Consider the following 72,089-nt stretch of genomic DNA (forward strand, 5'->3'; position numbering starts at 1 on the left):
AGGTACTTCAAGCTCTTATGATCAGAGAAAACTTGGAACTTAACCCCATAGAGATAATGCCTCCACACCTTCAAGGCAAACACAACCACAGCGAGTTCCAAATCGTGCGTATGGTAACTAACTTCATGAGGTCTCAACTGTCGTGAGGCATACGCCACCACATTATGATGCTGCATCAACACGCACCCTAGACCCTTCAATGAGGCATCACAATACACTTCAAATGGCTCATTCGTCTCGGGTAACACTAACACAGGTGCAGTGGTCAACTTTTTCTTCAATGTCTGAAAGCTCTCCTCGCATTCAGGAGTCCAAACAAACAGAGTGTCTTTGCGGGTTAACTTTGTCATTGGCAAAGCTATCTGTGAAAAACCCTTGATAAACCTTCGGTAATAGCCAGCTAAACCCAGAAAACTCCTTATCTCTGTTACGGTGGTTGGTTGTTTCCAATCCATCACAGCCTCCACCTTAATTGGGTCTACGGCTATTCCCTTCTTACTCACCACGTGACCCAAAAATTTCACCTCACTCTTCCAAAACTCACACTTAGACAGTTTTGCATAGAGTTTCTTCTCCTTTAGAATCTGCAACACGGTCCTCAAGTGTTCCGCATGCTCTTCCTCGGTCTTGGAATAAATCAGTATGTCATCGATGAAGACAACAACGAATTTATCCAGAAACGGACGGAAAACTCTATTCATGTAATCCATGAATACCGCAGGAGCGTTCGTCAACCCAAAGGACATCACAGTGTACTCGTAATGACCATAACGAGTCCTGAAAGCGGTCTTAGGGACATCCTCGCCCCTCACCCTTATCTGGTGATAACCGGATCGCAAATCAATCTTGGATAAAACTCCAGCTCCTGGTAACTGATCCATGAGATCATCAATTCTCGGCAATGGGTACTTATTCTTTATTGTAACCTTGTTCAACTGCCTGTAATCCACACAGAGCCGCATACTCCCATCTTTCTTCTTTACTAGTAGCACTGGAGCACCCCACGGAGAGACACTTAGCCGTATAAAATTCTTTCCCAACAAATCCTCTAACTGAGACTTTAGCTCGTTCATCTCTAACGGTGACATCCTATAAGGAGCACTTGAGATTGGTCCCGCCCCGGGCACCAACTCAATAGCAAACTCAACCTCTCGGTTAGGTGGAAACTCATCAATATCATCGGGAAACACTTCCGGAAACTCACACACAACCGGAATCTGTTCCAACCTTTGATCATCTCCCGAAACGCCCGCGGTTAACAACATGATACCCTGACATTCGATTCCAAAACAGTTCACCATCATCGAGTTCAAGTAATAATTATTCACCACGACCGGCCCTTCTGTATCTTCCGGCATAAAGTACACCGACTTTGTAGAACAATCAAGCAGGACATGGTTCTTAGATAACCAATCCAATCCCAAGATAAGATCAAGACCGATCATCGGCAAGCAGACTAAATTATGAACAAAATCACGCTGCTTGAACCTAAAGGAAACTTCCGGGCATCCTAGCCTAGTTACCGTGGCTTCATGGGTAGCATTGTACACTCTTAGATCATAACCTAAGGTTACAATCTTCAAGCCTAACTCATGGGCTTTCTCAAATGCAATGAATGAATGTAATGCTCCCAAATCAAATAAAGCATTTAAAGTTTGACCAGCCATTTCACAGTTACCTCGAATAAGTGTCTCGGATCCCTCAGCTCCTACAGCTGAAGTGGTGAACACCCGACCAGTCTGTTGTGCCTTCCCAGCACCTTGTTTCTGCCTCTCTGGACAACTTGCGGCTTTATGCCCCGCTTTTCCGCAATTGTAGCACAAACCCCCTCCGGCCTTGCATGGTACTCCCGGATGGTGACTCCCACACCTAATACAAGCTTGATCATTCTGAGGTTGCTTCCCAAACTTCTTCCCTTGGAAATTGTTGTTGTTGTTGGGCCTCCTGAAAGAGCTTCCCCTCTTGAAAGACGGACCTCTAGGTGCAAAGCTCTTCCCTCGGCTCTGTGGGAATGAACCTTTGTGACTCCCTTTTTCAGCGGTTGCCCTTTTCACACACTCTTCAGCAACCCTACACTTGTTCACCAATTCGGAGAAAGTCCTAATCTCCATTGGTCCCACCGAACTGAAGATATCACTCCGGAGTCCTCCTTCATACTTAACACACTTCCATTCCTCATATTCCACCAGAGTCCCTTGGCACATACGAGAGAACCTGAACAGCTCCTCAAACTTGTCAGTATACTCTGATATGGACATAGTACCCTGCTTCAGCTGCAGTAACTCAAGTTCCTTAGCCGTCCTGGCAGAAGTCGGAAAGTACTTCTTATAGAACTCTTCTTGAAAAACATTCCAGGTGATATAGTCATCACCCTGCTGCAGAAGACGACGGATACCTTGCCACCAATGGGACGCTTCACCTGTGAGCATGTAGGTAGCAAACTCGACACGTTGCCCTTCAGGTACCACTTGTGCTTGCAGTGCTCGCTCTGTAGCCTGAAACCATGTATCAGCCTCAGTCGGGCTAGTCGTTCCCTTGAACTTAGGTGGATTAACCTTCAAAAAGTTTGCCAGTGTCATCGGGCCCTGAACTCCACCTCCATTATTACCATGGTTGTTCATCTGTTGACCAAGAGCCTCAGCAGTGGCTTGCATAGCAGCAGCCATGTTCTCCAACGCAGCCATAAAGTTCACCGGGTTATTAGGGTTATTCTCCGGTGCACGAGCATTCGTACGACCTCTCGCACTACCTCTACCGCGTCCACGAGGCGCCATCTGGTTCCTATACACACCCAACAATCGATATTAAGTTGATCAGTCTCAATATCGGAAGTCTAGTGCTTCAAAGTCCAAAATGCATACTCATGAACGTTTATGCCAATTATATCAAGCAGATATACTAATAGCACATAACACACACACAGAGAATGCACAGAAGCATAGTCAGTCCATCCCTCAGGCTCTATAGGAACGAACTGCTCTGATACCATAATGTAAAACCCTACCATACAGCGTCTTATGCTTAAGTCATAATTCAGAGATGGCAAGGTATTACGACCTCTAAAATAAAAATTTAGTACGTATAGTAGTATGAATGATTGATTATAACTAGGAGCCTTTGTAGAAAAAGGGGTAAACAAAAACCGCAACTCAAAAGCGCAACACTCTGATCGATAACGTAACGAACAAGGATAAACCAACGCGAGATTATATATATACAAAGGAGTGTCAAAAACAGGAATATCAAGACTCAAAATCCGGCTGCGAAGATAACCGGTCCGAGCATAGCAATATATACATATGATAAAATAAGGAAAACCCCAAAGGAAACCCAAAGGGACACAAATACATAAAACTTATTCTCCAAGATCTCCCATAAGAGGAGTCATCACACTTTGTATTATTTAATGGAGATAAAACTATCTAAGCAAAACATATAAACCGAAACATAGACCCGAGAACAAAAGATCTTCGCAAATCTAGAAGTCTCCAGCATGCCTCAGCGGGAAACCTCACGTCCTGCATCTGAAAACCACAAAATCCGCATGGGTGAGAACCAGAGGTCCCCAGCATGGTAACAGCTTCCACATATATAATACATAATAATAGAGGAAAGCCAAAGACAATCCTAGAACTTCCTCCAGATAATATCAAAGCTTATAAACAAGCTAAACCATATAAGGGCATCTGACTAAAGATTCTTCAGTCTAACTAATACTTCCCTTTCCAATTCCTTCAAACCTCCCAACCACCAGCAGGAGTATATTATAGCAAACACAGTTATATCAGACAAAGAATATACAAATATGAGCAGTTAAGACATTTAGACAATTAGCAAGTAATATGCAGTCAAATAGGCAATCTCAAACAATTCACATAGTATGCATATGATGAATGCCTGTCCCTAGTGGCCGATGATATCATCTTGTCGGTTATAGAGCCAACCCGACAAGTCCTGCTCGCTAACCATTGGACTGTCCCTCTGTCGCGCATCCCCAACTCGAGTTATACTCGTTGTAAACTTGATCATAAACATGATCCATATCCATCACCCTCACTGGTGAATATTTCGGGGGCGAGCTCATCCGGGTCTTTCACAGTGTCCGGCCACACTTACGACATAGGGTCAACAGAGTCTCGAGCCTCCACCTGGAGCACGTGGTGGCTAGCCACTGCTTCCTCCCAGGGATCTCGTGCCTCTGATAGTGGAAGTGCAAATCTCAATCATCAATAATTCAGCATAAACATGCATGAATTCTCATCCATGGATCAACATCCATATCAGCCATCCGGCTCACGGTTCAGTCCAGAACCAGCCAATATTCATATCATACACAGCCTTTCCGGCTCACGGTTAAATCCATAACCAGCCATCCGGCTCACGGTTAAATCCATAACCAGCCGTTTCATTAACAATTATAGCCTTTCGGCCCATGGCATAACAAGCACTTCCACCACCATCCTCCGCATCTCACATAATCATCTTGATCCTCATTGATCATTCATTTTTCCCTTGCTTCACTCGCAAGTTACCTCATTCACTAGCCCCTTTTTAATAGCTAGGCATGTCATAATGATTTAAGACATAAATGGTGAGATCGGAGGCTTAGAAGTATGTGATTTGGCTTTTAAAACTCAAAAATCAACTTTGGGATGAAAACAGGGCCACGCGTACGCGCACTCCACGCGCATGCGTGGATGGCCTCAAAAACTCATCGACGCGTAAGCGTCATGCACGCTAACGCGTGGATTAAAAATTTGCCAATCGACGCGCACGCGTCAACCACGCGTACGCGTGGGTGCTCTCGTGCCCCAGGCACAAAGCTGGCACGGTTCTGGCACAACTCTCTGGAAAATGGCTGGGTATTGGGTGCAGCACCATCGGCGTGCCCGCGCACACCACGCGCACGCGTGGATGGCGTTTTCTGGAAGATCGGCGCGTACGCGCCAAGTGCGCCCACGCGCAAGGGGTCATTCTGCTAAAAATTTTCTAAGTTAAAAGCTGCAGAATTCACATATTTAAACCCCAATCTTCCAACGGACATAACTTCCTCACTTTAAATCGTTTTTCACCCGTTCTTTGAACGGCATGGACATTCCGGATCCAATTTCATTTCTAAACAGATTTGGTACAAAACGGAGATCCGTAGTCCAAGTTATGTCCCGCCAAAGTGTGCCCAAAAACCATATTTTCATACAAAACCACAAAGTGCCATTTTCAAAACAAGCCATTTCCAACTCTTTTCAAAACCAATCAAAACATGCCAACTTCATCCCTTTTCTTTGAAATCAATCAAAATATATCAAATTCAACATCAAGCCTCCTCAACTCACACATTGACACATTACCTCAATTACCAAAATCACTATCTCATCATTTTACCCTACTTCACCCAAGTGGCTCAAACTCAAACACATTGACATATCATATACTATTCCTCATGTCAATTCTCAACAACACCAATTCCAATAAATCATTATTGTACACAATCAACATCATACTCACCATCAACATGGTTCAACCCACAATTCAACCATAACCAATCATCAAGCATATATCACAACATGCATATTTCTCATACATCATACCACCAAGGCATCAATAATCATCATCACATATATGACCACATCATATATCTCAATCATTCAACAACATCAACAATTCAATGCCTATCTTAGGGCCTCTAGCCTAAGTATTTCCTACCACATTACATATTAGATACGGAAAACCGAAACCATACCTTAGCCGATTTTCCCAAGCTCCCCCGGAGCACTTCCAAACCACTTATCCACAAGTTCTCAAGGCCTCAACACCTCCAAGGACAGATTTTTCACCACCAAACCCTTCCCAAGCTTTTCAAAGTCACCAATCAAGCTTCAATATCCACACATACACAACCTAAGCCACAACCATCATACCCATACACAACATCTCAAAACCCAAACATCATAGAACAACAAAATTACACTAGGGTTGAGAATCTTACCACACCCAAGGTCCAAGGAGACAAGATTAACCTTCTCCTTCAAGAGAGTTGGGTCCTATAACATCAAAGAACCCAAAATCTCAACATTTTACCCATGAAACTCGAAAATAAGGGCTGTAATTTCGAACAGAAACACGTGGCTTACCTCAAGATTAGTTGTATGGGTTTTGTAGAGCTCTCCACGGTGAACGCGTGGCCACAAACGGAGCGGCAATCGGAGCTCTAGATCAAAAGTTATGGTGGTTTGAAGATCAAGTGAGAGATAGAGGTTTGAGAGAGTGTTTTTCCCCCATTTCCTCTCTTTTTCAGTGTGTTTGGTGTTGTGTGAGGAGAGAGAGTGCTGAAAACTAGGGTTTTGGTTTAGTTATGTTGGGCCAAGGGCCTACTTTGGGTTCGGTTGGCCCGGTTTGGCCCGTTCGGTCCAATCTTGGTCCGAATTCTATAAAATTGGTACCAAAATTCTCGTCTCAGTCTCCTCTATCACATTTAGCCATAAAAATCACATTTTAGACTTTCTAGAATAAATTCTCATTTATGGGTTAATTAGTCGTTAATTAACCGGGTTTTACATTATGTCATTATTGATTATTTAAAATTTGATGTTGAGACTTGTTATATGTATTTAATTTTTTTAATTTACAAAATTACAAATTCAATCCAAACCATTTGAAATTAGATCAGACTTTTTTAAAAAGTCACCAAATTTAAACCACACTACAAATAAAATTAATGTTTGAATTAGATGAATTTTTGAGTCAAAATCAATTCAAACCGCATGGCAAACATCCCTAATTAGATTATACCTATCCTAAGCCACGCGAACGAGTCATGACTCATGAATTTCCACGCATCCACAATTTGTTGCGAAAGTTACTTCACATCCGTTTCCCTATAAACTTAATTAACAATAAATATTGCTCAACTAAAACTAGGACACGCTTTTTAGTACTACTCAATACTCATAGTGTCCATTTCTTTTAAGAGTAACAGACAAAAAAAATATGCTACCGACAAATGTTTTTTTTTTGCGACTACCGACAAATGTTGTTTTCTTTTTGTGACTACCAACAAATATTGTTTAAAAATGAAAGATTATTCTTTAGGAAAATATTTTAAAAAATTATAACATATATACTACGTACTCTTTTAAAATAGAGTTTTTTACTTAAATAAATTTTATAGAACCCAAATTTGCTGGATTCCTCTGAAATGAGATCTGCAACGTGATTATCCTCTTCCTATTATTATATAAATCGTTCTAGGCTGGATAAGTTTAAATAAAACTAACGTAAACCATTTTAGTATGGAACGATTAATGCATGATCTGGTAAGAAAAACAAAAAGTAAATCGTGCCAGAGTCCCTAGAGTTAAAAGGAAAACATAAATCGTTCCAGGCTGGTAGGTTTAACATGTTGTTGGGCTAAACCTCGTTAGACTGCCACGATTTACACACAAAAGTGATCCTACTCACCCTGACACGATTTATGTATAATAGGGTACTTTTATTTATAATATTTTAATTTAAATTATATCTATTTAAATTTTAACTTAAAAAATAAAAATATAATTTTTATAATTTTAATTATTAATTTCATTAATAAGATTAAATTAAATTAAAAAAAGGAATATTAACAAATTATAATAAAAAGAGTACTAAATTTTAATATATAAATTTAAGTTTTTTTCTTTAAAAAAATGTCAAAAGGTGTTAAAAAATATAATGTTAAATAATATAAATTCATATTGTTTTGAATAACATAAATCTAAGTTTTTATGAAATTTTTAGTATTCATTATTCATATGATTTTTTAATCATTTTTATTGATACATATTTTTTATAAAATTTTGTTTGTCATTTTATAAAAACTTAAATTTATGTTATTCAAAATCACATAAATTTATATTATGCAAAATTATATTTTTTAACACCCTTTGACATTTTTTTAAAAAAACTTAAATTTATGTATTAAAATTTAGTACTCTTTTTATTATAATTTGTTAGTATTTTTTTATTTAGTTTGATTTTTTCAATAAAATTAATAATTAAAATTATAAATAAATAATTAAAATTTATATGAAGTCGAATAAAAAATGAGAAAAAAATTTATAAAAAATATGCAATAATAAAAATGATTAAAAAAATTATATAAACAACAAATACTAAAAATTTCATAAAAACTTAAATTTATGTTACTTAAAACAACATAAATTTATATCATGTAAAATTAATATTTTTTAACACCTTTTGACATTCTTTTAAAGAAAAAACTTAAATTTATGTATTAAAATTTAGTATTCTTTTATTATAATTTGTTAGTATTTTTTTAATTTAATTTAATCTTCTCAATGAAATCAATAATTAAAATTATAAAAAATATATTTTTATTTTTTAAGTTAAAATTTAAATAGATATAATTTAAATTAAAATATTATAAATAAAAGTACCCGATCATACAACCATCACTCTATAGTAAGAGTGTTAAGTAAGCTATTAAAAAGCCTAATTTCTAACATCTTATGCTAAACTATATACGCTCTAGATCATTAAACCCACAACGTCTTCATTCAAAATTATTTTAAATTGCATACTAAGCATATATTATATGATCCAACACACTATATGATCCAACATATTAATGTAGTTAATTTTGCCATGCAATTAACTCGACAACATTGCAAGCATAAATCGTCCCAACCCAGTATGTGTTACCAAGTAACACGTGAATCGTACCGGGGTAAGTAGGGTCTCCTTTGTGTGTAAATCATGGCAGCCCAATGAGGATTAGCCCAACAACATGTTAAACCTATCAGTTTGGAACGATTTACGTTCTCTTTTTAACTCTAGGGACCCTGGTACGATTTACCCTTTATTTTCCTTACGAGATCATGCATTAATCGTTCCACGCTGAAATGGTTTACGTTTTATTTAATCCTACACAGCCTAGAACGATTTATATAATAATATGACGAGGATAATTACGTTGCAGATCTCATTTCAGAGAATCCAATAAATTTGGATTCTATAAAATTTATTTAAGTAAAAAATCATTTAAAATATTAGTTACAATATTTATTCATTATCTAGCTTCATAGTATGTCTCATATATCAAAAACAAAAATACAATCTTAGTCTTTAATATTTAAAATATTTTTTAAAAATTTATTTTATTTTATTTTAATTATTTTAAAATGTTTTTCTATTATCATTAACAATCACCTTAAAACTTTGCCTAGGCTCATCACTTTCTAAAACGTCGACCTACTGATTTTTGAGAATTTCTCTTCGATCAATCTTTGCTCAAGTTACCTGGGCATCTTTTTTATTGATAACACAAATATCTGAGTAACAAAGTGATAAAAAAAACTAACAATAAACAAAAACATAAGAATTAGACAAAGATAAATTAAAATTAAAATAAAAAATAAAAATAAAATAAAAAATAGTTAAAATTGAATATAGAAAAAATTATTCTATTTTTATTTAATTTTTTAATGTAATACAACAAAAAAATTATTTCTCAATTTAACTTGTCTATATTATAGTGTAAAAATTGAATCGAAGAGAATCACTCAACTTTTTACCTAATCTTTCAATGTAATAAAAGAGGACTTATTCAACCTCACTTATCTATATTATAACGGTTCCGCTACGTTACCAATAGCATATCTGCCAACTTCTGCCAACTCTTATTTATAATTGTGTTTCATGGAAGTGTATTCGTGGATGTGTCTAATAAAAATGTCTTTTTTATAGCTATGTTTAATAGAAGTGTCTTTATAGATATATTTTCTGAATGTGTCTCTTTATATATGTATTTAAAATATATTAATTATTAGACACATCTAGAACACACTTCCATAAAACACAAATATAAATAAGAGTTGGCAGAAGTTGGTGTTGGTATCCTATACTTTTCCATATTATAATTACATCATGAAATCAAAAAGTATTTTGTCATTTTTCTAATCTCTTTATGTGACCACTATAATAGTTAAGAGGTATTTATAACCTCTTATTCGATTAAAATAAAAAAAATTCTAAATTCATAAATATAAAGCCAATTTAGTAATTAAATAAACAAAATTAAAATATATCAAATTAAATTGAACATTATAGAAGTATAAACTAATAACTTTTAAATAATATTTGAACTCTTCATATGATGAACATTTGAAGTACGTATCACAAAGATATTTTTCATTTACTTGAAATTATTTTTGGAGGTTTAAAATTACAAAATATTATTCAAAAATGCATTTGTATATAAATACATGTATAATTTAATTTATTTTTAATGTATATTTATATTCCAACATATATTTTATATTTGGTATACATATAGAACAGTCGAATATTATTAACACACTAAAATTAACTATTAAAATTAGTTATTATATATTATTTATAAATACGTATGTGATTTAATTTATTTTTAATATATATTTTATATTTATTATTAATTTTAGTATATATCTAATATGATTGTTAATGGTGTTTCTTACTTTCTTATAGTGTTTAGTATGATTGTTAAAATTTATATATAAAAACTGTCACAAAATAAAAAATTTAATTATTATATAATATTAGTATTAGTAATATGTTTTAAATCGTCACATTCAAATAATTAATTTTGAAAATGACGGCAACTGAGTGAATACACACCTATAAATGGAGAAAATACGAGTTATCAAAAAACGTGCCATATATGGCATGACTCACGGCGAAAAGGATATTAGGTTGCGTTTGTTTGTTTTTGAGAGTAGGCAAAGATAAGACATTAAAAATATGATAAGATAAGATATTAATAAATAAAGACATAAAATTTTATGTTTTTGTATTCTGTTTGGTGATAAATTAGAATAAATTATGAAAATTTAATTTTTTTTTCATTCAAAAAAATTGAGATGAAAAATATAATTATAAAAAAATAATAAAAATAATAAAAAAAATAAAAAATAAGTTGTGTCCTTTATTAGTATCTCCATGTCCTTTCTGTCAGGATGAATACAAAATACACTTATTCAGTGTCTTTGAATATATTATTTCTGTCCATGTCTCTTTTACCAAATATAATTTTGTATCTCTATATTCCTATTTCAATGTCCTATCTTTATAAACAAACACAGCCTTATATATGTGGATCTTAACGTCCTTTATAGCAGCACCAGCACCGCAAAATAAAGGAGTAAATGTTGAAATTCTATTCGTTTTTTACAATAGTTTTTTTTTATTTTTTAATTAAATTCATTATTTAAAGATGTTAAATGAATCACATTTGTTTTTTTTCGTGGCTTTTATTATTGATAATATTAAAATTTACAGAAATGTTTGGTAATAAAAAAAATTAGCTCAAAACAGTCATAACTTATCTTATTTAACATTTATTAATTGTTGCGACAATTAATGAATACTAAATAAAGTAAATTTTGGCTTTTTTTTTGTCTCTTTATCATTACTCTAAAATTTATTGATATAACATGTTGAATGACATTATATTAACCACAATATATACTTGATAATCTTAATTAATTGACTTTTAATATGATAAATTTATAAAATTATATCACATTAATTTTATATTGGGAAGGACTTTGAAGTATAAAAATATCTCAATTTAAAATTAATTTTATCTAATTTTATAAATTTATCATATTAGCCGTTCATTAGAACTATTAAATATATATTATAGTGTCACTTAATATTCATATTAATAAATTTTGTCATCATTAACCATAAAAATAATAAAAGAATTAATTTAAAAGATAAATTTAATTGTTATTAATTATAAATCAACTTATATCACTTCATATGAACTAAAATTTTTACCAAAAGCATTGAAGTTAAAATGGTCAAAAAATTAATGAAGCAAAATTTTAGTTGAACAATACAACAATTATCACGTTAGATTTTCCTAGAAGCTAGTCATAGTAGATTTTAGTTGAATACAACAATGCTGAAGTTGCTTATTTCAAATAGTCAAAATTAAAGTAAAGTCTGTTAAGTATATTCACAGTCAATTAACAAGTTAAGAGTCATTAGCATCAACCTTTACCTAGATAAAGGTCATATGTACTTATGAGTTATGATTATGTATGTGCTCTTAGAAATGAAAAAATAAGCATAGTTTTTCAAAATTAAAAAATATTCCTCTGTTCTTTTATTTATTGTGAGTGTTAGTAAGTTTGAGAAATAAAAAATATAATAATGTTATTTATGTGAGTAGGTGATCTTAGACTAATAAATTTGTGAATATTATACTTACATGATATTAGAGCTGATTTAATTCAGTCTAAAGTGTTTGAAAATTTGTGAAGTGTGAGAGAGTTTAATGAATTTTAACTTCAACTCACATTAAATCATGAGAAGTATGAAAATGTAATTACTTAGGAGATTACCATGAGATATATAAATGTAACTACCTAAGCATATAAATGTTAGGAAAGATACTCGTCGTTTCCTATATAAATACCAATATACATCTCATCCTCATCAATAAGTGAGCTAACCAAAGGGGAAGGAGAGAAGTTGATTGAAGTGAAGGATGTGGAAGTTGAAGATTGGGGAAGGAGGAAAGGACTTGATTTCAGCCAACAACTTCATAGGAAGACAACATTGGGAGTTTGATCCAAATGCAGGAACACCACAAGAACGTGCTCATCTTGAAATCCTTCGTGAACACTTCACAAAAAATCGTTTTTCCATCAAACAGAGCTCTGACCTATTAACGAGGATGCAGGTTTTTCTTTTGTTTTTTTTTTCCTTAAATCAAATGTATAACACATCTAAAATTGTTAAAGAACACAAATTTTATTCTTATTATTGTATATATCTAAAACTAACATTCTTTTTTCACAATACCCTAAAAATAAAAAAATTAAAATTAATGTATCCAAAATTATTATATCATTTAATATTAATTTCTTAGCTTTACTTTTCAAAAATGAAACAACTCAAACCAAAAAAAATAAAAATTCCAAAACTGGATTTGAATTTTCTTCTCAAATCAGTCAATAGGCGTAGATGGTATGAGAACTAACTGTGACATGTATGTAGCTATCTAATTCATTATTTAAAAAACATGTCAAATTTAGCTTATTTTTTATTGTTAAAACAAAAAAATATACCCTGAACTCTGTTGGATAATTTTTGTTAAGTTATATTGATTTTATAAATACTTTTTAAAATAATTATTCAAATCAATTTTTAAGAATTTTAAAATTAGACATTTTAATAAAAAAAAAATTTACACATATCAATTTTCAAAGTTTTACCTAATTTTAACAATGCAAGTTACAACAGCATTCCCAGTTACAATTATTAGGAGAGAGTTATCCTTATCGGCACATTTAATTATTATTATCATAAAATTAATTATTCAAAATATTAAAACAAATATGAAGAAACACAAATTATTACATTTCTACCACATTCTTCTGGCACGAATCTCTTTTTTGAGGGTTTGAAGTATCAAATTTTGCCTATTTTTTTCTGTTTTTATATATTTTTTGTTTTTTTTTATAATAAAAATAAAATTCTAAAGTCTTTTGTTATAAAAATACTAATATAATGTAGGTAACATTAAAATTGTTGAAAAATAAAGTTCACAGATAAATTTGTCCCACAAAAAAAGTTAACCTTAAAATTTAAGTAGAGTAAATGATAAATAAGTTTATAACTTTTTTATCTCAAAGGCAAATTAATTATTGACTAATTAAAAGTATAAAATCGTCTTTTACTTTCCAAAACGCGAGATATCTAAGTTTTTTCAGAAAATTCATTTGTTCTTATATATTTTGGGCGAAAAAATTAAAATATCGTATATTTTAAAAAAATATTTTTATATTTTTAATGAGTATTCAAAAACTTATGTATTTTTAAATTAAAAAGTTAACCATTTTTTTTTCTTTTTCTGTTATAAGTAATAAATTAACTCGCACACATGCAGCTAAGAAAGGAGAACAAATGTGGAGCAATACCAGAAGCAGTGAAAGTGGGAGAAGAAGAGAAGATAACAGAAGAAGCATTGCTTACAACAATGAGAAGAGCTCTCACTTTCTCTTCATCCATTCAATCACATCAAGGTCACTGGCCTGCTGAGTTTGCTTGCCCTTTGTTTTTCATTCAACCCTTGGTGAGCCTAATTATGCCCATTATTTAAAATATTGGGAATATTAATAATTATAATTAATTATATACTTTTATTATATACCCAAAGTGAACTCAACATTAATAAACATCAGGAATTTGATTATCGTTCATGAAATTATTATAGACACAATTATTTATATTGTCTTTTTTTATTAATTTAAATTTTTTTAAAAAATAATTTTATAACATAATATAAAAAATTTTATATCCAAAAAATTATTTAGAGTTCAATTTTTAGTAAACAAAAAAAAATCATCATAAGAAGAATAAAAAGAAGTATATTAATCACTAATGTTAATTGTGGATAAAATAAATGTATGTGTTGCAGGTAATGATACTATACATTACGGGACACTTGGATGCTGTTTTAGGAGCAGAACATAAGAAGGAAATTATTCGCTATTTGTATAACCACCAGGTAAACAATTTACTATACCTTTTTTAAATATATTTATCAAAAGAATTAGGGTTGCACATGGATCGAATAATATCTGCATATTCATAGTAATTATCTGCATTCAATCCGAATTTTATGGATATAATCCGATCCGCAGAGTCATCGGATCGAATCGGATTCAATTCGCACTATGATCGGATCGGATTGCGGATTTGTCAGTGATATCCGCAGATCCGATCTAGAGATTCGCATATCTCCACGTCTCATATAAATAACATAGTTTAAGAAAATAAACGCTAGTGTGATATGAATTTTAGTGTGTTGTTTTATAAATTTTATGATATTTTATTTTTAATTTTTTATATTATACTTTAACTTAGAACAATTAAATTTAGATCTTGTGTTATTATTTTTTTTGTTATTCAAGAAAACTTTTATTAATAATATTTTAGAAATAAATAGATTTAAACAGGTGAAAAAATAAATTTTTTAGAGCCAAAAGGGCCTTAAAACATTTTGTTTTGAATTATGCGGATATACCCGATATCCGATCCGATCCGCATCGGATCCAACTTAAAAAATATTCTGATATCGTATCATATCCGATCCAATGAGTGCAGTGCGGATCGAATAGAATTATAGGTTATATATGATCTGATCCGATCCGTGTACAACCCTAAAAAAAATAACAATAAAGAGTCCATTTTTATCGTTAATAATAACAACTAATTTTTTAAAAATTATTTTATTTATATTAAATTCTAGACGTTAAATGATAAATACTTAATTTAAAAATTTAAATTATAAACTTAAAATATAATTTTTCAAAAATTGGCTTCTATACTTTTTCATTGACCTAATATATAGTTCTCAAAAAAAAGTTTAATCTTTACTTTACTATGCAACCATATATATATATATATATATATATATATATATATATATATATATATATATATATATATATATATATATAAATATTCAAATATGACCCCAATCTTATTGTTATTTCATCTTGTCTCTATACAATCTCTCCAAATCTTGATATATTATTCAACAAAGTCAATTATATTCAAACAAAAGTGACACAAAATAGGGAGAATATCCTTAATTATCTCGCAATTATTATTAATTAGTTATTGATGCTTTGAATATATATGGTGAGACAGAACGAAGATGGTGGCTGGGGATTCCATATTTTGGGTCACAGTACAATGTTTGGATCAGGATTGAGTTACATTGCATTGAGAATACTTGGAGAAAAACTTGAAGATCATGAAGACAAGCCAATGGCCAAAGCCAGAAAGTGGATACTTGACCACGGTGGATTAGTGGCTATTCCATCGTGGGGAAAGTTTTGGGTTTCGGTAAAGATATTATTACTTATTAATTAAGACATTAATCAATTAATGAGGAATGTAATAAATAAATATATATATACCTGCATGTTAATATTAATATTAATATTAATAATTTAGTATAGTTACTAGACAAATGAACACATATATACATGCATGTTAATATAACAAAAAATATGATTTGGATACCAAAAATCAATTATTACATTATTAAAAAAATTACTTTTAGTAACAATAGAAATAGTCGCTAATATATTTATCATTAATTAAATATTAGTTTTTTTATATTTTTGCTGATAAAGATTTTAGCAGTAATTATATAATTACTAATAAAGACTTTTTTTAATGGCGATAAAAAAATTATAATTATCATTATAATAAATAGTAATAATAGCAAATATATAATTGCCAAAAAAATATATATATGTTAAATAAACCTTTTTAATAATTTTTGTTGTAGTGTAAAATTAGTCATTATATATTTGTGTATAAATATATGTATAGTTTATCTTATTTTGATTGAAAAAACAACTATTTATACTCATGAACTTTGTAAACGCTGATAAAAGTATCCACTAAAAAAGGAAACTAACGTTGTATTCATAAAAGATGGATTTCGTACGACAAAAGTATCCAAATCCTAAATTTATGTTGACTTTTTAATAAAATTTCAAAATTACCCCCATCATTTATCTTCATCCCCTCCTCTCTTCTTTCCCAAATCTCATAACAGAAAATTTGGCGTACCATCCTGAATGATGAGAGGATAATCACGTGCACTCAAAGTGATGAACCAATTCCAACCAAAATCCAATTTCAACATGATGGCAGCAGCACGGAGTGTGAGGGCAACATTGAATGAACCCAAGTACGTGATCCAATCAGCATTTCTAACCACATCAACGTTTCCAAAAGCCTGAATAGCTGGCACCGCCATCACAGCGGAGACAAGGGCTAGCCTCTCGCCATCTCCGGCGTCCCTTCCAAGATGAAGGAGGTACCGATTCCTTGGGTGATAAATTGCCAGCATCAACCGCAAGATCTGATCCTTATCTTGGTGTCCGCCAGAGATAAAGTACGTAAAAGAAGGAGGGTAAGGAGAACCATGCTGAACAAGGGAAGGAAAAGTCTTTGGGGAGCTAAAGGAAGAGAAGGAAGACATTATCAAAACCATAAAAGTGAGAAACACCGCCAACGTGAAAAGCCATTTTCTCTCAGCTCCCATGATAGTTGGTGTGGCTTGCGGTGGCGTTGGGACATATGGCATGTGGGTGGTTCCGGTGAAAGGAGGGATTTTTGGAATCCGATCGGTTGAAGAGAGGAGGGGATCAAGATAAAAGATGGGGTAATTCTGGAATTTTATTAAAAAGTCAACATAAATTTAGGATTTGGGTACTTTTATCGTACGGAATCTATTTTTTATGGATACAATGCTAGTTTCCTCTTTAATGGGTACTTTTGTCCGCGTTCGTAAAGTTCATGGGTATAAATAGTTGTTTTTCCTATTTTTATTATGTATTTTATATTTTAATATATATTTTATATTGATAGTTGATTTTTGTGATTAATTTTAATATCCTTGCTAGCATTAGTTGATTAATAATTTAGTATACTTAATTGATTTGGTGGAAGGTGCTTGGAGTTTATGAATGGTCAGGTTCCAATCCATTTCCACCAGAGTTATGGCTTCTACCCAAATCTAGCCCTATCCATGCAGGTTCGTTCAAGATTAATTAAAATTTTGAGTTTCTATAATTTCTTTTTGGCATAACCATTATTGCTAAGAGCAGTACTTCCTTATATGATAATAGGTTACATGATGAGCTATTGTCGCTTGGTTTACTTGCCCTTATCATACGTATATGGCAAGAAATTTGTGGCTCCCATCACTGACTTAATCAAATCTTTAAGAGAAGAAATGTACATCCAACCTTATGATCAAATCAACTGGAATAAAGCCAGAAATACTATTGCTAAGGTCAATATACAAACTTTAATTTAATTTCTTTTTATTTTCTTCTGATTAATAATGGTATGTAATTAACTTTTTTTTCCAACAAACATTAAATATTTTTTAAAAAATTATTTTATTTATTTTAAATTTGAGACCTTAAATAAAAAAAATTTAATCTTAAATTCTAAATGATAAATCTAAATATTAAAATTGACTAATGATGATTAACTAAAAGTTAGTTTCTTATATTTTTTTTATTTGAAAAAATATAGCTAGATAATTAATTTTAGTTAATTAGAATTAGTCAATTTTAGTGCTTAGATTTATAATTTAAGATTTAAGGTTAAAAATTTATAATTTAAAATTTAAAAATTAAGATAAACACGATAATTTTAAAAGATTAGCCGATGTTAGTTGGAATAAGTTGGTTATTTATCGTTATTCAAAAATTATTAATTACTTGATTGTTTATATTTTAGTTTTGCTCACTTTTGCTTAATTTAAAACATAGGTTTTAAGGTCATATATAATCTACTACCCTATAAAACATTCTTTTGGATATAAATTTACCATCATATTCATGGTGAACGGGATGAAAATGTATAAATTTAATGAAGTGTCAAATAATTGGACAAAATTTACTAGTAACAACAATTGAGATAGAGTAAAGAATTAGAAGTATGAGAGTGTTCTTATTCACTGACATAGAAAATAGAATTAGAAAAGAAGACTTGAGATACGAACGTGAAACTGAAACTCATATATTGTGGTTATAGCACCTGTACTAGATAATAGAATAATACAACATATATAGTAAAATTATCTATAGTGTAACAATAATCAAAATCAATAGAGACTAACTAATTCACTCACAGGCCCTCTCAAACTTAGCAGTGGGTTAAAGAGCCATTCTAAGTTTGTCTCAAAATTTGTGAAATAGAGGTGATAAGAGAAGTTTGGTGAAAATATTCCCAATCTGATCTATAGAAAATATATAGAGGACATAGAGTTACTTTTGACTTACTATCTCTCTTAAGCAGTGAAGGTCAATTATTTCCATATGTTTGCATCTAATATGAAGGACCGGGTTAGCAGCTAATGAGCAAGCACTTTGATTATCACAGTAAATAGTAGGTGCCATTAATTGTGGAATTCGAAGCTCCTTTAGAAGCTACTGTATAGGCACTAGTTCTGAATGAGATGCTGCCATGCTCCTATATTCTGCCTCAGTGCTACTACGACTAACTTTGGCTTGTTTATTGCTTCTCCGGATCCATGATACCAAATTGCTTTCTAAGTATACACAATAGCCAGTAATTGATTTTGTAACACCCTACCACATAGAGCTTTACACCTAGGATGTAAAACAGAAGTGGTGTGGTATTACGACCTCTAAAATAAAATGTACATAATATTGTATAATAGGTTATAGTATACTAAGAGCCTTAAAAAATGGGTGAAGCAAAATTGCGAAATGAAAAAAAAAACGCAACACTCAGAAAACGGAATTACTTACGTGCTAAGAAACCTTAAGAGTTAGAGATGAGAATAAGCAAAAGGGGAAAAGAGGGCCAAGAATACAGTGGAACTAGCTCCTAATCCAGCCTGTGAAGCCAAGACTGGCCGGAGAATATTTACATATATACATAAGTTTCCCAAGAATTTATACGTGCCCGAGAATTTATACGTGCCCAATCACCCTTACGACATAGGGTCAACAGAGTATCGAGATTCAACCTGGAACACGTGGTGGCAAGCCACGGTTCTCACCCAAGAAAACTCGTATCTCAGATATCATCCTTCATAAGCCATTTTATTTTCATAATCAATATATAATCATTTATCAAGTAGTGGTGTTAAACTTCATTTAACCTTCTCATCTCCTTCACATAACTCATCATTTTATCTCTTACTTCATCCTCAAGTTATCTTATTATCCTGGCTTCAATTAGCTACTGGACTTAGTACTATACCCTAAGTCTAAAAGAAAGAAAAATTGAGGTTTAGAAGTGAAAATCTGGTTCAAAACAGCCAAAATCTGATTTTGCAGCAAGCAGTGGTCACGTGTGTGCGTAGGCCACGCGTGTGCATAGGCCACGCGCACGCATGGTGCGAATAACACGTCGCGCGTACGCATGAGTCATGCGTACGCATGATCATGAGCTCACGCGCACGCAGAGACGGACCTACATTGAAGGAGGAGGGGACATTTACCCCCACAGAGTTTAAAAAAAAAACTAATACGTACTTAATATATATATGCCTTATATTATATTATATTTATCCAAAATAAAATGTAAATAATTTTTTTGTGTGTTTTAAATTAAAAAATATTTTGTTAAACTTAATATTTAATAATAATTATATTATTAAATTTGATTTAGAATAAAAATAAAAAATAAATAAACTCAAAAAATTGTAATAATTAATTTTATTATATTAGTTAGTTAGTTAATAATTAAATTAAAATTTAATTTTCTAATTAAATACAACTTAAATTATTAGTAATTTTTTAAAAAATATTTAACATAAAAAAAATATATTATCTATATATTAATATACTCTATTAATATTTATTATTAAAATGGTATTGATTATAGTAATTATTTTGGATAAAAGATTTATGTATACTATAAAAACTATAATAAGTAGATTTTATAATTAAATATGAGATAATAAAAAATAAAATAATTGTTAAGAACATATATAAAAAAAAATAATATTTAGTCATGTTAAAAATAAAAAAAATCATTATAAATTATTTTTTTATTATTTTAAATATTATACTGTGTGAAATTATTTTTTTATTATTTTAAATAATATAATAAGTGATTGTATGTATGTTTTTAATTCTTATCAATATGTATAGATAGTTCTAATTTAAAATTTTAAATATGTCTAAACAAATTTGGGTTAGTCGAGTGATTAGTTTAATTGTCCGCTTAAATAAGTGTTGGGAGTTTGAATTTCATTTCGTGTGTGTAGCAACTTATTGGCCCTCTTAAATGAAACTCAAAATCATGATAGATTAGTTCTTAACTTATTGAATATTATGAAGAACCAAAAAAATATATCTATATCTAAATTTTATTATTTTTTTGCCCCCACAACTAAATTTTTCTGGGTCCGTCACTGCGCGCATGCATGGCTACTCGCGCATGCATCGTTAAAATGCCACACCACGCGTACGCGTAGGCCACGCGTACGCATGGATAGACGTTTTTCCAAATTTGGCAGAATGTCCAGAAAGCTGCTACAAACCAGTTTTTGGTACCCTGCAACACAGTTTTATACACCAATCTTTCGTCGTCCATAACTTTCTCTACAAAATTCTGTTTTTCACAAAATTGATATCGTTCAAAAGTTTGCAAAACCATCTTTCATTTGAAACAAACCACATTTCCATCAAAAATTTGAAGAGCAAGTTTTGGATTCCCAAAGTTCATCAAAAATCCATTTCGTTATCAAAACCACAAAAACACATTTTCCTTTCAAACCACTTCTCCGCCTACTTTAACATACCACAACCATCAACATAATCAACCCTTTACCATAACACAATAATTCCAACAACTTTAGCTCAATAACAACATATTTCACCCAATTTACTAATCTAACCACAAACCACATATTGCTACACATACTCAATCTTACCATTTTCATGAAAATTTTTAGTCCTCGTTACAATACTAATTATCAAATCAATACCAACAAGTCTTTACTATACCATTCACTATCTCAACCAACTATTACTTGCGAAAATCCTCACACTTCATTCCTCACCAACATACAAGCATATACACATACATACATTTAATTTCCATTATTAATTACTCAACACTATACCATATCAATTTATTCATCAACTTCACAAATACTAGCCATTTAACATATCAAACCATTTCAACCTATCCTATAATACTCTAGCCTAAGTTTTCACACAACTTTATATATTAGATGCGCGAAACCTAAACTATACCTTGGCCGCTTTTATTTATTGTCCAAAGCAACACTTAAGCCATGCTCACAGATCCTCAATTCATAAGATCATCAAGACTTGACACCAATCCAAGGCCTCCAATGTCCACGACATCAAATTCCACTTACAAACACACCACCTAATACAAATATACAACATATATATACCAACTCAATATCTATTACCCAAATTCAGAAATTAGATAGAGCTATGATTTTCTCACCTTACCCATTGATGATTGGAGTATAATCTAATAATTATCCAATGTTAGATTATACCTAAACTACCAAAATCATCAAAATCACTCAAAGCTCAAGCCAATTTCACACATAAAGGGGAAACAAAATACTGGGAACTAATTTGAGAGAGACATACCTTTTTGTTAGATAGAATTAAAGAGGACTCCGAGACGAATGTGTTGTCGCAAACGACTCGTCAATCGGAGCTCCGGATCGAAAGTTATCTTGGTTTGAAGTTCAACCTAAGTTTATGTTCTTTCTCTCTTCTCCTCACCGTGTCTCCCTTCTTTCCAAATGAAATCAGATGGTTTGTGGCTGAAACGGGGTGAAAGAGATTATATGGGTTGGGCTGAATTGGACCTTGGGCTCATTTCGGGTCCAGTTTTTCCGATTCGGTCCGTTCGGCCCAATTTTGGGCCGAATTTTTTGAAATTGCTATCAAAGTTTTGAAAATCTCTATCCTATTTGATATTGATTTTGCATTTTTTTAATTTTTTAATTAAAATTCAATTTATTAACTAATCATTCATCGATTTTAGCGAAGTTTATGGATTTCCTGTCCTTCAAATCCTCTGCCCAGTCTGCATTTGTGAATGCAAGTAATCTCAAGTTAGTACATTTTTAAAATTCAATGCCTGCTAATATTGTACCTGCAATATATCTGAGGATGCATTTGACAGCTTTTCAATGCTCTATTGTTAGAAAGTGCATGTATTGAGAGACCTTGTTCACAGAAAAAGTAAGATTTGATCTTAAAAAAAGTCAAATATTGAAGTGATTCAACAATCTCTCTATACAATTTTGGATCCTGAAAATGCTCAAAACCGTTTGATGTAAGCTTCAAGGCTGAGATCATAAGGATAGGCATTGAATTTGCAGTGTCTATTTTAGCTTTTTGTAACAGTTCTCGAGCATACTTTTGTTAAGAAATTAGAATAGATCCATCTGTTAAATAAGAGAATTCTAACCCAAGAAAATAACTAAATTTTTCAAGATCTTTAAGCGAAAAAATTTTATTGAGATCAGAGATAAGTTTGTCTATTTTACCAGTATCACTTACAGTGACAACAATGTCATCTACATAGGCTAAGATAAAGGTGGTAGATGTATTAGTGTGTTTAACAAACAATGAAATATCACTTTTGATTTTGGTGAAACCAAACTGTAATAATGTAGCAGTCAATGTATTGAACCAACCTCTTGGAACTTGCTTCAATCCATAAATTGCTTTGTTCAACTTACAAACCTGTGATGCATTCTCAAATTGATAATCTGCTGGTGGAGACATGTATACCTCTTCTTCAAGAATACTATTTAGAAAGGCATTATCAAAATCAAATTGCCTTAGTGTCCATCCACATGATAGAGTTATAGTAATTATAATTCTCACAGTAGTAGGTCTCACAACTGGACTGTATACTTGGCTATAATTTGTGCCTTCAACTTGCAAAAAATTCTTTGCAACTAACTTGACTTTGTACCTGATGATGTTGCCTAATAGATCTCTTTTTATAGCAAATACCCATTTAGAATCAATAAGAGTTTTATACTTTGGTGGTTCAACTAAATCCCATGTGTTACATCTTACTAAAGCCTGAATTTCAGCATCCATTGTATTTTTTCAGTGTAAACACTGAAAATCTTGTTTAACATTTTTTGGGTTATTGTTAATCAAATCATAAGGTTCTACTAAAGTTATAGCTAATACTTGAGGTCTATTGTTTCTGGTTTTTTATCTTGTGAGCATATTGTGAGTATTAGAAGATGTAGTAGAACTAATATTTGTAATATTTTCAAAAGGTAGACAAATTTTAAGGCTTGAAATTGGGATGAAAGAATTCTGATTGAGGCTAGTATTAGAAGAGGTATGCTCAGTAATTTGAGTGTCAAGGCAAGTAATCAATGAGGGAGAATCTGAGATATTTAGAAGAGGTGGAGTTTGGAAAGGGTTAGAAGTCTTGGGTGAAATGTTGAATATAAAAGCTGGCAGATCTTTAACTATATCTTGGTTCACTACTATATTTTTATTGTAAAATAGAAAATTGTAAGAAAATTCAGTTTCATCAAATATCACATGTCTCGAATAGTGAATTTTTCCATCTTTAGTCATGCACTTATAACCCTTGTAGTTACTATTATAGCCAAGAAATAAGCATTTTTCTGATTTCAATGCAAACTTTATTTTGTTAGAAGATCTTAAATAAAGAAAGAAAGTACATCCAAATATTTTAAAGTCCTTATAATATGGTAATTTTTCAAATAAAATTTCAAAAGGTGATTTATTTTCTAATGCAAAATTTGGTAATATATTGATGATATATACTACTGATGTAAAAGAGTCTTTCCAAAATAACATTAGTAATGCAACAGTAGCCAAAAGTGACAATCTTACTTCAGTTGTATACCTATGTCTTCTCTCTATACTACTTTGTTGTTGATGTGTATAAAGACATGAGATTCTATGCATAATACCATATTCAGTTAAAAATTGAGTGAAGGAGTGTGACATGAATTTCATACCTCTATCAATTTGCAAAACCTTAATCTTCAATTCTATTTGAGTTTCCATAAACACTTTATTATTTTTCAATGCTTGTAATGACTGAGATTTATGAGTTAGTAAGAAAATAATTATATATTTTGTATGAGCATCCACAAATAAGATATAGTATATCCATTTTTAGGTCCCTAAATATCAACAAAACAAAGTCTAATGGTGCTTTATAGACTGATTCAGATTTTGTAAAAGACAACTGATGTATTTTTTTCATAGCATAATATTCACATATTTGAACAAAATTAGAATTAAATTGAGTAAGAACTCCACATGTTTTCAAGACAGAAAGTACAGTTTTTATTAAACTGTGATCCAGGCGTTTATGCCAAAGGTCAAGAGTTACATTTTTGTTGATTTAAACTACAAATACTTTTTTAATAGAAGAATTTATAATGCTATACTTACAAGAAACATAATTATTCAAAGAACTATGCATTAAGGACTTATTAGGCACATGAACAAATAAATTTTTAAAAGAGTACATGCCATTTCTAGCTTTGTCTTGGAAAAAATTTTTTTGAGAGTTCTGATCACACACAATACAATCATAAGGCCAAAATTCAAAATAAACATGGTTATCTAAAGCAAATTGAGATACACGTAATAAATTCTGTGTGATTTCAGGAACATGTGAAGTAATTTGTTTAAAAAAAACATGATTTTACTGTCTTTATCACAAAGAATTGAAGTTTCTTGAGCTAGAATTTTCGTATCTTGGCCATTACCTACAAATAATTGATCATAATCTGAAATTGAAGAGTTGGAATTCATCAAGTTGAGTGAATCTGGTGTGACATAGTGACTTGCTCCTGAATCTAGGTACCATATAGATTCTTGATAATTTTGAGAATTTGAGAAATAAGCTCTTGGTTGATGGAACTGTGATGATGGTGGTGGTGGTTGTGTGTTAGAGTAAGGAAATGTTGATTGTGGTGATTGTGAGCTATTTTCATAAGATTGAAAGTTAGGATCGAATCTATGGAAACAAGTTTGAACCACATGGCCTTAGCGACCACAAAGTTGATATTGATGTCGATTATTTTGGTTAGAAAAATGACCTCCTCTTCAAAATATTCTCCTTCTTCCTCTTCGAATAAAAGAGCCTCTCTGAGATTGAATGGTATATGGTGATGATGATGCTTGTGCCAGATTTGTCATGGGGATGTCACCTTGTAGTTTCTTGTATCTTTCCAACATATTGTCATAGGCTTTGTGGAAAGACTCAACTTCAGGCACATTGTAGGTTGATCATTTTGATATTACAGAAGTAATAAAGAAGCTATACTCCTCAGATAAACCATTAAGAATTGCTGAGACATGGTTATCTTGTTGAATTTGATATCCAATGGATTGTAGAACGTCAACAAGACCTTAAGTTTTTGAGAGATAATCTGGTATTGATCTAGTTTTTCTTACTGATTTCAGTTGAGCTTTTAAGCTTTGAATTTTTGTGACAAAGGTCTCAGTAAAATAGTCATTAAGTGCATTTCAAATTTTATAAAATTGATGACACTGAAGGATCTTGTTCTTGAAGGACTTTATGACTGATCAAGAATCCAAGTTGATAGAGTAAGATCATCTAACCTCCATTGTTTGAAGGCTTCAGTTTCTGTTTTAGTCTTCTTGGCGGCATCTTCTTCGTATTGTTGTGGAATCTTGCTTTGGTACAAGTGGTCTTCAAGACTTAAACTTTGAATTGTAAACAAAGCTTGGTATCTCCATGTATTATAATTGTTGTGGTCCAACTTCTCAAAAATTGGGGAGATCGATCTCTTGGTTGAAGATTCTAATAGAGTAATTGACATTATGGAACACAAATTGAAGAAATCAATAAAGAAAAAAAAAGGGGGGGAAGAACAAAGACAAGAGAAAAGAAAATTAGGGCAAACTTAGGATAAAATTGGGACAAAAATTGAAAGAAAATAAAAGAGAAATTAGAATTTGAAAAGAAGTAGGATTTCAAGTTCTGGATATCATAACAACAATTGAGATAGATAAAGAATTGGAGGTATGAGAGTGTTCTCGTTCACTAATGTAAAAAATAGAATTAGAAAAAAAGATTTGAAATACAAAAGTAAAACTAAAATTCATACATTGTAATTGTAGCACTTATATTAGATAATAAAATAATACAACATATATAATAAAATTATTTATAATATAACAACAATAAAAACTAATAAAGATTAACTAATTCACTTATATTCACTCACAACTAGAATATTTAGGAGTTTAAATTTTGAAAAACTTTGTTACTATTGCTTTTTGAGTCTGAGGAGGTTTAGATTTTTTGGTCGCCTAAGTTTTTATGAGTTTGCTTTTGATGCATTAGTAGAGCAAAATATTTTATATAATCAAATAATTATATCTATATTTTTAGATAATTATCTATATCATTAATATAAAAAATAATTATTTTTATCGATATAACATTACGTAATTAAATATATATATAATTATTTTATATTATTAATACATTAAAATTAAATTATTTTTTATAATAAAAAGATATTTATGAGATCCAAATTAATGAGATGTAATTTCAGGAGGACCTCTACTATCCACATCCTCTCATCCAAGATATGTTTTGGGGATTTTTATATCACGTTGGAGAACGTTTTCTAAACATTTGGCCTTTTTCCAAGCTTAGAGAAAAGGCATTAAAAATCACAATGAATCATATAAAATATGAGGATGAGATTAGTCACTACCTTTGCATTGGAGTTGTTGAGAAGGTATATATATAACAATTACTACCCATTAAATATATTTATTGGTATTTTTGCACCAAATATGAAATCTTATATGACAAGTTTTTTTTTTTTATATATATAGATGTAGTATAATTGTTATGATAATATAATTTCAGTTTCAATATCGGTTAACGCAATTAACTGTTATTGAATGAAATGAAAGGTTTTGTCTTTGATTGCACATTGGGCTCATGAGCCAAATTCAGAGGCATTCAAACTTCACTTAGCTCGAATCCCTGATTACTTTTGGATTGCTGAAGATGGCTTAAAAATTGTGGTTAGTATATTGTCCTTTTCTAAAAATTAAAGTACATTTTGGTCTTGTAAGAGAGAAGCTTAATAATTAGATAATGGATAATGCAGTGTAAGTCTTGTTAATTTTTTACCGTTGAATAACTTTTTATAAATTTCAGCCATTTAATAATTGGATTATTTCATATTATCTTAATAATCAAAGTTATGAAATTTAAAAATTCAAACATTAGTACATATTTAATAGTCAGTATTTATTTATATTTTCAAAATTATATTATATATCACAATAATAAAAGTAGTGTATTCTTGTATATCCAATATTTTTTTAAAAGTATTACTAAAAGTAAAATAAAAAAAAAATATTATCAAAATATAAAAATATTATTATTTTAATTTTAACAATACTTATATAACTATCATAATTACCGTAGTATAGATATATAGAATCCACCAATAAAAGTATATCAAATTTTATAAACGGATCGATGAAGAACATAATTTATAAAAAATTAGCCAATAATAAAAGTTATTTCGAGAGAAATATGCTAGTACTAATTGAAAATAATATACTTGGGCACTAAACTAATAAAAATATACAATGCCAAAAAACGTACATTTCGTTTATGATAGATTCATTATTTAAATTCAATATATACAGGCTCTGGGAAGTCAATTGTGGGATGCTGCACTTGCGGTACAAGCAATAATTGCATGTAATATGAACGAAGAGTATGGACATGTACTTAAGAAAGCACATGACTTTATCAAAGCTTCACAGGTAATAATAAATAATCATTTATGACTTGAATAATATAATATATGTGCCATACAGAAGCAATAACATTATTCGTCTTAATCAAAGATTCGTGAGAATCCAAAAGGTGACTTCAAGGCAATGCATAGACATATATCAAAAGGGGCGTGGGCATTCTCAATTCGTGACAATGGTTTACAAGTTTCTGATTGCACTGGAGAAGCACTAAAGGTTAGTTCAACTTCAACCATATTCCACTAAATAAATGATGTGTCACGACTGATAGAAGTGTCTTAAGTCTATTGCTGTTATTGCATTACTACTGAGTCAGCTAAAAGAGATTAGAAAGCTAATTTTTCTATTTAAGAGAAGTTAGTTAGAACTTAGAAGTTAGCAATTCAGTTAGCAGCTAGTGATTCAGTTCAGTAATTAATTACAAATTAACACTTTCATACTTTTTTAGAAGAACTTTTCTTTGTAAGTAAAAAATGACTCATTCACTCACTCACTATACACTCACTTCACCAATTACACATTTGAAATGGATTCAGGTCACATTATTCTTTCTTACTCTCTGTTCTCGAAACTCTGCTTCACTACTCACTCTCCCTCTTAGATTTTATTCTTTCTATCACACACCACAAGTTCATGATACCTTTCACAGTATCAGAGCTTTTGGTACCACAACTTCCGTAAAATTCAAGAAAATGAAGCCTGTTCAGCAGCAAGATTCAATCACCATGGCACAAGGGTTCACAGCAACTCCAATCTCGATGAAATTGGATGAGAACAACTACCTACAGTGAAAAGATCAGGCAGAGTCAACGATTGAAGGTAATGACATGCTGAATCACATCACAGGAGAAGGAATACCTCAGCAGTTTCTGGTGTCTGAGAATGGTGGAACTCGCGCAGCAAATTTTGAGTTTCAGAAGTGGAAAAGGCAAGATGCACTCCTCAAGTCATGGCTATTAGTTTCAATGAGCAAACCATTTACAATAAGGATGGTTGGATGTGTGTACACATGGCAGGTTTGGAAGAGGCTAGAAGATCACTTCTCTTCTCAAATCAAAGCCAAAGTAATGCAGTTAAAGAAATGCTTGTGCAAGCCAATTTAGCTGAGCGCTATCAATATGGACAAAGTCAGCAAATGAGAGGAGGCTTCAGAGGTGGCTTCCGAGGCAGAGGTAGTAGGTTCAGAGGAGGCAAAAATTCATACACTGATGGAAGAATGATGCAAGAATCATACAGTGGTGGAAGAGGTATGCAAGAACAATACAATGAAGAAAATGAATATGGAAGAGCACAACACGAAAAAGGTAGAGCGAATGGTGGTGGTGCAAGGAATTTCGTCAATACAAGATCACAGTATGAAAAGCCACAATGTCAAGTGTGTGATAAAATAGGACACACAGCAAAGACATGTTGGTACAGGTATAGTGAGAATCAGTATGAAGAGGATTAGAGCAACCAGATTAGCCAGCCTGCAGCTAATTTCAGCAAAGTACTAGCTGCAATTGCCACCATCTAGGATCCAAACTGGTATCCGGACTCAGGCGCCACGCATCACATGACACATGATGAACAAAATTTGGTTGAGAAAGAAGAATATGTGGGAGGTGAACAAATTGTCATTGGAGATGGATCAGGTTTGCAAATCAATTTAGTTGGTAATTCGTGTTTTAAATCTGATTTGAGCTCTATGCTATTTAAGTTGAGGAAAATTCTGTTTGTGCCTGAAATTACGAAAAACTTAATGAATGTCCACCAATTTCGCTATGATAACAAAGTTTTCTTTGAATTTCATGCTGATAAATATTGTGTTAAATAACAGGAAACCAAAGAAACTGTGCTTTAAGGGAAGGTCGATAAAAGCCTCTATAAATTTGTCAAGTTTGCTGTACACACACTACCAGAAGCTCATGTGACCATTCTAAATAACAAGAACAGTCTCCTAATATGGCATGCTAGATTAGGACACCCTAGCAGAATTGTTTTGTGAAAAGTTCTGAGCAATTGTTGTAATTTTTCTTTTCCAGCCAGTAATAAAATAGATTGTCCAGCTTGTTGTATTGGAAAGTCCCATTAATTGCCCTTTCCAACCTCATAAACAGTGTATACACAACCCTTACAACTTCTATATACAGATATCTAGGGTCCAGCCTCTATGTTTGAAATAATAAAAATTGGTACTTTATGAATTTCATTGATGCATTCTCAAAGTTCACTTGGCTTTATCTCATTAAGTCTAGAGCTCAACTAAAATCAATTTTTAATCACTTCCAACAAATGGTTGAATTGCAATTAAACACAAAACTAAAGGTGATACAAAGTGATAATGCTGCTGAGTATATGAGTTTGTCTAAAATCTTGCAGGAAAGAGGAATCATACATAGGTTCTCATGTCCTCATGTGCACCAACAAAACGGCTCAGCTGAAAGGAAACACAAACATGTGGTTGAAATGGGACTGACCTTACTAGCAGCAGCCGCAATGCCTACAAAATTCTGGAGTGAAGCCTTTGCTACAGTAGCAAAATCAATCAACTTACTACCTACACCTGTGTTGGAAGGGCAGTCACCAACAGAAAAGTTACTTGGAAAGAAACTAACCTATGAGAATCTCAAGGTATTTGGGTGCTTATGCTTTCCCCATCAAAGGCCTTACAACAAGAACAAGCTTGATTTCAGATCCTCACCGTGCACCTTCATTGGATATGATTCAGTCCGAAAAGACTACAAATGCCTCAATCAACAAGAAAAAATCATCACAACTCCAAATGTAGTGTTTTTTTAAGAAAGATTCCCTTTTCAAGAAGCAAAAGAAGTAGCCAGCAATAGACAAGACTCAGAGACCTCAACTCCAAGTTTTCCAACAATTCCAAAGCTTAGTGAAGTCACCAGGACAGCTTCAACTCAACACAGTTCAGATTCATCTCAACAGATTTCAGAAGCAGCAGCAGCAAACTCTCCTAGAAATGCAATCCAACAAAATTCAGTAACTGGAAGCTCAATCCAAACAGCACAACAACAACCTAACCTTAGAGCAACTACACCTCAACAGAGGCCAGCAGCAGCATCAGCAACTCCCATCCCAATTTCAATAAATGACATAGAAACTGTGTTGCCAATTTCAGACCTGGAAACTAATCAAACAGTATCAAGGAACTCACATCTGATGGTCACCAAAAGCAAAGTAGGAGTGTTCAAACTAAAGGCCTTTCAAGCAAGTGTAGAACCAAAGAGTGTACAACAAGCTTTCAGCATACCCGAATGAAAAGCAGCAATGGACACAGAATATAAAGCGCTAATGAAGGAAAAAACCTAGGAATTGGTCACTCTTCCCCCTAATAGAGAAGCAACTGGAAGCAGGTGGGTGTTTAGGATCAAGTACAATGCAGATGGGTCCCTATAAAAACATAAAGCTAGGCTAGTAGCACAAGGGTTTGCACAAAATCCTGATTTTGACTTCATTGAGACATATAGTCCAGTGATAAAACCAACCTCCATCAGGCTACTTCTGTCAATGGCCTTGGCAAAGTCTTGGGTGATAAGGTAGCTAGATGTGAACAACGCATTCCTGCAGGAGAATTGATAGAAGAAGTGTACATGAAACAACCCAAAGGGTATGAAACTAGTGATTCATCCCTAGTATGCAAACTGAACAAGGCTCTTTATGGGTTAAAACAAGCCCCAAGAGAGTGGTATCACAAGCTAGCAACTGGATTAGGTGAAATTGGCTTTCAAGCAATAAAGTCTAATATCTTAGTTTTCTTGAGAAATGTTGATGGCATAAAGACCTATATACTAGTGTATGTGGATGATATAATCATCACAGGTGAATCAGAGAAGCTGGTAAAATAAGCAATTGAACAACTGAATGCAAAATTTGCTCTCAAAGACATGGGAGTCTTCATTACTTCCTTGGCATTCAGGTGGAAAGAGCTAAAGCTGGTGGTTTGCTCTTATCACAGCAAAAGTACATTGGTGAAATTCTAAAGAAAGCTGGCATAATTGGTTGCACAAGCTGCTACACCCCATTGCCTTCAACTGTAAAATTCTCAACTTTTGGTGGGCCACAATTCGCAAATCCTCAACTATAAAGGTCAGTAATTGGAAGTCTTCAGTACATGGCAGTAACTAGGCCAGAAATCTCTTACAGTATCAACAAAATGGCATAGTTTGTTCAAGCTCCTTTGGATGTTTACTGACAAATGGTAAAGAGGATTCTGAGATATCTCAGTGGCACAAGACACTATGGACTGCACCTGAAGCAAGAAAACTCGATGCAAATCACTACATATAGTGATTCAGATTGGGCTGGAGGTCCAGTACAGAAGCAGAATATAGAAGCTTGGCTAACCTGATGGCAGAGTTACTGTGGATAAAGAATTTTATGGTTGAATTACAGTATCCCTTAAGAGAAGCACCACTAATGTACTATGACAATCTGAGTGCAGTACTATTAGCAGCCAATTCAATCCTTCACTCAAAGTCCAAACACTTTGAAATAGACCTTCACTTTGCAAGAGGTCATGTAAACAACAAAATATCAGAATTAGCCATATTCTAGGAATCATTTAGGTAGCTGATGTTCTGACAAAAGCAATACCCTCAGAGAAGTTCTTGCAGTTCAGGTCCAGGCTGAATATTGTTGAAATAGAGAGTGGTAATCAATAAACTAGTCAAGAAACCAGAACTAGCAGCAGCACCTAAAGGGAGTGCAGAAGTTTACTCTCATGTGTACTGTTCTTGCAGAAGAATTTGAAGGAAAAGAAAGTGGAGATGATGATAGGAGTGTCTTAAGCCTATTGCTGTTATTGCATTATTGTTGAGTCAGCTAAAAGAGATTAGGAAGCTAGTTTTTATGTTTAAGAGAAGTTAGTTAGAAGTTAGCAATTCAATTAGCAGTTAGTAATTCAGTTTAGTTGTTAGTTATAAGTTAACACTTCCATATCCTTTAAGAAGAAATTTTTTTATAAGTATAAAATGACTCACTCACTCACTGTACACATATTTTACCAATTACACATTTAAAATAGATTCAGGTCACGTTTTTTTCCCCCTTTCTCTATTCTTGAAACTCTGCTTCACTATTCACTCTCCCTCTTGATTCTTTCTATCACACACCACAAGTTCCTGATACCTTTCAACGACAAAGTTTATCCTTTTTTGTTTTAGTTAAGAAAAATTCATGTATTTGTTTTCATAAATTTTATATGTTCTTTTTTTATATGTTGAGATTTAATTTGGTTGGTTAAAAATGTTTTTTTATCTAGTATTTTTTATCAAAAAGATAAATATAAATCTTTAAATGCATTATATTTTAAAAATAAATAGTAATATAGTTTGTTTGTTTGTCATACGTGATAACAATATAATCCTATCTTAGTTGTATCATATCAACCTTATTAAAAATATATAACAAATAAATCATTAACTTAATTATTATATAAAATATATATTAAAATATAAAATAAATATTAAAAATAAATTAAATAATATATATTTATATAATTACCTAATAATTAATTTTTAATATATACGTAATAATATTATTAGTATAATATAATATTTTATACAGACAAATACTGAAATACTGACATACCAAAAATATGATATTGTAATTTTATCGAAATATAAAATCTTATCATATGAAGTGGCGGATTTGGCAGATAGTAAATAAGTTGGTATATTAATTCTAAGTAGTTAATATTAGTTAATTCTTTTATTATAAATTATATTTTTTATTTTATTTTTTAAAATTTAGAATTTAGGATATTATCATGATTGTTTAAAATTATTATATACATACAAAAAAAATTAGTTGTTAAATCAGTTATTTATGTATTTATATATATATATTATTTAATTACTTTTTAATATATATTTAATATTTTAGCATGTATATATTTTATATAAATAATTATTTATTTGATGACTTTTTTTACATGTAATATGACTATTTTTAGTTATATATACGAATGTAAATTTTTTCTATTAAATTGTAGGAAGAGGATTAAATTTTAAATACAAAATATAATACTTAATTCTTTTTCATGATTTAAATTAATAAAAAGAAGATAAATATATAATAAAATTAGTTTAAAATGATATAATAATATATATTAATATGCATTTATTTTATGTAAATTTTCCTTAAATTTATATGTAGGCTGCACTTCTATTGTCAAAATTGCCAACTGAACTAGTTGGGGAGAAAATGGAAGAACAATGTTTCTATGATACTGTGAATGTCACTCTCTCTCTACAAGTATGTCGATATATCATGACGTTCTTTATTATTATTACTTTATTTCTGTATATGCATTCTTTTTCTGTTAGTTTAATTATTCGGTAACTTCTTATAATTTTAAAATGATTTATACAGCTAAAAGTTTATTATTAATTTTTTATAGTTAATAAGCAAAATTTAATCCATAAAATTTTTTTATTTCATTGATTTAATTATTATATTGATCCTTATAATTTTACCATAATCTATATAATTTAAATTAAACTTACATCCAAAAGTAGCAAATATAATCAGAAATATTCTATTTACTTTTAATGTCAACTGTTATTAAGAATTTGATTAAAATTTTTTTTAGCTTGGATAAATTTGAACAAAAATATTAGCCCATATGAATTTTAAATGTGCACATTTTTAAATAGTTATGTACAATTTTCAAATTTTTGTTTGCTGATTGTCGTTATTTTCTAAATACTTAAATCAATTTGTTCAGGCAATAATTTGGTGAAAGCAACAAAGATTCAAATAATTTAATGTGATTTGATTGAATTTTAATTGCAGAGTAGTAATGGTGGATACTCCGTGTGGGAGCCTCGGATAGCCTTTCGATGGTTAGAGGTAAGAAAATTTAGAAGACATTTATTTAGACACGAGATTAATTAAAGACTTTGTTTTAATTGAATAACAATTTTATTTAATGCAGAAATTCAATCCAACTGAATTCTTTGAGAGCGTCATCATTGAAATGGAGTAAGATTTAAGTTTGATACATATCTATGAGCCAATTATATAATTCAATTTCGTTTTTTAAAGATTATCTATTTTTTAAATTGGTATATGAAAAACTTTTTTAGTTAAAATTATTTTTAAAAATTTTAAGTTTGTCATATTAATTTTTTGTCATTAATAATGTCAAAATTTATTGATATGATTCAATACTACATAGTTTTAATTAGTTACTACAATAAAGTTTTACATCCAAGCAAAATACTTAACTAAGTCTAACCAAATTATTATAACAATTTTTTAAATCACGCGCTTCCTTTTTTTTTCCCTTCGCTTTCTCTTTCTCCTTCTCTTTCTCCTTCTCCTTTTCCTTCTCCAATATTACATCTTTTTCTTTTTCTTTTTCGTTATTATCATCACCAATAGCACTAACATTTTACAAACATCTTTATTAGTTCTGATTTTTTCTACTGTTACCATTAAATAATTTTGGTTTATTTCTTAATTTATTTCGGTTCATTTGTATGTTAATTGAGGTTCACTTAATGCTACTGATAAGTATTGACCAAATTTTTATTCCTTAAGTAATTTCAGTTTATTTCTTAGTTTAATTGATGTTTATTTGGATCTAAAAATAAATTTGATGTGTTTTTGTTAATGATTGAGTTTTTTTAATTGCTTGTTCAAATCTGAACTAATTGAATGGAATAGAGTAGAATCCAATGCAATTGAATAAAGTGATAATCAATAATTTCATTCTTTTTTACTAAAAAATTTGGTTAATACTTATCAGCAACATCAAGTGAGTCTCAATTAACACAAACACATTGAACTCATTTTTTATATCCAAATGAACTTCAAACAAACTAAGAAATGAACCGAAATTACTTAAGAAATAAAAAATTTGGTCAATACTTATCAGTAACATCAGGTGAACCTCAATTAATACACAAATAAATAGAAATTAATTTACAAATGAATCGAAATAAACTAAAAGTTGAACCAAAATTATTTATTAATGATACTAGAGAAAATCAGAACCAATAAAGATGTTAGCAAAATGTTAGTATTGTTGGCAATGATGATAACGAAAGAGAAGAATAAGAAGAAAAACTTGCGTGCGTAGAGGAGGAGGAGGAGGAGGAGGAGGAGGAGGAGGAGGAGGAGGAGGGAGGAGGAGGAGGAAGGATATGTTTTGTATTATTGAAATGCGCTATGTATACACTGGTGTGATGAAAATAGCTTTTGGTGAGTTTGGGTCAACTTAGTTGGACTTGATTGCAAAAAATAATTAGATGTATAGCAAAATTGTAACTACTAATATAATAAATTTATGAATTTAGATTAAATTAACTCTAAATTAAGAAAGCTTTGAGAAATTGAAATCTCTTTATTTATAATTGATTTGATCTAATTTTACAAATTTATCGTATTAGCAATTAATTAGAATCATTATTGTTGTATTATTTAACGTGTCATATCAGCAAAATTTAATACCGACAGCAATAAAAATAACGAAAGGACTAATATGACCAACATAAAATATTTGAAAAACAAATTTAATTAATTTTTTTTAAAAATCAATTTAAAAAATAATTAATCTTTTAAAATGAATTTTACTATTTATTCATTTTAGAATTCTTTAATTAATATCCTACATATACTAATTTAACAAATATGAGTTGATAGGTACGTAGAGTGCACAGCATCAGCAATGTTGGGATTGGTTATATTCAGAGAGCTTTACCCAAACCACAGAAGGAAGGAAATAGATCAATCAATTTCCAAGTCAATCCATTTCATTGAAAGCACACAGAATCCTGATGGCTCTTGGTATTGGTGATCAATTTTTTCCGTTTTTTATATAAAAATATAATGATAAGAATTTAAAGTAATTAAAGATGATAAGCACAATGATACATATACAGGTATGGTTGTTGGGGGGTTTGTTATACATATGGCACATGGTTTGCTGTGGAAGGACTAAAAGGCGTTGGAAAGAACTACCATAACTGTCCTGTATTGCGCAAAGCATGTCAATTTTTGTTGTCTAAACAACTTCCTAATGGTGGTTGGGGTGAAAGTTACTTGTCAAGCCAAAACAAGGTATATATTATTTTTATTTTGCTTATGAATAATCTATACTATATTATACTATAAAAAGAAGATAAAAAGAAAACTGAAAGAAAAGTGCTTCTCCTAAAAATAAATTAAAAAATATATATATAAATAATTATATCTTTAACCCGTCTTCTCATTTAATACACACTTAATTGATATATTTTCATTCTATATTTTCTTGAATAGCAAGTTTTCTCTCTAGTTCTATATTACTTTCGATCTCACTACAAAAGTGCATCTCTACAACAATTTGCACAGATATCATGTCATGATATCCAATATACCATTTTCATTATATTAGAATTGTACTCATATAACATGGTTAATTTCTTTATCAAATAGGTGTATACAAATTTAGAAGGCAACCGTGCAAATATAGTTCAAACATCGTGGGCTTTGTTGTCCCTTATCGGCGCAGGGCAAGTAAGTAAAATCTTAAGCCGTATTTGGAACGAAAAATATGAAACAATATAATATTGAGATAGAGAATTTATTATTTATTATTTGTGTCAAAAAGGCTGAGATTGATCCAATACCCATACACCGTGGAATGAAGTTACTAATCAATTTACAACTGGAAGATGGAGACTTCCCTCAACCGGTAATTAATTAATTAATTTACTAGTCCTCCTTATATTTATTTTCTTAGCATTTAGCAAAAAACAATGTATATATTTGTGTCATTCACTAATCAGTTATCAACATAATTTTAATAATTTTCAAATACATATATACAGGATGCCACAGGAGTATTTTTTAGGAACTGCTTCTTGAACTATGCATCATATCGAATGATATTTCCTATTTGGGCTTTGGGAGAATATCGCAGCAGAGTTTTGCATACATGAACCACTGCATCCATAATAATTTAATTACCAAAGTTATCGAATTCTCGAATTCACTCCTACACTTTTTTAAGTTGCTTTTATCATAATAATATGGTTGTTTGTGTACAATATGTAAAATGTGTTTCGTATTTCGTATGTATTTGTTTGGCTTTGATACAAGTTGTCTTTCCGCAAACATAATGCATCTTGTTCTTTAATAATGTAAGCAGAATTTATATAAATATTTTATTTAATTGGTCGTACTTTAATTAGTCATCCTACTTTTTTTTTCCGCGTGAGAATTAGTGTTGAAGATGGTTTCTGGGAGAGAATCGCCAGAGTTTTGTAAGCATGAAGACCACATCCATCAAAAGTTGTGATCTTATTTATGTGCTATAGCTACCATCTATAGTATGATTAACAATGTTACCTTGTATGATTATCATGAATAATATATATGTTTGCCTGTCTACAACAAGTAAACTGTGTTTCGTATGTTTTTTATTTTTCATACAAATTGTCTTATCTGAGATAATGTAAGCATAACTTATAAGAATATTTTCAATTTTCTCTTATTGATTCCATAGTCATTTTACAAATGGTAAAGATGTATCATTTTTAATGTAAACGTTGTATTTGATTTATCATGAATAATATATGTTTGCCTGTCTACACAAGTAAACGTGTTTCGTATGTTTTTTATTTTCATACAAATTGTCTTATCTGAGATAATGTAAGATAACTTATAAGAATATTTTCAATTTTCTCTTATTGATTCCATAGTCATTTTACAAATGGTAAAGATGTATCATTTTTAATGTAAACGTTGTATTTGATTATAGGGATGGACATAGGGGCGAGTGGAGGCTCCTAGTTTTTTTTTTTTAAATTAATATTAATAAATTATTAAGTATGATATAATTTTGTAAAAATATATTTAGTATTTAGTCTAGTATAAATAAAAGTCTAATTCAACTTAAATATTAATGATCTTTAATATCTAAAAAGTAAGTAATAACAATATTAAAAAAATATGAAAAAAATATTATTACTAATATTTTTTAATTAAATTTTTTTTTTCAAATCTCATAAAATGGATTCTTTTTCTTCTTATGATCGTCCTTTATTATTTGTTTGGTCTTAATTTTCTCTGTATCAATTGCTATAACTGAAAGATCTTTTTCAGCTATGAATATTATGAAGAATAATTCAAAAATAAAATAAAAGGTGAATTTTTGCTAATTATCTTTTAATTACATTGAGAAGAAAATTGCTAAAAGATTTGACACACACAGATTCTATTATCGATGAATTTTATAATACTTACGAAGAATCAACCACTTTATTAATAAAAAGTACACACATAATTTTATACTTTAAAATATATTCTCTATCGATATATTTTTGTAATTAATTTTATATTATATAATTTTTTGCATATATTTTTTTAATATTATATATGTTATTGGTTCTATGATATATAATATTTTTGAATCCATATTCCTATTTGATTATTTCCAATGTCTAATGTAATATTAGACTAAGATTCAAGAAGCACGTCCACTAGTGTGCAACCACACTAGTGCGCCACTCACCACCGCCAAGAAGCACGTCCACGGTCCATCGAAGATTTAAGTTGCCGCCTCGTCGCCTACTACCTCCTGTTCGTCAGTCGTCACCCCCGGCCTCCCCCTTCTCTGCTCGAGTGCTTATCCCTCCATCCCTCCAGGGTCTAGCCCAGGTATGTATTTTTAATTTTTTGAAGTTATTCAGGATATTAAATTTTCAATAATTTAGTACTGATAGTTAGAATTAATTGATTATTGTAGATTGATTATGTATGTTGGTTTCTGTTTGAGATTGTTGATTGTTCACATAATCACATATGTTTTATTTCTGTTTGATTTCTGTATGTTGGCAGATGAAAACATGAATACTTCCACACATGTTTTTATGTTTAATCTCTCTTGTTTGTTGATTTATTTTTTATTTCTATTCAGTTTGTTGATTATCCATTGTTGTTAGATTGTTGATTCTTGATTATCTGTTATAGTGTTTGTTCATACCCTGGGTCGAGCTCTCCGACCCGGGATGTTCTACAGACAAAGCGACCGACCTATTCAGGACAGGACGACCCGACCTCTTCTCAAAGAGCTCGGCCAAGTCACAGGAAAGCCCAATAAAGGGCCCAAACAGAGGAACACGTCCCGAATCCAAGGGCAGCCCAAGCCCGTAGAGATAAAGACGGTTCCCTTGAAGATAAGATGACATCACTCAAAAGATAAAAGATAACGATAAGACAACTAACTTATCTTATCTAAGAAGGTCATTCTACACTATTATAAATACACTGGAGCACCCAGGTATAACTCATACTCTGATTCTACTCAATACCTACTGAATACCCTTGCTAACTTAAGCATCGGAGTCCCTTGCAGGTACCCCCCACCCTCCGGGGACGAAGGATCAGCACCATCGCCAAGTTGGACACAATAGCCCGACCAGTACAGAAGATCTCGTCCGAGATCGACCTATAGTTTCAGGTAACCCTCGGAACATTGGCGCCGTTGCCGGGGACCCGGAAGTCATCCTATTACCATGGCGGACGATCATGACAACGATCACACCTCAGATCTAGAAGAAAGAACTCCGCACAAAAATGCGGACTCCATACTAAAAGATACTCCCCAAATCAACAAAAAGAACTCCCCAAACGAGGGAGCCCTGGATGCATTTCAAGATCGGTTAAAACAACTTGAGAAAGACGCTCTACGTCAACGAGAGGTCGAGAAGGATTTACAAAAAGAAATAAGGTGATGCCGAGAATTAGAGAATAAACTCCTAAAACTTGAAGCCGATGTCAAGACTAAAGCCAGCCGAGCCACTCCCGAAGATAGCGCCCGCAAGGAGCAAGATCCATTCACCAAGGAGATCATGAAAACAAGAATCCCAAAAGAATTTAAACTCCCAGACATGACCTTGTACGACGGCACTACGGATCCCAGCCATCATCTCAGCAACTTCAGGAGCAGAATGTATCTCACCGACGCCTCAGATGCAGTTCGTTGCAAAGCCTTTCCAACTACTTTAACAAAAACATCAATTAGATGGTTCGACAACCTCCCTCCTAGATCCATCTCGAGTTTCGACGACATGGCCAAGAAGTTCCTGGCCAGATTCTCCATCCAAAAGGACAAAGCTAAACATGCACCGAGCTTACTGGGAATCAGACAAGGAGAAAGGAAAACCCTGCGCAACTACATGGAGAGATTCAACAAGACATGCCTGGATATACAAAACCTGCCAACAGAAGCCGCTATCATGGGCCTCATTAATAGCCTGCGAGAAGAGCCTTTTAGTCAATCTATATCAAAGAAGTACCCCACGTCTCTGAATGAGGTGCAAGAACGAGCGAAAAAGTACATCAACATGGAAGAAAACTCCCGATTAGGAGAGACCTCAAAGGCCGGGTTCACCTCTCGGAATAAAGATAAAGATTCCAGAAAGAAAGAAGATCGCCATGGAGAGAAAATAAAAAATACCACAATTACACCCCTCTTCGGGTGTCTCTTGTGGATGTCTACAAAGAGGTTTGCAACACAGAAAAAATACCACCAGCTCGACCACTCAAAGGCAAAAAAGGAGGAGGAAACCGGGCTGAATATTGTGAATACCATCGGATCCGCGGGCACTCCACCAATGAGTATTTTGACTTAAAAATGTCATAGAAAAGCTCATACGAGAAGGAAGGCTAGATCGATACCTGGCCACCCGTGATGTGAAAAAAGGAAAAGAAGAAGAGCAGAAGACGTCGGACCAACCGCGCGATCATCCCGGACGCCAGAAAGACATGTCCACATGATACACGACAGATTCGCCGGGGGAGGAATCTCCAAATCATCCTGCAAAAGAAATCTCAAAGACGTATACCATGTCATAGAAAAGAAGGAAACACCCGACATCCCGGCGATCACTTTTACCAGGGAAGACGCATCCGACATCGCGTCAGGGCATGACGATCCCATGGTCATCACTATTATACTGGCAAACGCAAATCTTCACCGCACATTGATAGATCAGGGGAGCTCTGCCGATATCTTATTCAAAACCACTTTCGACAAACTCGGCTTGGAAGAAAAAGAACTCAGGGCATATCCGGACAGCCTATTCGGGTTAGGAGATACCCCGGTTCAACCAATGGGATACATCCCGCTCCACACAACTTTTGGAAAGAGAAGTCAGTTAAGAACACTCAAAATAGATTACATCGTCGTTGACGTAAGCTCAGCCTACAATGTCCTAATAGGTCGAGCAACGTTAAATCAACTCGGTGCAATAGTCTCGACTCCGCATCTATGCATGAAGTTCCCAACCGCAGAAGAAATAGCCACAGTAAAAGCAGATCAGAAGATGGTGCGCCGCTGTTACAACAAAAGTCTAAACCACAGAGGCAGAGGAGAAGAATTTCACACAATCGAGCTCGGTAGAGTTCAAAGGCGGGAGGAGCTCCGCCCACAACCTGTAGGAGAAATAGAGAAAATCCAGATCGGGAACACCCCAGACCAAACAACCAACATCGGCACACTCCTAAAAGGGGACATAAAAGAATCACTCCTACGGTTCCTTCGCGACAACATTGACCTCTTTGCGTGGAAGGCCGCAGACATGCCAGGCATAGATCCCAAACTAATGTGCCACAAGCTAGCAGTCTACCCGGGATCTCGGCTGGTACAACAAAGGCGCAGAAAGCTAGGACCAGAACGCTCTCAAGCAGTGGAAGAACAGGTACGAGCTCTACTAGAGGCAGGATTCATAAGAGAAGTCAAATACCCGCTATGGCTTGCTAATGTCATTTTGGTAAAAAAGTCAAATGGGAAGTGGAGAATGTGCACCGACTATACCGATCTCAACAAAGCTTGCCCGAAAGATCCTTATCCGCTCCCAAACATCGATGCACTGGTAGATGCCTCCTCCGGATACAAATACCTCTCCTTTATGGACGCATACTCGAGATATAACCAAATCCCAATGTACCCATCCGACCAAGAAAAAACCTCTTTCTTAACCCCAAAGGCAAATTACTGCTACATTGTTATGCCCTTCAGTCTCAAAAATGCGGGAGCCACCTACCAAAGATTAATGAACAAAGTTTTTTCGGATCTCATCGGAAAGATCATGGAGGTCTACGTAGACGACATGTTAGTGAAGACGCAAAACGAAGAGATGTTATTATCCGACCTGACACAAGTATTCAACACTATGAGACGACACGGCATGCGACTCAATCCCAAGAAATGTACCTTCGCAGTAGAAGCTGGTAAATTCTTGGGTTTTATGATCACACAGAGAGGAATCGGGGCAAACCCGGACAAGTGCAGGGCCGTACTTGACATGAAAAGCCCGACTTGTATCAAAGGGGTACAACAACTCAACGGGCGGTTGGCAGCCTTGTCCAGACTCCTGGCGGGATCAACAATAAGATCTCTTCCCTTCTACGCCACTCTAAAGAAGGGAAAGGAGTTTGAATGGACAGTTGAATGCGAGCAAGCCTTCCAAGACTTCAAAAAATTTCTAGGACAGCCACCTATATTAAGTCGGCCACGGGAAGGAGAACCACTCATCTTGTACCTCACAGTGGAGAATCGGGCAATAGCCTCAGCACTGGTCCGAGAAGACAACAGTGGGCAACAACCCATATATTTTATCAGCAAAGCGTTACAAGGGTCCGAGCAGAACTACCAGAAAATAAAAAAGTTCGCTTACGCTTTCATAATAACATCTCGACGACTTCGCCCATATTTCCAGTCTCACACCATTAAAGTTCGGACCAACCAGCCCATAAAAGAAATCTTATAGAAAATAGACTTGGCAGGCAGAATCTTGCAATGGACAGTCGAGTTGTCCGAATTCGACCTTCAATACGAAGCTCGGACGGCCATCAAATCTCAATATCTGGCCGACTTGCGGAATTTACGGACACACCAGAAATTCCTGCAGAATGGAATCTATACGTGGACGGCTCCTCAAATAAAACGGGAAGTGGCGCAGGCGTAATAATTGAATGCGACCAGATGACCCAAATCGAACTCTCCCTCAAATTTGGGTTCCCTGCCTCAAACAATCAAGCGGAATATGAGGCACTACTAGCTGGTTTGAAGCTGGCTAGGGAGGTTGGAGCTCAAAAACTTATCATCTTCAGCGATTCACAGGTAGTCACTTTACAAATAACAGGAAGCTACCAAGCCAAAGATCCCACTATAAAAAAGTACTTGGACAAAACCAGGGAACAGCTCGGACAACTCGGAGAGTATGAGATTTGACACATACCCCGAGAACAGAATACCCGGGCCGATGCACTCTCAAAACTAGCCAGCACCAAACCAGGAGGCAACAATAGAAGCCTCATCCAAAAAATTCTACAGAATCCATCAATCTCAGAAGAAGAAAATGTCCTAGCCATAACAGGTCGCGATCAGGGATGGATGACCCCCATAATTAATTACCTCACAACAGAAGCCCTCCCTACAGATGAGAAAGAGGCAAGGAGGTTAAAACGGGAAGCACAATACTACACCATCATAAATAATACTTTATACAAAAGAGGAATTTCAACACCATTGCTAAAATGCGTGCCGACTTCCAACACTAAGGATATCCTAGAAGAAGTATAAAGTGGCATTTGTGGCAATCACCTCGGAGCGCAAGCACTCGCCAAAAAAGTACTTCGGGCAGGATTCTATTGGCCAACTCTACAAAAAGAAGCCACAGAATTCGTAAGGACATGTTCGCCATGTCAAAAGCATGCCAACTTCCACACCGCTCCGCCAGAGGAACTCATGAGCGTAACCTCACCTTGGCCATTCGCAAAATGGGGACTCGATCTCCTCGGACCTTTTCCTCAAGGATCAGGACAAGTCAAATTCCTCATAGTAGGAATAGACTACTTCACAAAATGGATCGAGACAGAACCCCTAGCCAATGCCACAGCTCAAAGAAGTTGGAAATTCCTATATAGAAACATCGTCACAAGGTTCGGAGTTCCATACTCCATCACTACAGATAATGGTACCCAATTCACAGACGCAGGCTTCAGAAAACTAGCGGTCGACCAGAATATAAAACAACAATTCACCTCTGTTGAGCACCCCCAAGCCAATGGGCAAGCTGAAGCTGCTAACAAAGTTATATTAGCAGGGTTAAAACGGAGATTACAAGATGCAAAGGGAGCCTGGGCTGAAGAGCTCCCGCAAGTCCTATGGGCATATCGAACAACTCCACATTCCACGACAAAAGAGTCACCTTTCCGATTAGCCTACGGAATGGAGGCAATGATCCTAGTGGAGGTCGAAGAAGGATCACCCAGAGTAATCCATTTCAGCGAAAAAGCCAATTTCCAACTTCAAAGGGAAGAGCTCGACTTACTTCCAGAAATCTGAGAAAAGCTCGGAAAAGGGAAGAGGCGCTGAAATGACGAATGGCCTCCAGATACAACCGAAAAGTAATATAGCGGGCCTTTGCTAAAAACAACCTCATCCTAATTCGAAACGATATAAGAACAACTCGACCTGGAGAAGGAAAGCTGGCAGCAAACTGGAAAGGACCCTTCCGAGTCATAGAAGTACTGGGAAAGGGTTACTACAGACTTTCCGAACTCGACGGGCGAGAGCTTCCTAGATCATGGCACGCTTGCAACCTAAGAAGGTACTATAGTTAGGGATGATAAAAGATCTTGGACAAGGCACACTCTTTTTCCTGAAAAAAGATTTTTTAACGAAGTGCCCCGCCAAGACCTACAAATCACCCGACTTAGGAAATTAACTCCTCATGTATATTTGCATTTTCTTTTAATAAAATTTGTTCAGATTCTCTACAAACGCTCAAGTCATATTATTCTGAAAATATTCATCGCCCGATTATAAAGCTACAGACCGACAAAAAGTGAAAATCGAATTCACTGCGCGATCACGATAAAACGAGGGCTAAAAACCCAAATTCTATAAAATCGGCAAAGATGAAAATAGAATAATGCAAGAAGTTACAGAAAATGATCCATAGAAAAGACCTGACGAGGACCTAATAAAATGGATTGCTATAAAATAACCGAAAGACTGGCCGGCACAAAAAGTCGGACCAGCCACAACAACCCAAGTTATAAGTAAAGCCCTGGAAAGAGGTCTGACCAACCCTTTAAAAGAGGATTACTATAACTTCGAAGAGCCCGACATGAGGAAGTCGGACTCCTACAAAAGTTACAAAAGATAATCCCTGAAAGAGACCTGAACAAGGTCCAAGAAAGAGGATTATCAAGTAACTCGACAGGACCCGACGTGACAAAGTCGGCCCGGAAAGATAAAGTTACAAAAGATAAATCCCTGAAAGAGACCTGAACAAGGTCCAAGAAAGAGGATTATTAAGTAACTCGACAGGGCCCGTCGTGACAAAGTCGGCCCGGAAAGATAAAGTTACAAAAGATAAATCCCTGAAAGAGACCTGAACAAGGTCCAAGAAAGAGGATTATCAAGTAACTCGACAGGGCCTGACGTGACAAAGTCGGCCCGGAAAAATAAAGTTACAAAAGATAAATCCCTGAAAGAGACCTGAACAAGGTCCAAGAAAGAGGATTATCAATTATCTCGACAGGGCCCGACATGACAGAGTCGGCCTGGAAAGATAAAATTACAAAAGATAAATCCCTGAAAGAGACATGAACAAGGTCCAAGAAAGAGGATTATCAAGTAACTCGACCAAAAAGCCCGACATGACGAAGTCGGTCCAAGATACAAAGCTACAAAGGTAATCCCTGAAAGAGACCTGAACAAAGTCCCAGAAAGAGGATTACCGAGTAATTTGACAGGAACCAACACGATAAAGCTACCCTTGGAAGAGACCTTAAGTAAGGTCCAAAAAGGAGGGCTACAAACAAACAAAAACCAAGTTCAGCGATATCAGTATTATAACAGTTTAAGATTGATGAGAGCAGCGTCAGGCCAAAGGATCAAGTTAATCATGTCAGATAAAAACTTACGAAGGTGCCAAGACGAGTGCAAAGCAGACAGGATATAAAAACTACTAAATTATGATAATAGCAAGCTTTAGAGGCCACCCAAATCAGCCCAGAAAGCTCGAAAGTCACTTTGTTTTTCAAAACAAAGTTGCTAAACAAGCAACAGAAAGTATCAACAGTCAACAAAACACCATTTACAAAAAGAGTTCAAAGCCCACAAGCCGAACTATACATAAATTCATCAGGAATAATCAAAGAGAGTCCAAAGGTTGCCCAGTAGCAGCATCTCGGGGTGAAGGAGGACGAGTTTGAAGAGGCACTGCATCTACCGTCCCATCATCCCGGTTCAGGATCTGAACATCAGGATCGGACTCAGGCTGAATGACTTCAGCAGCCTGAGAAGAAGAGGGCGGCACAACGGAGACTTTGGTAGAAGGAACAGGAGGAGGCTCAACATCATTATCATCAGGGTCCTCGGGAACAATTTTGCCATCCTTCACAACATTATCCAAGCTAAACAAGGCAAGGTCAGCCTCCGGGACAATAACCCGAACCTGTTCCTTCAGGTTCTCATAAGCAGCAGTTACGCTGCCCACAAGATGACCCTGGAGCTTGGAATAATCAACCCAAACCGACTCTAGTTCATCCCGAAGATGCATCACTTCTCGGTAGGACGTGACATAGCTTTCTTTGTGCTTCAAAGCCACATCCTCAGCCAATCGCACAGAGGCCGCCAGGGCAAGAGAGCTGGCCTTCTCCCCTTCCAACTCCTTCTTCAGTTTAGTCACCTCCACTTCAAACTCCTCCTTGAGACCCTTCATCTGATCGAATTCTCGCTTAGCCTCCTCCATAAAAGCTTTGGTAGCATGCAGAGGTAGATTTTGGGTAGTGCGATACAAAGCAGCTCCCATATGGGCCATCTTGACACTACTCCAAGTTATAAAATCCAAGTGATGGAGGAGGGATACATCATCCATTGAAAGAGCACCATAAGGTACGATCTGCTGGTCTACGAAACCAATAGGATCAAATTTTGGGGCATCTAGATTTAAAGGTTCCACAGTTTGAGGTCTTTTTGGAGGAGGGGCGGCCGAAGAAAAAACCACAGCAGCAGTAGAAGATTGAGGGGATCCACTAAATGGGCCCGAGGTGATGGATCATTCTCCTCAGGCCAGGAGAGCTCGGCACGGATGGCTTCAAAGGAGCTTGGGAAGTTCCTCCCCCATCAGCCCGGGCCGAGATGTTTTGAGCCGCAGTAGATTCTCTCTCCTTCTTGAAGGCCTTCATTGCATCATTATTTTTAGCCATCTCTGCAAAATAAAAAACAACAATTTATCACTCCAGGAAGAAAGCAGGAGAAAAACAAGATAAACAAGATATATCAAGGCAGTACCCAAAGCAGTTCGAATAAGGGACGGATCTCCCAATGACTTTTTAGTATCCAAGTGAGGAGGTTCTCCCCAAATATCCTCCAAAACACTCACAAAGGATTGCTCGACCTCGCTCAACATCTCCCAAGTATATCGGGATACCACTACGTTCCTCTGCCACTCTAAGGGAAAGCAGGGCTCATTATTTTCATCCAGAAAGAAAGGTCGGGCTCCTTCAATAGCCCGAACCTTAAAGAAGTAGTTCTTAAAATCCCAGAAAGATTTGTCATACATGGAAAAAATCTTGTGCCGCTGGGAAGACCTAAAAGAAATCCAAGAAGCTTTCTTCTTGGTAGTCCCAGGTTTGGTCAACACAAAAAGATATAGAAAAAGAGTTTGAGAAGGTGTAACACCAAATTCTTGACAAACAAGCTAAAAAATATTGATGAAGCCCTATGAATTCGGATGAAGCTGTGACGGGACTACGTTACAAGACCATAACAGGTCAGTTTCAAAAGAAGTAAAAGGAAAGGTGATGTTCATTTGGCTAAAAAAGAAGTCATAAGTATAGAAAAAGGGACGCTCCCCCTGGATCAGGACTGGGAAGCAAACTCTATCGCCAGAATCAGGTGCTACCAACTCATAATTGCCCTCCTGATCCGCGCTGCTACAGACACGATGATGCTTTCTAAGCGTCGCACAAAATTCTGAATCAACTAAAGAAACACACAGCAAGACAAGAGAGTCCAGCCAATCGGACATCCCTTCGGGAACCTCAGAAGACGCCTCAACAATATTTTCTCGGGAAGACATGGCCAACTAATCCTACAAAGCAAGAAAAAGATTGGGTTACTAAAAAGGTAAGGACATCCCAGACGAAATCAAAACAACTCGGACAGCACATTCCAGCGCGGTACAGCAGATAAAAAAGGAAAACCCCAGGATACAACCCAAGGTCCTAGGGCATCCTTTGGAGGCAATCAGGGAATAAAGATTCAGGAAAATCTACAAAACTAATGTCTCAACAGAAACCCTTTCCAAGAAAAACAAATGCGAAGAAGATCAAACGAGTCGTCAAAAGAAAAGACTACAACAGTTCAGAAATCAGCAGCAGCATACAAAGCCCTAAAGAGCCAAAACCAGGAAAATACACTCAGAGGCATATATAAGGTCAAAAGGGAAAAATCATGCATCACAGTAACAAACCAGGCACGATAAAATATCAAGCTTTCCAACATGCACTCAGTCAAAATCAAAGCTTCAAAATTAAACACAACACAGCAGAAATAAACGGTGAAGGGAAAGCAAAACCAACATGAGAAAGGAGAAGAATACGCAAGAGGGTTGAAGAGGAGGAGGTTAGAAATCGCCGTCGAAAGCAGTTACGATCACCGAACAAATGTTGCAAGAAGAAACACCAAGAAACGTAAGTTTTCAAAAGAAAACAGAAGGAGAGGAGAAAAAGGGAAGTCACAGCAAAAGCAAGTGAGGAGAAAAAGCGTTTCTTGAGAGTAAAATTCAAAAATAAAAGCCAAGAGAAACGGAGCATCCAAAACCAATTAATGGGGCATTAAAAACCCTCGCACGTTCCCAAGGCCAGGACGTTAATCCAAAAGCGTGCATTTTCAAAAGGAAGCGAAACGTTCTGCATTCAAAAAAGGAAGCCTACAAAGGAAAATCGACAAAATGCTCGAGTTCGGCTTCACATGAGAAGGTTCAAAGTCCTAAAAACTAAGACTCTTCCTCCAAATAAAGACCGAGCTCGAGCAGGGGCACTGTTCATATCCTGGGTCGAGCTCTCCAACCCGGGATATTTTACAGACAAAGCGACCAACCTCTTCAGGACAGAATGACCCGACCTCTTTAGGACAGGACGACCCGACCTCTTCTCAAAGAGCTCGGCCAAGTCACAGGAAAGCCCAATAAAGGGCCCAAACAGAGGAACACGTCCCGAATCTAAGGGCAGCCCAAGCCCGTAGAGATAAAGGCGGTTCCCTTAAAGATAAGATGACCTCACTCAGAAGATAAAAGATAAAGATAAGATAACTAACTTATCTTATCTAAGAAGGTCACTCTACACTATTATAAATACACTGGAGCATCCAGGTATAACTCATACTCTGATTCTACTCAATACCTGCTTAATACCCTTGCTAACTTAAGCATCAGAGTCCCTTGCAGGTACCCCCCACCCTCCGGGGACGAAGGATTAGCACCATCGCCAAGTCGGACATAATAGCCCGACCAGTACAGAAGATCTCGTCCGAGATCGACCTATAGTTTCAGGTAACCCTCGGAACAGTGTTATATATGTTGGTTGCTATTGTATATTATTCTTAGTAGTTAGTGCATTATTCTTAGTAGTTAGTGGATTTATTTTTTTTCAATACTTGCTTTGGAAGATTATGTTTATGACATGGAGAAAGCCTTAATCGGTTCTAACTTCTAAGCTTTATCCTGCGGATAAAGAGCTGGTAAATTCTGTAATTGATAAGGCTAGAACTCTGCTTGATGATGGTAACAAGGAGAAGAAAGAAACTGATGTGCTTGTGGAGTATCTTACTGAAGCTAAGCTTGTTTTTGAGCCCATTATAGCTAAGACTGGTTAGTTTTGTTTAAATCTTTCCTTTGTTGAATTTTTAATTTTGCTTGTGATGCAAATCTTTGTGACAGAAATTATCTAAAGGAGATTGGTCATTGAGAGTTGAAATTTGAATTTCGTGGACAGATCTTGTGAACTTTGAATGTGATAAATGCTAATTCAATATCACGATTTGGTGTTGTTTATGTTCATTGAGTACTCTTTGATAGTGGGACTATGGGGGTTTGGTGATATCATTTGCTTTTCAAGTGAGAAAGCCAAAAGAAAAGAAAGTGAATTGACATCATTGACTTTGAATCTATGTTATGGAATCAATGCCATTGCTTTGTTTATTGCAATTGCAGATTTGATACTGTGGAGACAGAAGAATATTAGTGTGAGAATATTATTAGTCAGAGAATCAGATGAAGGGAATTGGGAATATTGTTACTTAGTGTGGGAATATTGTTACTTATGTGGGACCGGGTTAATCGGTTCAACCAGTGACCCACTGATTGAACCAATGATCCAGTGACCCAGTAGTGTGACCAGTTCGATTACCGGTTCGGTTCTGACAACTATGATATTTGTTCTTGGTCATGCTTTATTTATCCTACTTCCGATTATAGATGTGATGATAATAGATTTATTTCTTTATAAGCAAATACAAAATGAGCATGACACAGTTATGTTGATTTGAAAAGTAAAACGCAACATAATTATTACAAAACCTCACAAATTCACAATCAATATCTTGACATAGGTAGCCAAATATCCATATTGCTGAAACAAAGACAACACAATCTTTGAAATATACAGTGCTAATAGTTTGCTACCAAACATCATGAACAAACTTCCGAAGTTATTTAATTTCAGAATGACTAGCAAGGAATCATTGACTAAACCCAACACTAGCTAAAGAAAATGGCATGGACATTTTTTTGCCTAAAATATACAAAGATTATGAAGTTTCATTAATCTTACCCCATATATGATGCAACTGCTAGTGTAGTGAATATAGAACTTTTCCTAATCAGCAAGTTATTATGCTACCTCAGTCTTAGTTATATCTCTAGCCAATTTATACCATCACATTCTCTACACTTATTTCAGCTACTATAAATATCAACCTCGTAACATCTTGTAGCCAACTTTTTAATGGTAATCACAATGTAGAATACTCGTTATTTTCTTTATGCTCTCTCTTCTTTTTCTCTCTGATCTTTCTTTTTCTTTTTCTAAGAACCAAGTTATTGATACCTTACATGGTATCTATCAAAACTTCGGTTCTGATCCATGAAACACTCAACTTTTTCCGCTTCGCAGAATTAGGCGAATCAAGCTTTTCAACTACAATCAGCAATTTCAATAACTTCAATAGCAAATTTTCCAACAACAAATAAATTGGATGAGAATAATTTCAAGGCGTAGAAGCGTCAAGTACTCGCGTGTATCAAAGCTAACAAGCAACAAAATCATGTTATTGCACTATTAAATATAGAATGAAGGTAAAATGTCTCAAGAATTCAAAGAGTGGGAACTAGGGCGGGAAGTGAACTGAGTTGAGCCAAGTTAGACCAAGTTTAAACTCGTCTCACGAAAATTGAGCTTGGCTCATGTCTCTACTCATTAATAATCGAGCCTATTTCTTAAGCTCAAGTTTGGCCCACTGAAAGCTCACGAGCTGGCTCAAATAATAAGAACATAATCTATAATTCTATATCAATAAATTATAATTTATATATTTTAAAAATTTTTAAAAAGATCAATTTTATATATTCTCTATCTATCAATAAATTATAAATTTTTTATTTATGTCCAACATCAAAATTATATATAAAAAATAAATATAAAATTTTAAATAATTAAGATAATTATTTTATATATATATATATATATTAAAAATATAAATTAAATACATATAGGATGTGTATTATTATTATTATTATTATTATTATTATTATTATTATTATTATTATTGAGCCAGATCACAAGTTAATGAGTTGAACTTATCCAAACTCAAGCTCAACTCGTTTAATTTATGAGCTCAATTCCAAACTCAAGTTCGCCCCACCAGCTCACGACTTCAATTTATCGAGCTATTAACGAGTCGAGCTCGAGATATCTTGACTCATTTCCACCCCTAGTGGGAACAACGAGATGAATACTTGGTAGCTTGGATGCTTTTTGCCATGAACGCAATCTTCATGAACAAGGTAGTAGAGTTAAGGCTGCATATGGATCGGATAATATCCGCATATCCGCAGTAATTATCCGCATCCGATCCGAATTCTACGGATATTATCCGATCTGCAGAGCCATCGGATTGGATTGGATGTGATCCACACTATAATAGGATCGGATTGCAGATTTGGCAGTGATATACACTACAAGAAAACTGCTCTATTGCCACGTTTTTAAAACGTGGCGAAAAGCTGAAAAAAGCGTGGCGATAGCTTTTCACCACGCTTTTTGAGCTAATGCCACGCTTTTGAAAGGGTCATGTCTGCAAGTGCGGCGGTTGCTCTATCGCCACGCTTTTTACATATTGCCACGCTTAAAAGCGTGGCCGTATGCGAGAGATCTGGCCACGCTTTTGAAGCGTGCCGATAGAGAGATATGGCCACGCTTTTAAAGCGTGGCGATAACGAGATATGGCCTCGCTTTTAAAGTGTGGCAATAGCGAGAAATACGGCCATGCTTTAAAAGTGTGGCAATAGCCTTGTCAAATTAAAAAAATTCTGACTTTATCTTCATTGCTGCACCCTGCACAATATAAATTTTCAGTCCTTTTTTATTTCCAAACCTATAAATATAATATGAAATTTTTATTACAAAATATATCAAGACATATAATTTTTGCTATAATTATTTTATACATTAAAAAACTAATATTTAATTACAAAATAAATCTCGAGTTCGAATAACAATGCAAATGATTACAAGCTCTATTTAAATCAAACACATAGCAGTGCAATAATGCAGCACAAATTTAAAGGTTTCAAAAAACAATGCAGCACAAATTTAAAGAACACAGAATAACTTACCAACTCTTTAAAGTATAGTGCAACTAATCATACAATCAAACCCTGTACCTAAATAGTTGAAAACAAAACTATCACTATGGCAATATGGATATGAATGAAGAATAAGACAGAGAATCATACCTTGGAAACAGTGCTGCACTTCTTGTCGAGCTTCTCCTTCTTAGTCTTAACACGATGTGCCTCAGCGAGAAGGGCCATTCTCTTAGCAGCCTTAGCATAAGGATACAACATCAGCATCACATTCAAATTCTTGAGAGGGTTTTTCTTGAGAGTGGCCCTCTTGATCTCCTTCTTAATGGGCCTCACAACAGACTGAACCTCATCAGAGTTAATAATCCTAACCAGGTCAGCATTCACTGTCTTTGACCTTGAAAGAATGTAACCCTTCTTCTTCTCTGATGCCTTCTGGAAGGTTTCATAGATCGAATCGAGTTTCTCGAACGCTGACTTGGTCCAAATCACGAACCTGCCGAGGTGGCCACTGGGAGCGAGCTTCAGAAGGTTCAGCCTCTCCAAATTTGCGACCTCCACGTCGGGAATGTTCCTGAAAGCCTTAACGGCCTTCGCGCCTTCAGTTCCATACATGATCAGAGGTCCCTTGCGGGAAAATGTAGCAGCGGTTCCTCATCCCCCCAACTAACAATCTCAACCACTAAATTCCACAAAAAATTTAAGGGAAATGGAAAAAAAGAACTATAAAGGAGCTAAACTCACCAAGAAAAGCCTCTGTTGGATGTATAAGTGGATGGTGGGAGTGTCAGAAGAGAGAGCGCTGACGAGGGCATTGTGACAGAAGGGAGCGGCGACGGAAAGGGTTAGGGGTTTGCCGCGACAGAAAGGAGTGGTGGCGAAGCAAGCTTCGATGGAGGGTTTGCGAGGGACTGTCCGAGTCACTGCCAGAGGAAGTCACCAACGAGAAGAGGGAGTGTCGGCGGAGGGACCAGGGATGGTGGGAGTGCCAGAAGAGGGAGCACCGACGGAAGCATTGCGAACACAGGAGATGTTCTTTGGAGTGCTGGGGTTCTTTGCCGTCACTGGTGTTTAGGTTTATTTGCTAGTGTTTTAGTGTTTAGGAACGGCCAAGAGGTTTTCATGTAAATTGAAAGAGTTTCAAAACTATTTTGAACTTTTTTTTTCTTAAATCTTTTGGCCACGTTTTTTAAGCATGCCAAAAAAGTTAAGGGAAATGGCCACGCTTTTAAAATGTCACTGTAACAAAACTATGTCGCAACGCTTTAAAAGCGTCCCTGTTACCCTCTATGGCCACGCTTATGAAGTGAGGCAAAAAAAAAAGCGTGGCCAAATCTCGAATCAATTACCACCCTCATAAAAGCGTGGCCATAAACCCCTTTCGCCACACTTTTTAAGCGTAGTAAAAAAAAGCATCGCAAAATCTCTAATCAACTGCCACCCCATAAAAGCGTGGCAAGAAAAAAGCGTGGCCATAGGCCTTTTTTCTTGTAGTGTATCCGCAGATCCGCACGTCTCATATAAATAGCATGGTTTAAGATAGTAAACCCTAATGTGAAATGAATTTTAGTGTGTTGTTTTATGAATTTTATGATATCTTGTTTTTAATCTTTTATGTTGTACTTTAACTTAGAATAATTAAACTTAGATCTTGTGTTATTATTTTTCTTTTGTTATTCAAGAGAACTTTTATTGATAATATTTTAGGAGTAAATAGGCTTAAACAGGTGAAAAAATAGATTTTCTAGAGCAAAAAATGACCTTAAAACAATTTTTTTTTTAATTTTGCGGATATATATCCGATATCCGATCTGATATGCAAGTATGCGGATCGGATCGGATCCAATTTGTGTGCATCCCTAAGTAGAGTATGAATATGCACACAAAATTTGGGAAGCACTGGAGGAATATTTCACAGTCAAATTCAAATAAAAAATAAGAATGCTAAAGGCTCAATTAAAGATAATCAAGAAGCAAGGTACAACAACAATTGAATAATAGCCAAGTTTAACAAGGTGGCATGGAAGCAGATCTCAATACTAATTATATGGTAGGATAAGGCACACAGTCTGACAGTGCTTTCATCGGTTCAACCAAAACTACTAAAATCCTCAGTTGCAAAATTCTAATAATGGTCCCCTCCACCAAATATTAGCTTTCACCAGCAAACTCGGCACTCTCAACCTTCATATCAACCAATCCAGCAACCAAGTAGAACCAATCACAGCCCTCCTCAAGCTTTGCTTGCAACCGACAGCGGCTCTAACCAAGGGTTGTATCCAGACTCAAGAGCCTTACACCACATCACTTTTGATCAAATGAACCTAATCAACAATTCAAAGTATGAAAGACCCAAACAAGTTTTTAGAGATAATAAAAATGTATGAATATTGCTAATATTGAAAGGTTTATCATATGCATGCTCTATAATAAACAAAATTTTCAAACGTCAGAATTTGCTTTATGTACCAATAATCTCAAAGAACTTAATTAGTGTCTCAAAGTTTGCATTAGACAATAGAGTCTTTTTTAAATTTTGGTTTTATCTATGTGCTGTAAAATGTCAAGAATTCAAGAAGATTCTGCTCCAAGTCAATTTTAAAAATGGTTTATATAAATTTGATGATATCCAAATAGCAAGGCCACTGCAAATAAATTTTTTGTTGTTCTTACAAATGTCAACTCGGATGGTGTCAATGACAACTCCAATTCTAACAACATTAATGCTAATGCTAGTCCCAATTCACATCACTCCCATACATGTGCATCTGATACATTAAATGCAAACAAAATCACCAACAAATCACCAACCAACTCAGTTCCAAAAACCAATAAAACAATCTCCCTTGATCTTTGGCACAAAAGACTTGAGCACCCTTCCTATAACTTCACCAAAACTATATTAAAAAAAAAACACAAAATTCCATTCTTTCAAACCACCAAAATTCTTATTCTCTATGAACTTTGCATCATTAACAAAATTCATCAACTTCCCTTTCCTTCTTCTCAAACCAGCTATATACAGCCCTTGGATTGGCTTGTGTAATTTTGTTTTGTTTACAGGTTATAACATTTATAGCTAACTCAACATATTAAACGAGTTGATCTGTTTATTTTTTATTTTTTATTTTTTTAAAAAATATGTTGAGTTTGAAAAAACAAAAATAATAATTTAATAATAACCAACATTATAGTTTTGGATTGAAAATCCAAGCGTGTATAATGTGTGTGTTCATTGTGTAGAAACATAAAATATATGTATGTTCAAAACAGGCCCAAATTCTAACAAAAATATAATTATGAGTACAATAAAAAAGTATAAATTTTAGAAAGTATAAATAATGAATCACCTAATTAAACTTTCTATTATGTTATTTTAATTAATATAATATGGAATTAAACTAATGTTATATATCTATTTATCTCTCTTCTCTTCCCATATACAAAGATAATAATAATAAATTGGTTACAAGATTTAAGTGAATCTGACTCCTAACAGCCTAATTATGCTAGCAAGATTACTTTAAAAACATACCAACTTAGCAGCCTAGATGTGTATCAATGCAAAACATATGGATGATTTCTTATTCAGCTGGAACAGCTTGATGCACTTTTACAGTTGGCTTTCAATAGTTCTATATTCTCCTCGATTAGGATCACTCACACTCAGTACCCAAATTTGTCCTATTCCTGTGCTTAAAAGAACACATCAGCAACCTCATCTATCAGAGATGTCATTTTCTTATTCTTCACTACACAACAAAGGTCTCAATGTTATCACCGAACTAAAATCAAAAGAAAGAAGGTCATTCTATCCCTACTCTTTCTTAATCCTCACAGTACTCAACTCCTAAATTTTTTCGAAAGCACTTAATTTAACCAAAGAATTCAGAGCAACATTTAGTTTAAGGTTTAAACAAACATTCATATGGTATAAATTTAAAGTATTAAAAACACAAATTGTATTTGTACTCGTGAAATTTGTTCAGTAAAAAACCTTTCATCCAATTACACTGAAATTTTACTTCTTTTCTTAGAAGTAATATAAGAGACTAGCGCTTGCAATTGCGCTTTAACGGTATCTAACTCTTCTTTCATATTTAGACCACAAGTGAATGATATGCCAACATCATTTAAAGAACCTAAATTCATCTGACTAATCCTTATAGTATTGTTCTTAAAAACAACTATTGGAACATCTCCCATGTCTAAACTTCGAACACGACCAGAGTGCTCTTTCCCAAAATCTACTCTAAGAGCATCAAGAGGAGAATTAACAGTTGATTTTTTCATCATTTGTTGACTGCTATGTACTTCAATCTTCTCCTATATATATAAAAAGAAAGAGAAAGAATTAAACATAGTATCATATTATAAAAAAGAAAGAAAAAGAAATACAAATAAGTTACTTATTGCACTTTAGTCTTACCACTATTTCTTTAACATTTTCATTAACATAACTTTCATCTTTTTTCTTGTGAGTGATGTCCCACATTTAAACCCTACTAACTTCTTTTTCAGTCTCTTCTGTCTAAAATTTAAAATCAATCTCGCTAGGTAATCAACATAGAATCTGTCAACTTCTGCCAACTCTTATTGGACTGGACCCAAAATCTACTAACATAAAAAAAATCATCCCAACTTAATCCTAACCTAAGCAGCTACGCCGCACTCCCCTCTCCCTCCTCTCCCATCTCACTTACAGTACTCACAAATCCTAGACAACTGTGCAACCGCCCCCTACCAGTGCCGATGAGCGTCCTCCTTGACAAGACGCCGGAGACGACAACCAGAACCATCACCAAAGAGAACCTCCGCGCCGTCAACCTTCGCACAACCGCACCGGCAGTCTCGATCTGAACATCCATTCGCTACAAGACACTGGTAACGACAACTCGAGTCACGATGCAAGGAAGACGACGAAGTCATCGGCCGTGACTCCTCTCCGTTGAAGACAACGTTATCCACCCCCACAAACCATCCCAAGTGGTCCGTTGCTGTGCAGCGCACCAACACGTCGGCACAGCTGCAACCAGCACCGCTTCCAAGACACGTCATGCAGGTTCTTCTCCCTCTGTTGTCGTGTCTTTTGACGACCGTGTCTTTTTTAGAGGTGTCTTTTTTGGATGCATCTGTGTCTTTTGTGGTTTTGGAGGTGTCTTTTTTGTATTAGATGTATCTGCTAATAGAAGTATTTTCGGTGATATAGCGACGACGCAAGTACCACGATGACGACAGCACCTAAAGAGGAGTGGGTTGCAATCGTGGGTCTAGAAGGAAGACAAATGTTGTTCACAATAACATTGTGGGCGATTATTCAACACAATTTTTATTATTCAAATTTTGCATTAATCTCATTTTTTGAAATTCAAATTTATTAAAATAATTTAAAATTATTAATTATTAGTTTAATTGTCAAAAATTGACAGATTAACTCTTAGTATCTAATATTGTTCCATTTGAAATATATATTTATGAGGATAAAAACAAATTTAAAACATAAATATATCACCTGAAGTACATATATTAAAAAAATTACCATTTTAGTCCTTCTTTTTGTAATTAATTTAGCACCTTAAGTATGAGAAATTGTTTATTTTTGCCAAATTTTTTTATTCTTCTTACAAAGATTTTACAAAATAAATTTAGACACAATTATATAAAGTCAAACATGCATTTAACATATAACAAAATTTATAAAAAGAGATCCAAAAAAAAAATAATATATAATAATGGTTTCAAGAGAGCAAAAGAAAGCACTACTAGCTACTCCATGAGAAGCTTCAACTCCTTCGTTTTATTACCAACTCTCATGCTCTAAATAAATTTCATTCCCCCCTTCCTCTCTCTCTTTTCAATGGTTAATGAATTTTCTGAAGAATGTTCAGCTAATTCTATGCTACTTTTATTACATTGAAAAAAATAGAAAGACTCAATAAAAAAATAACAACCTCAACAAAAACTTCAAATCATCATCATCATTATAATAAAGTCGAACACTGTTTAATGCATATAAGTTTCATTTTATAATTCAATAATGGCCGTGGGTATGGCGATAGAGACCAAAATTATTTTATACCTCCCTTCAATAAGTCTAACTAATAATAAATAATCATTCCAAAGAAAATGCAAACACCACTCCCTTACCGTTTATCTTACTAACTAGTTAAAAAAATGATAAAGCTTTTTAGTGGGTATGCCTAATGATTATATATATTCCAAAGGCGGTAAAATTAAAAATAAAGCAAAAAAAAGAGACAACATTTAACTAGGAGAATAAATATTTATCTAAGTTTCAAGCTTAAAATAATATTCTACGAATAAAGTTTATTAATCAAGAGTAATATTTTTAGTGTATTATTTATGATTTCAATTTTTCTCAATCTTGGATCATAAAACTCATTCTAAATCTTTATCCTATATTCTCTTTATTTTTTGCCAAACAATTAAAACAAAAATCATTTGGCCAAGTTATCACACTCACTTTAAAGTAAAATGAAATCTTCAATATATATAACAAAAAATATATATTAACCAGCAAATATAACTAAATAATGGTGACAAAATAAGATTTAGAGTTTGAGTAATCTTTTTACTAGAAAAAAATGGTTTAATTACTCTATTGGTCCTTATAATTTTGTAAATTTTTCAACTAGGTTCTTATACTTTTTTTTTTCTTTTAATTTGGTCCCTGCACCAAATTTTTTTTTTTCAATTAGGTCCCTCTTAGTAGTAATTGGCTTAATTATATAGGGACCCAACTAAAAAAATTGTGCAGGAACTCAAATAAAAGGAAAAAAAAGTATAAGGACTCCATTGAAAAAAAAAATTGATGCAGGAACTCAATTAAAAGGAAAAAAAGTATAGGGACCTAATTGAAAATTTTGCGAAATTATAAGGACTAATAGAGTAATTAAACCAAAAAAAATATTCCATTGATGTTCAAAAAAGCTCTCTAGAATGGCTGATCACTTTTCAAAACTGATTGAAAATGCTACACAATTAGTGGCCAATTACCCATAAACTCCTGCAAGGCGTTCAGCTACTTCTCCTATTGCTGCATGCTGTTTATAAAAATTAACAACTGATGATGGCTTAGAAGAATACAAGGACTGTGATGAAGATGAATTTCTAGATGTAGTAGTTGCTGATTTGTCTAGTGAAACATTTCCAGCAGCTATTGACTTGTTATGAGATGAATTTTTAGATGTAGCAGTTATTAATTTGTCTCGGGATGAATTTGCAGCTGCTGCTGACTTGTTTTGGGAGAAATTTAATTTGTAGCTGTCGACTTGTCTTGAGATGAATTTGCAACTGCTACTGACTTATCTTGGGAAGAATTTGTAGCATCTGCTGCTTTAAGTAGATTGTTGTACCTCTTTTGCTTTGGCATCTCTGCATAATAGATCAAATCAATAATTAATAAGTATAAAATTAAAGGTGAATTATAACTAAATGAAAAACTTAAATATAATTTTCATACCATAAATTAATTTAACCTATTAACTATTCTAACATGTGTTCGTCTTTTCTAATGTCATCATCTAGTAGTTCATCATCTGTCTCATCTCTTCACAATGATAGAAGTAAAACGAATGTCTTCCAAGCTTCAGAATTCCACGGATGCCTCATCTTCAAATTTTTCTTTTCTGCCGAAGCATGCTATCACATTGATTGAGTAGTCTTAAAACACATAAATAATCGTTGAAGTCTCGGTTTTAGTGAAAAGTATCGCAAGATCTTTGTCGATTTTTTTTAGCATCGCTCCATTTAGATGTCATGCATCTTTTGCATTCTTGCAAATCTTCATCCTCCTCCCAGCAGAAAAATTTGACGGTAATGTGGTCATCGTTGCCTAAGTGCCGTGTTTCACTGAAATCCTCTTACCGTAAAAAAATTTCGACGAAAAATTTTATACTAAATTTGGCACTAATAAAAACAGTTTTGGAGTCCCTAATTACCATTAGATTTAGGAATGAAATTTTAAATACAAAGGTAACTAATTCGAGGAATGAATTCTCGCTCGTAACCGTCAAAAAAACCGCTGCTAAATCCGCTGGTAATGCCCGTTGAATTTTTTTGTAGTGTTATGTCTCAATATTATGTTTAGTTTAAGATAAATATAGAGATTGAAGGTAGATTTAAAATTTGAAAAATTAAATGAAGGTATTTTAGAGAAGAAATGTTATTAAAATTTTCGTCTCTGTCCAAAAAATTTCAATCCCCTGTCCAAAAAATTTCAGTCCCCTGTGTTGTCCCCACTTTCTGGAGATATTGAAGAGATTAAAATTTTGTGTCATGAAAATAAAATTTTAGTTCCAGTTTCTGACTACTAATAAACACAATATTGAATTCTAATCCCTCAGTTTCAGTCTCAGTCTCTAAAAACAAACACAATCTATTAAAATATACGAAGGATATTTTAGTTATTTCACATAAATAGGTATTTTATGGGTACCCACAAAACGGGGACCTCTTCTCCCATCCCCATCTTGTTTATTTAACGGGTACCCATTTTTCGCCTTTGCAAGTACAAGAAACACCCCATACCCATTCCTTTGGCAGGTCAATCTCTGCGGATACCCACTCCACAGAAAACTGGAATCCCTATCTATTAGCTTAAGTGTTTCGAAAAAATAATGTAAGACCTAGAAATTTTAGAAGACCATATTAAGAGCTAATTTAAATTTATTTATCATTAAGTATTTTAATCTCTGAAATTATTCTATTAAAGATAACTAAAATAAATTTTGATTAATTGAGTTTAAAATAATTTAAGGTTTTATCTGATTTTGTAATTATTGAATTATTTTCTATATTTAAATTATAATGTTTAGCAAATGTAAAATAATAAGAATTTTATATGATTTGGTTTAAATAGCTTATATTTTGGAATTTAATACTTTAATTCTTATAAACAAAGAAAATTAATTATATTATCTCTAATCCTTTAATTAGAATATTTCATTAAAATTAATTTGTAAATTTATGATTAAATAATATTTTCTTTAAAGATAATTTCGTTGAATTAAAATTGGTTTTCAATTACTCTACTACCCCCTAATTTTAGTAAAATGACTAAACTGTCCTTAACCCTAATTCTATTATCCTCACCGCCTCTCTTTCCTCTACACCCTGCGTAGCCCCAACCCTCCTCTCCTTAATCTTTCTGCCCTCCAACTATTCACAGACAAAACAAATACATTCACATACATGGAGGAGAGATCCGAGAGAGGGAGATGCGTCACCGGTAGGGCGTGGGCCGCCGTCACGTTATCGTCGAGCTGGAGGAATGAGCCGTCGCCGCCACGCCACACCATCGAAGCCCCACGTCATTGCCGCTGGCGCTCTCGAAGAGAGAGGAAGAACGTGCGCGAGGTTGCTCAGCCGCGAGGAGAGGAGACGCCCCTCGCTGCCGACGATCCGACCAGCTGATGCGTGAGCATCTTTTTTATCTTTTTCTGGTGAATTTGTATTTAAATTGTTGAGTTTAATCAAGAATTAATTATCTTTTAGCCACTATGGATGCTACTTTGAGTCTCGTGCAATTTTGTTTATTTTAGGTAGCATTTGGCTGGATTTGATGGAGAGGAAGTTTACACAAATGGAAGGAGCACAAGAATTAAAGGAGATGATCAGGGAGGAGCGACGCGTGTGTGTACCTGACGCGTGCGCGTGATTTGGAAATTCGTGCAGCGACGCGTGCACGTACGTGTGACTGACGCGTACGCGTGACTGACGTGTACGCGTGACATGCGCCACGTGCAGAAAACGCAGAAAACGCTGGGGAAGATTTTTGGGCCCCATTTTGGCACTCAAGTAAGGCGCAGCTCTCTGTCAAGTTAGGCACGAATCCAATGAAGCCAAGTGGTCTCTACGTTACAAAGCGCGGATTATTTAATTAATTCTGATTTAAATTTAAATTTTAAAATAGAAAAAGATATTATTTTAATTTTAGAAATTAGATATTAAATTAATTAGGATTAGATATAAAAGTTAATATTATTCCATTCAACTATTCATTCTACCTCAACCCAATTTACAATACCTGAATCCTTATTTTCTCTCTGAACCATGAGCAACTAAACCTCCACTGTTAAGGTTAGGAGCTCTGTCTATTGTATGGATTGATACTATTATTTTTCTATTTTAATTCATATTTTGATTTATATTTCAAGAATTATTTTCGTTCTTTATCTTATGAATTTTGATGGAACGGAAGTATGTCCTCTTTCTAATTGAGTTCTTTTATAACTTGGAAAAGCTATTTACTTGAACAACAGGTTGAAAATAATTTCTCCTAAATTCTAATTATCTGGGTTTAACGGGATACGTGACATATAATCCTCTTATTTTTGGTTAATTAGGATTTTTGTGGCATATAAACTGGAATTTGAACTTCACCCTCTAATTGGAATTAATTGACCAAGGAATTGGCGGTTGATTAAAATAGTTTGCCATGAATTAAATCTTGCATGATTAAAATAAATTAATAAGAAAAGTCAATTCGGAAAATAGATAACTCTGAAACCTTAACTGCCTTCTTCATATTGTTTTCCCAACTTATTTATTGCATGTCTTTTGATATTCTGAATTTACTGTTTATGCTTTTAAATATCAAAACACTCTTTTTTGCTTGTCTAACTAAGTAAATCAATCAACTATTGTTGTTTAGTCCATCATTCTTCGTGGGATCGACCCTCACTCACCTGAGGTATTACTTGGTACGACCCGATGCACTTGTCGGTTAGTTTGTGGGTTATAAATTTCGCACCAACAGCCCATCGTCGTCGCCGCTAGTTCGCCTTGGAGACGCCGTCGTCGCTATTGAAACCGAGGAGAGAGAGGGAGTTTGCGTGGGGAGAGGGGACGCGTGTGTGGCATCGCCGTCGTCGTGCTCGTCTGAACCGCCGCCAAATCTGTCGCTGCCGAAGCTTTTGGTCACGCCTATGCCGTTGGAGAACGCCGCTACCGCCGTTGAGGGAAGCCGCCATCGCCATTGTCACTCTCACCGCGACGTAGAGTGCACTTCATCAGCAATGCTGGGATTGGTTATATTCAGAGAGCTTTACCCAAACCACAGAAGAAAGGAAATAGATCAACCAATTTCCAAGTCAATCCATTTCATTGAAAGCACACAGAATCCTGATGGCTCTTGGTATTGTTGTTCAATTTTTTTCTATTTTCAAAAAATATAATTATAAGATGAGGAGTGTTAGGTAAACATTGACTATTTTGAATAACATGAACAACTATTAATCAAATAAAAATACATTATATCTTTAAATTATCCATCTAAATCTTAATATTAAAATAACCATCTGTACATCTAGTGAAATGAATATCCAATATATCGATTTGTTCATATTGTTTAATATTTTCATTGTCTACCTGTATTTTTTCTTGTAAAAATAATTCAAAGTTTATAAGTACAATTATATATATGGCTGTTGGGGGATTTGTTATACATATGGCACATGGTTTGCTGTGGAAGGACTAGAAGCCGTTGGAAAGAACTACCATAATTTTTCTTCATTGCGCAAAGCATGTGAATTTTTGTTGTCAAAACAACTTCCTAATGGTAGTTGGGATGAAAGTTACTTGTCAAGTCAAAACAAGTTCTATATGTTACTTTTATTTTGCTTATGAGTAATATGTACTCTATATATATAGCATATAGAGGACATAAAGAAAAAATATAAAGTTAATTATGCTCTCGCATAACATGCTAAATTTCTTTGTCAAACAAATGTATACAAATTTAGAAAATAATTGCGTAAACATAGCTCAAACATAGTGGGCTTTACTGTCCCTTATTGGTGCAGGGCTGGTAAGTAAAATCTTTGGTGGTATTTCCACGAAAACATAGTGGTACAAGAAATGGTGTATAGTGGCTAATTGTTGATTTATCAATAGATATGTGACATCTAGTCAAAAGATTATGAAAAGAAATTTGCTTAATTAATAGTGAGAATGATAAAAGTGCATAACTCATCAAATGTTAATGTCAGGATAAAATAAAAATTTAAGCACCAAAAATTAAATCTTACAATATGGGCTGTGTGCTATGTCAACAAAAACATGTAAAACACAACACTAATACGGACAAAAATAAGTAAATACTAGGAAGAAAAGATCTTGGGTTTTTTTATTTTATTTTAAACTAAATTAGTCGATAACCAAATTTATAATACATGACTCTAAAAAAAAAGAGAAAATCTAATTTACAAGTTAGAGAGGAAAAATAAAAAATAAAAAGAAGAGGAAAATATCCTCTATGACACCTCTTTTTTGTTTGAAACTCTTTTTCTTTTTTTACTGGTTTTTAAACTTTTTTTTAATAAAATTCTATTATTTATGTTAGTATTATGAATACTGATATATCTTATAAATTGTAGATGTTTAATTAGAATGTTGTAATATTAATTCAAAATTATTTGAAAAATTTTAGATTTTAAAATTTTAAATTTTAATTATGTAATACATTTTTTAATAAATTTTTAAAAACGTATTTAAAATTTTTAATATTAAACATTTGAATCTCCTAAATTTCAAAACACAAAATAATTCATAATATTTACTCTTTTATGGCACAATACAATCTCCCTTCAACTTGATTCTTGTAATCGAAATGATTGTTTTAAAAATTTTAAGTAATTTTAAAAATTGTTTTGATAATTGTAAATTCTTAAAAAGAATTTTATACGTTACTCTTCGAATCAAATTGGAGAGAGAATGAATTGGGAAAAAAATAATTGTTGGAGACTGTTTTATATATTTTAAAATTTAAAAGACTAAATCTCTAATTTTAAAAATTTCAGTTATTAATTTGGATAAATATTTTACATTTTTGTTTATATAAAAATATTTTTGTTTAATTATTCATGTAAAATAAATTTAATCATTTTTATTTTTAAAATCAATATATTTTTATAAAAGGAATTTTATTTTTATATTTATTTATTCGTATATTGTTTTAAAATTTTTATATTTATTTATTTATTATTTATAATCTGCCCTGTCTTTTCCGATTCCCACTCGTCGTTGTCAGTTGTCATGCCAGCTATTACTAGCAATTTCGACGGCAATTTTGCCGTGATTTTTTCTCCCTCTTTTGGTTACAACAATTATGTTTTAATGGCCAAATCTTGCAACAGGACACCGTCAACAATCCTTCAAGAACCCTAAGTCAATTATACTTGATCATTCACTAATTTCGGAAGGAGATGTCTATCTTTTATTAATTTTCTATCAAAAAGTAATGTAATTTTCTATCTAATTATCCTTTAAAATTTTTATCTCCTCAATTAGCTAATTTTTACCGTGTTGAAAGATTCTTTTTTGAAAGTCAAAAGGCAACGTTACCTACCAATTGTAAACAAATAATTAAAAGAATCCTTATAGCTATTGTAGTCACAGAAACTTAATAGCCACCACAGAATGCACCATATATATATATGAGCTATATTATATAGGGGTCATCTAGTGTACAGATGTGTCTGTACAGATTTTTGTCCTTTTGTGGCTGAAAAAGCGTGTCATTAAACGTGTTGCTTAAAGAGAAAGTGTTACCCTTAATCGTTAACTTGGCTCTGATACCAATTTTTAAAATCGTCTTTTCTTTTAATTTCTTTTTCGAAATTTCTATTAACTCTTCGAATAATTTGCCAATTCATAATAAAAAGTATTGACCGTATTACTAGTATTTATAATTCTGATTTTTCAATCTTGTTTTAGTTTATAATATTTTTTTGCATGGATTGTTATATAAAATCTTTATCTTTGTCTTTTTCTTTAATATAATTTCTTAAATCCTCAAAAACTTCTTTTGTTTCTTCACTTTCTGTTGTTTCTAAATATCTTTTTAATTTTCAACTTCATTTTCATTTTTTCTTTTTAACAGCTTTAATTCTTTTAAGTCATAATATGATTTTTCAGGCATTTATAAATTTTTTAAGTTTAACTCCAACTTGTTTATATTTATTCTTATTTCTATCCTTTTTATTATAAGGTCATCAATTTCGATCTGAAGATTATTTAATTCTCTTTTATACTCCTTTATTTTACTTTTTTTTTTTCGCCCTTTTCCTATTTATTTTATTTCTGGTCTTTCATCTTTGTATGCTTCATTATTTATCTTAGAATTTCTGCAAATTCTATCATCGATTCATCACTATTTTCTAGAGATTCTATTAATTTTTCTAGTTCTTCGACTTCTCTTTTTAACTTGTCATAAATTATTTTTAGAGCTTCAAATGCTTTGATTTATTTCAGAAAACTGTAAATAATTCAACTGACTTTCTCTTTCAAAGAGCTCTTGTTTCTTGTCTTGATAAGTTACATATATTTTTTCTTTATTTATTGTCATAATTTAATGTTTAGGGTTTCATTTAATTTTTCGACCTTCTTTGTTAATTCTTTTATTTCAGAATTTTCTTCTTTAATCTTTAACTTGGATAAACTTAAAGGGCTATTAATTTAGATTCTCTTATTTGAAAATTCGATGAAACTAATTTTTCTGATGGTTCTTTTAATAATAGAATTGGGCTTTCAATAGCTTTATATTTTGGTATTTCTGTTTTTACAATTTTCTGAAATAATTCATCAACATAAATTCTTCTCTGTTTTTAAATATTATACTATGATGGCTATTTGTTAAAGCATAATTTATTGCATATGTAATTGAAAAAGGTTCATCGTGTTCCATTAGATTCTTTCTATGAAATTTATAAGCCAAACTTATGGATCTTCCAAGGTTTTCAGTTGATAAAGGTATAGCATATCCAAGATGGGCATTGAATTTAACATTTACGTTTGCCAAGTTTCCATGAACAATTCCAATTATTTGATCTATTGGGTCATCAGTAATTTTATCACAGATTGCTAAGCTTATTGGTGAATTAATTCCTTTCATATATGTAGATTTGATTAAAACTTGTATAGTACTAATATGAATCCATCCAATTTTAGATCTTTTTTGTTGATCCTTAATTTTCTCAATCTGTTTACTCAATTCTTCATCATTTATCAAAGCTATTTCAAGTTCTCCATTGGCGGATTTTATCTTTATAGGGGCTTCAAGTTAAATTTTTTCATAGTATATTATATTTTTTCTATTAAAAACTTCTTTTAAAAGATTTTGTTTATTGAAATTTTCATTTGATTTGAGATTTAATTCTGTTTTTAGAACAGCCTGTTTTTCATTTACTAATAAAGCAGTTAATCTATAATAATCAGATTCTTCTGTTAATTCTAAGCTTTCTAAATAATTCATAACTAAGAAATTAGGATAAAGGCGTAACTTTCTGGAGAAAAAACTTCCTTTATTTAGTATATTTTACATAAGATGTTTTTATCTCCAGAGGGGAGATTGTAGATACTAACTCCAGAGGGGAGTTTAGAATTGGTTTTCCTAAGGGAATTCTTCTTCAAACTAGAATCGCCTCGGCAGCTTCTCCTTGCTCTCTAGCATATGAGTACTCTTAGCCTCCTGCTTTCTATGGTTTGATGATTTCTACAATTGCCTAAGCAACCTATTTATATGGTTGGGTCTGATGGACAATTCCCATCCTTACCCTTCTTATGACGTCATTGCTTACGTCATTGTTTATTATCTTGCACCAGCTACATTGTTGGTGCTCTATGACCTAAGCGCTTACGTCATTATGCAATAATGTTGAGATGCTTCAATGTCTGTCCTCCTCTTTCATTATGTGGCCTTCAGATGCATTGTCTCCTTCCTTTATCATGTGGGTTGATTCCGTTTCATTATTGCTTTCTTCAGATAACTCTGAGACACATAGCTGGCACTTTGGTCTTCTCTGTCTTTTATCAAATAGCATAGATTCCTCTTTATCCCTTCGGGAAGCTTTTCTAAGAGTCCAGATAAGTTGTAGAATGCTGATTCAAATTCCCTAAGAGTCTCATCTCTCTTCCTTCAATTTCATTCTTTTACTGGACACAAGCAAAGTATTTCTGCTTTTATAATTGATTCTTGTGTGAGATTCCCTTGTTATCTTTTGAGTTCTTTCGAAGACCCTTGCTAGTGTGCTGGCTAGTCTTCCTTCAGGACTGTAGATTGTTAAATCTTGAACTTGATCAATTGGTTGAAAATTTCCTGGGAAGACGGACATGAAGATTACTTGATGTGCTGGAACCAAGCATTCTTCTTCTTCATTAAAAATAGGTTTGACTATTCGTAAATTTTAGGATATATCCCTTGGATTTACGTCGTCAATCATTTTTAAAATCTCTTTACTGCATCAATGAATCCTGCAGGAAACTCACTAGTAATTTTTAAATCATTAAAAATTAAAATTGTATCAATAATCCATACTGGAAAAACTGATAGGTCAGATGGGGGAAGCATCTGGAAATATAACCAGCTTTGTTAGCTGTTCTTTGCAATAGGATAATATCCCAAGATTGCCCTTTTTTCTTCAGTCCAATTTAGGACTATGTTAAGGGTTTTCTGAGATTTGATCTACAGACCCTTTTTTCCTTGATTTCAGCCCTTGTAGGAATGTTTCTTATTATTCCTTTCTCGGGTTTGAATTGGAGCTTTATCTGCTCTTTTAGGGTTGCTCTGGATGAAGAGCTTCATATTCCCTAAAAGATTCCTTTGCTTCTTCCAGTGTTAAAACTCTCCTTATGAATATCCTTGATTGATGTAAATGGTGCTGCTTTTTCCCAGGCATCATATATCCTTTCATGGGGCCATTATAAATTACTAATATTTTTTATCTTGGGTGGATTTTTTGATAATTTCAGCAATTGTTTTATTTTCTGGAATTTTTTCTTCACCTGATTTGCCCACCACGCTTAGCTGGCTGAACTCTGATGTTTTGTTGTTGTGTTGATTTCATTGCTTCGATGGCGTTTGAGGATTGGATCTGTGTCCTTTTGCTTCGATGGCGTTCTTGAGGGATTGGATCTGTGTCCTTATTTGCTGACAATGCTTGCATTTTTCAAGTTCTTCGTATTCTGAATTTCTTGATCTAATGCGTTGTAGACGAACTCCATTCTCTTGTTAATGTATCTGCAATAACATTTTTGTCACCCTTAATATATTCAATTTTTATGATATTATAACAAAAATAATTGCCATCTTACCAATCGTCCATGATTATAATCAACTTTTAAATTATATCGTATGAAACCTGTTAGATAACTTGAATCTTCTTAATGTAAATTCTCTGGGTAGTAAATCAATTTTCCATTTCTTAAGAGATTTAATTGCTGCTAGAGTTTCCTTTTCATGAGTGGTATATCTCCGTTCTGTTGGAGTAAAAGTCCCTGAAATATACCTGCAAAGTAATTCCTTTGGGAAATATTTAGAATCTAGTTATTCTTTTTCTTGTTCCAACCTTTTTATAGCTTTCTTAGCTTTTAGACATCCTGACCAGGTTACGTCTGAAGCATCTGTTTCTACTATTAAGTAGTCATTTTCTTCTGGAATATAAAGTTCTGGAAGTTTTTCACATAATTCTTTAATCCTTTGAATTTGCATACTGTTTTTTTCATCCCATTTCCATTCTTTTTTAGTACTTATTTTTGGAAATAAGCTTTTAGTGTATTCTGTTATATTCTTTAAAAATCCTTGATCAGAAATATAATTTATACATCCTAAAAATCTTTGTAATTATTTTCTATCTTCTATTTTATTAGGAAATAAATTTACCTTTTCTAGGACATTTGGCTGAAGTTTTAGCTTTCCTTGAGTGGATAGAATTAATCCAAGAAACTCTATTTCTTGTTTTGCTATTCTTGCTTTCTTTTTGCTAAGAACTAGTCTTTTTTTTTTACATCT

General features: G+C 33.5%; 1 protein-coding gene and 1 pseudogene across 1 annotated transcript; one reads left to right on the top strand and one right to left on the bottom strand.

The window, feature by feature from the left end:
* Positions 1-12,493: 12,493 nt before the first annotated feature.
* On the top strand, positions 12,494-38,563 carry LOC130981942 (lupeol synthase-like). Its single transcript, XM_057905710.1, has 18 exons — positions 12,494-12,724; positions 13,934-14,119; positions 14,465-14,554; positions 15,703-15,900; positions 17,524-17,608; positions 17,703-17,869; positions 27,167-27,355; positions 27,537-27,650; positions 28,287-28,406; positions 28,491-28,613; positions 34,557-34,655; positions 35,196-35,252; positions 35,338-35,384; positions 37,050-37,193; positions 37,289-37,466; positions 37,824-37,904; positions 37,999-38,082; positions 38,219-38,563. Exons 1-18 carry the CDS (start codon positions 12,530-12,532, stop codon positions 38,327-38,329), a joined length of 2,268 nt encoding a protein of 755 aa, XP_057761693.1. The 5' UTR covers positions 12,494-12,529; the 3' UTR covers positions 38,330-38,563.
* Positions 38,564-47,563: 9,000 nt separating this feature from the next.
* On the bottom strand, positions 47,564-54,938 carry LOC130981241 (60S ribosomal protein L4-1-like; annotated as a pseudogene).
* Between the last annotated feature and the right edge of the window lie 17,151 nt (positions 54,939-72,089).

This window comes from Arachis stenosperma, chromosome 5 (genome assembly GCF_014773155.1).
Source record: "Arachis stenosperma cultivar V10309 chromosome 5, arast.V10309.gnm1.PFL2, whole genome shotgun sequence".
NCBI lineage: Eukaryota > Viridiplantae > Streptophyta > Magnoliopsida > Fabales > Fabaceae > Arachis > Arachis stenosperma.

Bases quoted from the DNA above. Each gene is read 5' to 3' on its own strand.
- LOC130981942 (XM_057905710.1), top strand. From the start codon at position 12,530: ATGTGGAAGTTGAAGATTGGGGAAGGAGGAAAGGACTTGATTTCAGCC. The intron at 14,120-14,464 runs GTGAGCCTAATT...TATGTGTTGCAG, and splicing joins TGTTTTTCATTCAACCCTTG to GTAATGATACTATACATTAC. The intron at 17,870-27,166 runs GTCAATATACAA...ATGTAATTTCAG, and splicing joins CCAGAAATACTATTGCTAAG to GAGGACCTCTACTATCCACA.